The sequence below is a fragment of the Schistocerca gregaria genome, chromosome 3 (genome assembly GCF_023897955.1).
Source record: "Schistocerca gregaria isolate iqSchGreg1 chromosome 3, iqSchGreg1.2, whole genome shotgun sequence".
NCBI classification, from domain to species: Eukaryota; Metazoa; Arthropoda; class Insecta; order Orthoptera; family Acrididae; genus Schistocerca; species Schistocerca gregaria.
Window position 1 is genome coordinate 118,678,640 of NC_064922.1, and position 55,400 is coordinate 118,734,039.

Sequence of the window (55,400 nt, forward strand, 5' to 3'; positions counted from 1 at the left end):
TAAATAAAATCTACTTAAAAAAATTTAAAATAATATTTCATAAAACACTTACATTACCAATAAACTATAATTTAAAAAATCAATTCTATAAAATATACTAAGACAAAAATACAATAAAATTATTTATATTAAATAATTAAATAAAGAAAAAATAAATATAATAAAATAAATAATCAAGATATCCTGATTTGCACAGAAAAATTTTCAGTGTAAATGAAACACTTTACTAATAAGTTATATCTTGAAACTCTTCCTAGATACACTTTCCAGTACATCTACTATGTTACGACTTATCTCATCTAAATTGAAGCTACTTTAAAATAAAATAGAATAATCAATAATGAGAGCGACGGGCGATGTGTACACATCTCAGAGCCAATATCAGTTAAATTAAATAAATTAAATTACTATCAAATCCACCTTCATTAACAGTATTTCACTATCAAATCCGTTATAAACAAAAATCTATTGTAACCCACCTCCTCTTAACTATAAGCTGCACCTTGACCTGAAATATTTTATAATTATAAATCTTGAGAATTATAACTCTAAAAAGATTCTCTGATAACGGAGATATACAAACAAATAAATTAAGTAGAGTAAATCGTGTATTATCAATCATGGGGTAGGTTCCTCTGAATGGAATGAGATACCGCCAAATTCTTTGGGTTTAAAGACCTTAACTAATAGTACCCTGGTAAATATAATTAACATTTAACATAATAGGGTATCTAATCCTAGTTTATTATTTAAATTTCACAGATTCATAAAAAGGGCCACAAATAAATTTTAACATTTCACCTTACAAATTTATATTTCAACCCTAATAATATAAACAACTGTTTTAACCAATAATATTCACTTGTATCAATCGTATAACCGCGGCTGCTGGCACGAATTATGCCGATACTAAATCAATTGCTAAATCCAAAATCACTTGATAATTAAATCAAATTACTGCAAAAAGAACATTTAGTCTAACAAAACTAACATATAATACAAAGAAAAAGTGAATAAACAAGCAAGAATAAAACTTTTAAAAATAAAAAATAAGAAATTTTTAAATTTATCAAATCAGGAAAAAATAAAAGATTCAAATATTTAAAGAAAAAAAAGAAAAAAACCACAAACATTAACAAAAAAAAAGAAACGCCCCTATGTATAACCACAACAACTTCTCTATTATATATAATTATAGATTAATATGGAACATGTATAGCAATAAATGTATTATATTCTTTCTTATTTAATCTTTCTTTTCACTAATAATTAAAGAAAGATTAAATAATATAATAAATATATTTTATACAATTATGTAATTTAATATAATATGTTATTAATATGAATTCTTTTTTTATATTAAGTTAACTTTCATATATATTAGTTAAATAATCTAATTATAGATAATTTATATAATTATATTATTATAATTAATATAATTATTTATATTAATTATAATATTTTATATTTAAATTAATAATTTTTTTTATTATATCCAATTATAATAATATTAAATATTAAATTACATATTATTATATATATTATATTATAATAACCTATTTTAAGCTAAAAACATAAGTAGCTATAATCCTAGGTAAATAAGTGCATTAAAATAATCAATTGATAATGGTAAGATGAACTTATAATCTTTTAATTTCAATTAAATGTAATATATTAATATAAATTATTTATTATATATATATATAAAAATAAAATGAGCAGGATAAATTAATCCTAATTAAACAAAATAATACATAAATGAATTTCAAAAAAAAAAACTTTCGATTTATATATTAAATAAATGAAGTGCCTGATTAAAGGGTTACCTTGATAGGGTAAATAAAGTAAATAAAATTACCTTCATTAAAATTACATAAGATAGAATTAAACTACCTCCTTTAGTATCAAAAACTAACGTGCATCATACACCTTATTGTAAAAAGGTAAGCTAAACAAGCTAATGGGTTCATACCCCATTTATAGAGGTATCAATCCTCTCCTTTTTAATGACCAACAACTCTACAAAACTTCTCTTCCTATCAACATTAATGATAGGAACGATCCTGTCCATTTCATCAAATTCCTGATTTGGGGTTTGAATAGGACTTGAGATCAACTTACTTTCATTTATTCCGCTCCTAACAAGAAATAAAAATATAATAATAAATGAATCATCAATTAAATATTTTATTGTCCAAGCAATAGCATCGACAATATTATTATTTTCAATTTTGCTGATTCAAATAAAATATCCCATGGGATGGGAAACAGAATTTATCCCATCAATAATAATTAGATCTAGACTATTATTAAAGATTGGAGCTGCACCTTTCCATTTCTGATTTCCAGAAGTTATAGGAGCATCAAGATGAAATAATTGTTTAACATTAATAACATGACAAAAAATCGCCCCAATAATGGTCTTATCTTATTGTATTCAATTAAGAACTTTTATTTGAACAATTATTATCTTAAGAATTATTATTGGGGCAATAGGAGGTTTAAATCAAACATCCTTACGACAACTTTTAGCATATTCATCAATCAGACATCTAGGTTGAATAATTAGATCATTAACAGTCAGAGAAAACATCTGAGAACTATACTTCATTATTTACTCATTATTAAGATTAATTATAGTTTTATTATTTAAGCAAATAAATTTATTTTTCATAAATCAAATTTATTCAGCCAGAAATATAAAAACCGATATTAAATTCATAATATTCTTATCTTTATTATCTTTAGGTGGACTACCACCATTCCTTGGATTCTTACCAAAATGAATTGTAATACAATCATTAATAGAAAACAATATAACAACTATTATAACTATTATAGTTGTATTAACTACAATTACACTCTACTACTATATACGTATTAGATTCTCAGCTCTAATTATATCATACACAGAAAATTCGTGATCTATAAAGATAAAGTCCCAAAAATCAAGAATCATTCTTCCTATAACAGTAATAATTTCAACAATAGGATTGATTTCAACATCAACCTTAATTTCATTATACTAAGGACTTAAGTTAATCAAACTAATAACCTTCAAAGTTATAATTAAAAGAATAATCTTTTAGGCCTTAGTAAAATTTTACACCTCTAGAATTGCAGTCTAGAATCATAATTGAATATAAGACCTAAATATGATAAGAGAGAAAACATCTCATAAGTAGATTTACAGTCTACCACCTAAAATTCAGCCATCTTACCACAAAAATGATTATTCTCAACAAACCACAAGGACATTGGTACTTTATACTTCATATTTGGAGCATGAGCAGGAATAGTAGGAACATCAATAAGAATACTTATTCGTGCTGAACTTGGCCAACCCGGATCTCTAATTGGGGATGACCAGATTTATAATGTTATTATTACAGCTCACGCATTCGTAATAATTTTCTTTATAGTAATACCTATTATAATTGGTGGATTTGGTAATTGACTTGTTCCACTAATAATTGGTGCACCAGATATAGCATTTCCACGAATAAATAATATAAGTTTTTGATTACTACCACCTTCACTAACCCTTCTTCTTACATCTTCTATAGTAGATAATGGTGCTGGTACAGGATGAACAGTTTACCCTCCTCTAGCAGGAGCTATTGCACATGGGGGTGCATCTGTAGATCTAGCTATTTTTTCACTGCACTTAGCAGGTGTATCATCTATTCTTGGTGCAGTGAATTTCATTACAACAGCAATTAATATACGATCAGAAAGTATAACTTTAGATCAAAGACCTTTATTTGTATGATCTGTAGCTATTACAGCATTACTTCTCCTTCTTTCACTTCCAGTTTTAGCAGGAGCTATTACTATATTATTAACAGATCGAAATTTAAATACATCATTCTTTGACCCTGCAGGAGGGGGTGACCCAATTCTATATCAACATCTATTTTGATTCTTTGGACACCCAGAAGTTTATATTTTAATTCTACCGGGATTCGGAATTATTTCACATATTGTATGTCAAGAAAGAGGAAAAATTGAATCATTTGGAACATTAGGTATAATTTACGCTATATTATCAATTGGACTAATAGGATTTATTGTATGAGCACATCATATATTTACAGTAGGAATGGATGTTGACACACGAGCATATTTTACATCAGCAACAATAATTATTGCTGTACCTACAGGAATTAAGGTATTTAGATGATTAGCTACATTATATGGAACTAAATTCAAGTTCAATCCACCAATAAGAGCTCATGGCGGCTGCAGTGTAACACGTGTTAAGTTCGGCTCGCGAAATTTAGTCGAATTCGAAGGTGTTTCTCGCAGGTGGTGTTGTCTAGTACAAGTGGAAATCGTGTAAACAACAGTGCTCTGTGTAGTAGTGCTATTTTTTTTTTCTGTGCTCCGCCAATATCTGCGAGAAAATGGTAAATAGAAGAATCAACAGCAGCGCGTCCAGCAGCGGGGAAGCAGCAGGTGCGGCGGGCCTGCTCCTGGTGGAAGGTGCGGCCGCGGCTCCCGGTATAGCGGAGCTGGTTCGCTCTGAGGTAAACGCTGCGCTTCGCGATAAAAACAATCTCGATCTGATAGCAGGCACCATATCAGATACTGTAACGGCAGCAGTATTGGCCAAAATGCGTGAAACTGTTGAGGCCAATACTGCCGAAATTACAGCACTAAAAAAGTCTGTGTCTGAATACGAGAAAAAGGCACGAGAGTTGGAAGTGAAACTATCTGCCGCCACAGACGAGCTAGAACAGTACCAAAGGCGAAATAGTCTACGACTGTTTGGAGTAGCAGAAACTAAAGAAGAAGACACGGACAACCTGCTTATACAGGTTGCGCGTGAAAAATTAGGCGTCGAAGTGACCAAGGCAGACATTGACAGGAGCCACCGGGTGGGACGAAAACCACCAGGTGCTACCAAACCTCGTCCAATAATAATTAAATTTGTGTCGTACCGAAAAAGGGCTGAGATCTTTACCCAGAAGAAGAAGTTAGCAAGGACAGGGATTACAATAAGGGAAGATCTGACACACGAGCGGCTAAAGATTTTAAACAGTGCCATATCCCATTTCGGTCTTCAGAATGTGTGGACTCTGGATGGTAGAGTAATCATTAAGACTGCAGCTGGAAAGAAGACAGTCACAAACATGACAGAACTAAACAGTATTAAGTGAACCTACTCGAGCCAAAAGTCAAACTTAACACCATTTGCAAATCTTAACAGTCCTATACTCAGATATAGTCTTGTAATTGTATTAACTTTTTAATTATTTGTACCTTCAACTAATTGTTCTTGTAACTGTATTAACTTTTTAATTATTTGTACCTTCAACTAATTGTTTTTGTAACTGTATTAACTTTTTACTATTTTTTTTGTGTCTTTAGCTGTAGCCATTGCTTAGTTTTAGTTACTGCTAATACTTTTTTCATTTTCTCAGTTTAGTCTCTTCCATTCTGTAATAGTTCTATTGCAATTATTAGTCTCTCCTTTAGTTCATTAGTCAACTATCTCTTCGGTTTAAATTGTTCATAACAAAAATCACTATCAGTATCACTTTAGCAAATTTCAATTTAATTCTAGCTTCCTACGATACTCTATTAAATATTAAGCCTACTTCTCTCTGCTGGCAGCATCGGCCTCTTAAATCACTCCTCTTTCCCTTATTTCCACCCTAAGCTGTTTCAAATACTCTAATTACATTTTTCCTCTTACGACATAGGATACTCAGTGACACACAGCTGTCACCATTTTGGTCATATTCTCCCTGCACCGAATACCACTAATCCATTTTCTATACTCCCGCAACCTCAGGAAATCTCTTGCAGTCGCTTTTCTTTCGGCTCTCGCGGAGTCACAAACAGGGCGCGCAAAATCTCGGACACCCCTGTAGTATGTCATTTGGCGGAAACACCGGTCAGTGCCCCTCGCGGCAGGTAGTGCCTAACAAAGGGACAAACCAGTCTGCCACCCTACTCCAGGCTGCTCAGCGGAACGCGTCCGAGGTTTTAGCAGCTCACTGCAACATTCAGTCTGTACCTGCGCATTACGAAGAACTTAGCCTCCTCTTCCACCAACTAAACTACCACGTAATCCTCTTATCCGAAACGTGGTTGAAACCACACATATCCTCTGCATCTATTCATCTCCCAGGGTACACATTTCTTAGGGCAGACAGATCAAAAAAGCGAGGTGGCGGGGTCGGCGCATATATACGAACAGATCTCAAAGCGAAAGTCTTATGTATGTCAAATCCTGCTGAAGAAAAAGAGGCTGAATTCATGTTCATTGAAATAAATATACAAAGTCGGAAATTCTTGACTGGCGTCGTGTACAAGCCGCCAAAAATAAGCTCAATGAGTTCCTTCCAGTCGGAATTACATTCACTTCAGTGTCAATACGAACATGTCATCGTAATGGGTGACTTGAACATAGACCTGCTAAGAGACACTCCCTCCGCAATAAACCTAAGAAGATTGTTTAGTTGCAATAGCATGAACATTCTTCCATTGCAACCTACACACCATACGGCGCACAGTCATACTCTTATAGACGTGATAGCAACGAAACAGACTGACAAAGTAAGAGATGTTGGTCAATCATCGGCCCCTGGCCTCTCAGCACATGATGTAATATTCCTGGCCTACTCTGTGCAGCCCCCAAGGATCAAATCGCGTTACATAACTTGTAGGAACATGAAACGTATTGACCTTGACGCTCTAACAGCCGATTGCTCAGAAATCTCATGGCATCAAATAATCAGAGAACCTACAATCGACGGCAAAATTAATGAACTTGGTGATAAACTCACTGCCCTCTATGACAAACATGCACCTGTGCGCACAGTCCGTGTAAGAAAATCTCCTGCTCCATGGCTGACAGCTGAATTACGTCAAATGATGACTAATAGGGATGCTGCCCACAGGCGTTTCAAGGCAGATCCGAAACCCGAACGTTTTGAAGAATATAGAAAGCTACGGAACAGAGTGAAACAATGCATTCGCAATGCCAAAATCAGGCACGCTCGCTCCCTTGTATGCAGCGATCTGACACCCACGACTCTATGGAAGAATCTCCGTAGCTTCGGGGTCGGAAAGGCAAAATCGGAAACTACTTTTCATGTGTCAGCTAACGAATTAAATGAATTCTTCTCTGCACCTCTGAATACCAGCATGGCTGATAATTACCGTCCACAAGAATCTCCAAACAGGATAACTAACAACGATACCTTCCATCTAAAACATGTAACAACAAATACGGCAAGAAAAGCAATAATGAGAATCTCTTCTGATGCAATAGGCAACGACAGTATCGGTATAGCCATGATTAAGAATGTTGCCGATATCTTAGTACCTGTCTTAACTGACATATTTAATTTTTCCCTCGTGAACGGAATATACCCCACTGCATGGAAAAGAAGCATAATTCGACCCATCCCTAAGGTCGAAAACCCGCAACTGCCTAGTGATTACCGACCAATTAGCATACTGCCTGCTGTTTCCAAAGCACTGGAATATATTGTTCATGACCAAATCACTGAACACTTGCATGAATTCAGTCTATATGACAAATTTCAATCCGGTTTCCGTAAACATCACAGCACAAACACTGCTCTAATTAAAGTAACTGATGACCTGAAATATGCCATCGACAATCGAAAGGCAACAATATTGACGCTACTGGACTTCAGCAAAGCTTTTGACACTGTTAACTTTGACATATTACTCAGAAAAATGCAACAGCTTAATTTCTCTGATAGTGCAATGAGATGGTTTGAAAGCTACTTAAAAGACAGACAGCAATGTGTTGTCTGCGCAAATGAAAAATCTTCCTGGAAACATGTTTCTTCGGGAGTGCCACAAGGATCAGTCTTAGGACCACTTTTGTTTTCTTTATATGTCAACGATATTTCGTCGGTTTTGTCCTCCTGTAAACATCATTTCTATGCCGACGACCTCCAGCTCTACCTAAGCGTCAGACCTGAAGACGTAAACACTGCAATCGCTCTGATGAATGATGATCTGTCTTCAGTAGTGACATGGGCGAAAAATCTGGGGCTTAAATTAAATGCAAAAAAGACGCAAGTAATCTTAATAGCCCATCAGAAATTAATAAGTTCAGATTTCCGCCAACGGCTACCTCCTATTCTGCTCGAAGGTACTCCAATACCATATCAGAAAACAGTGAAGAACTTGGGTGTAACTTTGGACGAGCATCTCAACTGGGCGGAGAATACAGTCGCAGTGTGCCGAAAGACGTCTGCTTGTCTCTATGCTCTCAAAAAGTTTCGGAACATATTCCCACAGGACTTGAAACGCCAGCTCGTGCAAGCACTCGTTCTACCGAACCTCCACTATTGTGATGTGATTCAACAAGGCATGAGTAGTGAAAACAAAAGACGGCTAGAGCTAACCATGAATGCCTGTGTGCGTTACACCTGCAACATTCGCCGATATGATCATGTTAGTGCTTCATACTCCGAGCTAGAGTGGCTGCGGCCAGACAAACTGCGTGACTACCACACTCTATGTCTACTTCACCGACTCCTCATCGCGCAAGCACCCCAGTACCTAGCTTCAGAGATTAAAAACCTGTCATGCCATCATAATCGAAACACGAGGTCACTCTTATCTGGTATCCTAACTGTGCCCACTCACAAAACAAAAACTTTTGCAAACTCCTTCTCAGTTGCCGCTGTCCGCCTCTGGAACAAACTGCCCCTTACCTTGAGGAAAATTCAATCTCCTGTGGCTTTTAAGAAGAAGTTGAAGCATTTCCTACTATCATCCGCATAAAATTCTCCACAAAATTAATGTGCAAGGCCAATCCTATCATCTGTCAAATAGCAAAGCTAGCGTCTCGTATCTTGCTGCTGAGATGCCTTCCTCTTCATCTATCTCTATTAGCCACGCAGTCTCCTTTTCCTTTATATTTTCCTTAATTATGTTTCATCATGTCTCTCTATTCTTCTCCTCCCTTCACCATGAGTCTCCCTCAAACTCCCTGCTGCCAGCACTCCTATCTTAAATCTTTCTCTTCAATAATGCATTTTTCGAGGTGTACCTTTCTAATTGTTTATCTCACTTTTTGTATTAGATGTAGTTTAACATGCCTACTGAAACATATGACTGTAAAATAAGTAGAATGCCTGGTTAGATGTAAGAGAGGGCCTGATGGCCCTAATCTTGCCAGGTTAAATAAATAAAAAAATAAAAAAATAAATAAATAAAAAATTATTATGAGCTCTAGGATTTATTTTCCTATTTACAATTGGTGGATTAACAGGATTAGTATTAGCAAATTCATCACTTGATATTGTATTACATGATACATATTATGTAGTAGCCCACTTTCATTATGTATTATCTATAGGAGCAGTATTTGCAATTATAGGAGGTGTCATTCAATGATATCCACTATTTACAGGATTAACTATAAATAATACATGATTAAAAATCCAATTTACAATTACATTCATTGGAGTAAATTTAACATTCTTTCCTCAACACTTCCTAGGATTAGCAGGAATACCTCGACGATACTCAGACTACCCAGACGCATATACATCATGAAACGTAGTATCAAGAATTGGGTCTACAATTTCTATTGTAGGAATCATTATATTCATTGTAATTATATGAGAAAGAATGGTTACAAACCGAGCAATTATATTTAGAGCTAACATAAGAAGATCAACAGAATGACTACAAAATAACCCTCCTGCAGAACATAGTTACTCAGAATTACCATTAATCTCTAGAATCTAATATGGCAGATTAGTGCAGTAGATTTAAGCTCTACAAATAAAGGTTTGACCTTTTATTAGAAAATATTTATTAATGGCAACATGATCAAATTTATCTCTTCAAGATGGAGCTTCACCATTAATGGAGCAATTATCATTCTTTCATGATCATACTATGGTCGTATTATTATTAATTACAGTAATTGTAGGTTATGCCCTAAGTTATATATTATTTATTGCCTATACTAACCGTAATATACTTCATGGACATTTAATTGAAACAATCTGAACAGCTTTACCAGCAATTACATTAATTTTTATTGCCCTTCCATCATTACGACTATTATATTTACTTGATGATTCAGTAGATGCAATAATTACAATTAAAACCATTGGACGACAATGATATTGAAGATATGAATATTCAGACTTCATAGACGTAGAATTTGACACTTATATAACACCAGAACAAGACCTAGAAAATGATGGATTTCGACTGCTAGATGTAGATAACCGAACAATCCTACCAATAAATACAGAAGTACGAGTATTAACAAGAGCATCAGATGTTCTACACTCATGAGCAGTTCCTGCATTAGGGGTTAAAATTGATGCAACGCCAGGTCGGTTAAATCAAGGAACATTCACAATAAATCGACCTGGATTATTCTTTGGACAATGCTCAGAAATCTGTGGAGCAAACCACAGATTTATACCAATTGTAATTGAAAGAACTTCAGTAAATTTACTTATTAAGTGATTATCTAAGATAATTTAAGGAGTTAGTTAAAATAAATAACATTAGTGTGTCAATCTAAAGTAACTAAAAAAATTAGTACACCTTGAAATTCATCAGATGACTGAAAGTAAGTAATGGTCTCTTAAACCAAATAATAGTAAATTAACGACTAATTCTGATGGGGAAATTATATCCAAATCCCTCAAATATCCCCTCTTATATGATTCTCACTATTCATTATATTTTCAGCTACATTAATCTTGTTTAATCAAATAAACTTCTTCTCATTTAAACCTAACCTTATTAAAAGAGCAGAAAAAGGAACAATTGAAATAAAAAACTTAAATTGAAAATGATAACAAATCTATTCTCAACATTTGACCCATCAACTAACATCTTTAATTTATCATTAAATTGAACTAGAACATTTCTAGGACTATTATTAATCCCATCACTATTTTGACTTACACCATCACGAATTAACATTATCTGAAATAAACTAAATTTAACCTTACATAATGAATTTAAAACACTTCTTGGACCAAAATCATTTAATGGAACAACATTCATTTTCATCTCAATTTTTATTATAATATTATTTAACAATTTCATAGGATTATTCCCTTATATTTTTACTAGAACAAGACATTTAGCATTAACATTTGCAATTGCCCTACCTATATGGCTAAGATTTATATTATTTGGATGAATTAACCATACTAATCATATATTTACACACCTTGTACCACAAGGTACACCGCCTGCATTAATATCATTTATAGTACTAATTGAAACAATTAGTAATGTTATTCGACCAGGTACATTAGCAGTACGGTTGGCAGCAAATATAATTGCAGGACACTTATTATTAACCTTATTAGGAAACACAGGACCATCTATAGCAATAAACTTAATCTCATTACTAATTATTGGACAAATACTTCTATTAATTCTAGAATCAGCAGTAGCAATAATTCAAGCCTATGTTTTCTCAATTCTAAGAACTCTATATTCTAGAGAAGTATATTAAACCTATGTTAACAACTCACTCAAACCACCCATTCCACTTAGTAGACTATAGACCTTGACCATTAACAGGAGCAATTGGAGCAATAGTCCTAGTATCAGGACTAGCAAAATGATTCCACCTATTTAATATTAACTTATTCATAATTGGATTTGGAATTACCCTACTAACCATAATTCAATGATGACGAGATGTAGTACGAGAAGGAACATATCAAGGATTACATACAGGATTTGTATCAATTGGATTACGATGAGGAATAATTTTATTTATTTCATCAGAGGTATTATTTTTCGTTTCTTTTTTTTGAGCATTCTTTAGAAGAAGATTAGCACCAACAATTGAACTAGGAATACTATGACCTCCAATAGGAATTCAACCCTTTAACCCTATACAAATTCCATTACTTAATACAGCTATTCTTTTAGCATCAGGAGTAACAGTAACATGAGCACATCATAGTTTAATGGAATCTAATCATACTCAAGCACTACAAGGATTATTCTTCACAGTGTTATTAGGACTATACTTTACAATACTTCAAGCATATGAATATTGAGAAGCACCTTTTACCCTTGCAGATGCAGTTTATGGATCAACATTCTTTGTTGCAACAGGATTCCATGGTTTACACGTAATTATTGGAACAATCTTTTTATCAACATGTCTACTTCGACACTCAATAAATCAATTCTCACCAAGACACCACTTTGGATTTGAAGCAGCAGCATGATACTGACACTTCGTAGACGTAGTATGATTATTCTTATATATCTCTATTTATTGATGAGGTAGATAATTGTTTTTCTAGTAAAAATAGTACATTTGACTTCCAATCAGAAAGCTTGATATAAATCAAGAAAAACAATTCTAATTCTATCCACAAGAGTTTTCATTAGATTTATTATTCCAATAATTGTTATAAACCTGGCAACAACAGTATCAAAAAAATTAATTAATGATCGAGAAAAAAGATCACCATTTGAATGTGGGTTTGATCCAAAAAGATCAGCACGAATACCATTCTCACTACGATTCTTCCTAATCGCAGTAATCTTTTTAATTTTTGATGTAGAAATTGCACTAATTCTACTAATTGTAATTATTTTTAAAACTTCAGACATTATAATCTGAACAGTATCAACAATATTTTTTATTCTAGTTCTATTAGGCGGACTATACCATGAATGAAACCAAGGAGCATTACAATGAGCAGAATAAAGGGTTGTAGTTAAATATAACATTTGGGTTGCATTCAGAAAGTATTGATAATATCAATCAACCTTAAATAGAATAAGAAGCGAAATATTGCAGTCAGTTTCGACCTGAAAGATTGGTATGTACTACCCTTATTCTTATTAATTGAAGCCAAAAAGAGGCGTATTACTGTTAATAATATAATTGAACTATAATAGTTCCAATTAAGGAAATGTAAAGCCAATATGAAAGCTGCTAACTTTTTATATTAGCGGTTAAACTCCGTTAACATTTCTAAAATTTATATAGTTTAAATAAAACATTACATTTTCACTGTAAAAATAATATATCTATATTTATAAATAACTAAAAGTAAAAATACTTCCTTAACATCTCAGTGTCACGCTCTAATTATAAGCTATTTAAGTAAACGAAAAACAATATTACCAAAATAAATATTCAAAAAATAAAAGTTAAAAGATAAATCTTGAAATTAGAATCATATCAACCTTGAATATAACCAATTAAATAAATAAATAATCTATATAAACCTTGACCACCAAGTAATTCACCTCAACCATAATCAAATGACTTAGATGAATAATAACCTATTTTTAAAGGAATATATCTAATAAACTTAGTTGAAAGAAAAGGTATAAATCATATAGAACCAGCAAATCTAACAAAAGAAAGTATACTTAAAGAAAATAAATTATGAGAAAAATCAAAATTAGAAATAAGATAACCTAAATAAGCACCTAAAATAACAACTGTAATAGTTAAAAACTTTAAATAATAAGGTAAAGCAATCACATGAGGAATAGGAAAAATTAATCAAGATAAAAGACTACCACCAAAAACAGCAACAAACAATAGACCAATTATTCCAAATGAAATATAATAACCCTTATCATCAAAAGAAAATCTAGAATAAAAATTATTATCACCAGATATTGAATAATAAGACAAACGAAAAGAATAAGAAGCAGTTAAACCAGTAGAAAAAAAATAAAGAAAAAAAATTAAACAATTAATTCGTCTTAAACAAACCATCTCAAGAATTAAATCCTTCGAATAAAATCCCGCTAAAAAAGGTATTCCACACAAAGATAAACTAGAAACATTAAAACAAACTGAAGTTAAAGGTATGAAATTAACAATTGATCCTATAAAACGAATATCCTGAGAATCCTTCAAATTATGAATTATTGAACCTGCACATATAAATAATAATGCCTTAAATAAAGCATGAGCCAATAAATGAAAAAATGCAAGCTTTGGATAACCCATAGCCAAAATTCTTATTATTAAACCAAGTTGTCTTAAAGTAGAAAGAGCAATAATCTTCTTCAAATCAAATTCAAAATTAGCACCCAATCCAGCCATAAATATAGTTATACAACCAATTAAAAGTAAAAATCAACCACAATTATAGGTATCCAATATTGGTCTAAAACGAATTAATAAATAAACACCAGCAGTAACAAGAGTAGAAGAATGAACTAAAGCAGAAACAGGAGTAGGAGCTGCTATAGCAGCAGGAAGTCATGAAGAGAAAGGAATCTGAGCTCTCTTAGTTATAGCTGCTAAAACAATTAATATAGTAATGAGCTTTATTTCAAAAGAATTAGAAATAAAATCATAATAATAAATATAATTTCAACCACCAAAATTTAACATTCATGCAATAGAAATTAAAATAGAAACATCACCAATACGATTAGAAAGTGCAGTTAATATACCAGCACTATAAGATTTTACATTTTGATAATAAATAACTAAACAATAAGAAACTAAACCTAAACCATCTCAACCCAATAAAATTCTAATTAAATTAGGACTAATTATTAAAAAACCTATAGAAGGAATAAATATTAAAACAATAATAATAAAACGATTTATATTCTTTTCACCAGATATATAATCCTCTCTATAATAAATAACCAAAGAAGAAATATATATAACAAAAGATATAAAAATAAGAGATATTAAATCCAAAATTAAAGTTATAACAACTATAGAACCATTTAAATTGAAAAGCTCTCACTCAACAAAAACTCTATAATCAAATATTAAATAATAAATACCTAAAATAAAAATTATAGTTCTCGAAATAAACAAAGAAAAAAAACTCAAAGAACAAATAGAAAATAAATTCACAGCCTAAGATGAAAAACTTCATATCATTGATTCCACAAAACAATATTTTTAATTAAAATACTTAAGCAAACTAAACAAAGAAATATTCACTCTTTAAACAGAGAATATTTAAAGGCAATCAATGTAAAAGTAAAAGATGATATTCACGAAAATAACCTAGAGAACAAGTATAAACACCAGAATAATAATTCCCATGCTGAGAATAAGAATATATATACAAAGTATAAACAGCTCTAAAAAAAGATAAAAAAATCAAAGCAAAGAATCTAAAAGAAGATCAAGATATAATTCTATTTAATAATCTAATTTCACCTACCAAATTTAAAGAAGGAGGAGCAGCCATATTTGATGATCTTAAAAGAAATCATCATAAAGCCATTCTTGGCATCAAATTAATTATACCCTTGTTAATTAATAATCTTCATCTACCTAAACGTTCATAAATAATATTAGATAAACAAAATAAACCAGAAGAACATAAACCATGACCAACCATTAGAGAAAGAGAACCTACACAACCTCATCAATTCATAGTCATCAATCCACCAATAACCATTCTTATATGAGCAACAGAAGAATATGCAATTAAAGACTTTAAATCAACCTGACGAAAACAAATAAATCTTACAATAACACCCCCAGATAAACCTAAAGATAATCAAAAATAATTAAACTTTAAACCCAAATAAGAAATAACCTTTATAACACGAAAAATACCATAACCACCTAACTTTAATAAAACACAAGCAAGAATTCTTCTACCTGAAATAGGGGCCTCTACATGAGCCTTAGGAAGTCATAAATGAACCAAAAATAAAGGTATCTTAACTAAAAAAGCCAAAATTATAAATACATAAAACATAAAATAATAAGAACCAAAATCAACCAATAAAGGAATATATAAAGTATTAGAAAAATCATAAACCTTAAATAAAACTAATAATAAAGGTAATCTAGCAACCAAAGTATAAAAAATTAAATAAACACCAGCCTGCAAACGCTCAGGTTGATAACCCCAACCCAAAATTAAAAGTAAAGTAGGAACTAATCTAGCCTCAAAAAAAATATAAAAAGAAAGAAGACTTAATCTAGCAAATGAACAATAAAGCATAATTATTAAAATCAAAACCATAAAAACAAAAAATTAGAATGATATGATCTTAAATAAACTGAACCTCTAGCAGTGATTATTAAAGAACAAATCCAAAAACTAAGTAAAATTAAACTAAAAGAAAAATAATCAATACCAAAATAATATCTAATTATATTCAAATCAGCATATGAATAAACACAAATTATAAAAACAAAACTCGACAGAAACATTAAAGAATGAACCAAACATCAACAATTATTTAATAAACAAAGAGGGATCAAAAAAATAGTTATAAATAAATACTTTAACATAAAGATAAACCAAAAGAATTAAAAAAATCATTACCATGAGAACGAATTATTGAAACTAAAATAGAAAGACCTAAAGCACCCTCACAAACAGAAAAAACTAAAAAAATAACAGGAAAAAAATAATCATAATCAAACTCAATAAGAAAAACAATAACTAATATAAATAAAGAAAGAACAATATATTCTAATCTCAAAAGAACCATTAATAAATGTTTACGTTTAGAAGAAAAAACATAAACACCAGCAAAATAAATCAATAAAGAAGTAAAAATAGAGAATATAAACATTAGTTTTAATAGTTTAAAAAAAACGCCGGTCTTGTAAACCGGAAATAAGTCCAGCCCCCACTTTTAAAACTTCAGAGGTGGAAAAGCTTCCATCATCGGTCCCCAAAACCGATATTTTAAATAAACTAACCCCTGAAATGATCAAAATAATAATTATATCATTATCAAATGTAATAAATATTAATTTTATTAAATTAAGACACCCAATATCAATAATGCTTTTTATTATCCTTCAAACATTCCTAGTTGGATTAATAACAGGAACAATAATAGAAAGATATTGATTATCATATATTTTATTTTTAACATTTCTTGGTGGTATACTAGTATTATTTATTTACATTACAAGAATTGCATCAAACGAAATATTTCAGCCTAAATCAATTACTATAATTATTACATTAATAATGTGAGTATTTATCATATAAATATTAATTATTCTAGATATATCTATATTTATAGACTTTTTCAAAAACACCGAAACTATAAATATTGATAATTCAATCAATTATCAAGAAATAACAATATCTTTAGAAAAATTATATAATAGACCAACATTCATTATTACAATAATAATAATAATTTCTTTATTTTTAGCACTACTAGCAGTTGTTAAAATCACCAATATTAATCAGGGACCTATTCGTAAAATAAGATAATTACTAATGAATAAACCCTTACGATTAAGACATCTTTTAATTAAAATTATTAATAACTCTTTAATTGACTTACCTGCCCCAACAAATATTTCATTTTGATGAAATTTTGGATCCCTATTAGGGTTATGTTTGGTAATTCAAATCGCAACTGGACTATTTTTAGCTATACATTATACATCAAATATTGAAATAGCATTCAGTAGTGTAGTACACATCTGCCGAGACGTAAATAATGGTTGAATTATCCGAACCTTACATGCAAATGGAGCATCTATATTTTTTATTTGTATTTACTTACATGTAGGACGGGGAATTTACTACGGATCTTATATATATATACATACCTGAATAATTGGTACAGTGATTTTATTTTTAGTTATAGCAACTGCATTTATAGGATATGTCTTACCCTGAGGCCAAATATCTTTTTGAGGTGCAACAGTAATTACTAATTTATTATCAGCAATCCCATACTTAGGAACAGATTTAGTCCAATGAGTATGAGGAGGATTCGCTGTTGATAATGCAACATTAAATCGATTCTTCACATTCCATTTTGTATTACCATTTATTATTGCTGCTATAGCAGCAATTCATTTATTTTTTCTTCACCAAACAGGATCTAATAATCCTCTTGGACTAAATGGAGATATTGAAAAAATTCCATTCCATCCATACTTTACCTTTAAGGATTCTATTACATTTGTAATAATAACATCATTATTAATTATACTATGTTTAATCAATCCTTACCTATTAGGAGATCCAGATAACTTTGTACCTGCCAACCCATTAGTAACACCAGTTCACATTCAACCAGAGTGATATTTCCTATTTGCATATGCAATTCTACGATCTATCCCTAATAAGTTAGGAGGTGTTATTGCATTATTTTTATCAATTAGAATCTTAATAATTTTACCATTTTATAAAAAACACCATTCCGAGGCATTCAATTTTACCCTATTAATCAAATTTTATTCTGAATTATAGTAGTTGTTGTATGCTTACTAACGTGAATTGGTAAACGACCTGTTGAAGAACCTTATATTATAACAGGTTAAATCTTAACAATTATTTACTTTACATATTTCTTAATTAATGTCCATGTTGCAAACGCATGAGATAAATTAATTAAGGAATAAAGTTAATTAGCTTAGGAAAAGCATATGTTTTGAAAACATAAAATTAGAAGTTTAACTCTTCTATTAACTTTTCTCAAAAAATTTAACTAAACAAATGAGATAAATAAAATCTTTAAACCAACAAAGAAAATAAAAAAATTCAAAGATAAAGGTAAAAAACTTTTTCAAGCTAAGTACATTAATTTATCATAACGAAACCGTGGTAATGTCCCACGAACCCAAATAAAACCAAAAGATATAATAGCAAGCTTAATAAAAAATATAAAAGAATAAAAATCACCGCCTAAAAAATTAAAGCCAATAACATTCTTATGAAGACAATTCTAGTATATTCAGCTAAAAAAATTAAAGTAAAACCACCCGCACCATACTCAATATTAAATCCTGAAACTAACTCAGATTCCCCTTCAGCAAAATCAAAAGGAGTACGATTAGTTTCAGCTAAACAAGAAGCAAAACAAGCTAAAGCTAAAGGAAAAGAAATAATAATAAATCAACAATAAAGCTGATAGTTTATAAAATCAAACATATTAAAACTACCAATTAAAATAATTAAAGACAATAAAATTAAAGCTAAACTAACTTCATAAGAAATTGTTTGAGCAACAGAACGAAGAGAACCTAATAATGAATAATTTGAATTAGAAGATCAACCAGCAATTATAACAGTATAAACACCTAATCTAGTACAACATAAAAAAAATAAAAATCCATAAGAAAAAGAACACATATAAGTTAAATAAGGAAAAATTACTCAAACGGCTAAAGAAATCATTAAATTAAAAACAGGGGAAAAATAATAAAGTAGGTAATTAGATATAATAGGAATTGGCTGCTCCTTACAAATTAACTTAATAGCATCTCTAAATGGCTGAGGAATTCCAACAAAACCTACCTTATTTGGACCCTTTCGAATCAGAATATAACCTAAAACCTTACGCTCTAATAAAGTTAAAAAGGCAACACTAATTAAAACACAAATAACCAATAAAAGAAAATTCAAAATAAATATAAATAAATCATAAAGTATCAATACTATTTGTAGAAAAAATCTACATAAATGAATTCTAAATTCAACACATTAATCTGTCAAAATAGTAAATAAATTAATATTAATCAATATAACAAAAAATATTTTAACCATATGGTCCTTTCGTACTAATATGGATTAATAATCTTAGGATAGAAACCGACCTGGCTCACGCCGGTCTCAACTCAGATCATGTAAGAATTTAAAGGTCGAACAGACCTAATCATTGGGCTCCTGCACCCAAAATTTTTCTTAATCCAACATCGAGGTCGCAATCTGCTTTGTCGATATGAGCTCTCAAAAACAATTACGCTGTTATCCCTAAGGTAACTTAATCTTATGATCATAAATTATGGATCAAAATAACAAACGTAAATAAATGATATAATAATGAAGAGTTTATCTATTCTTCATGTCACTCCAACAAAACATCATCATTAAATATAGAAAGACAAACAAAAAACTATATAAAAGTAAAATGTCAAGCTCTATAGGGTCTTCTCGTCCTAAAGAAGAATTTAAGCCTTTTGACTCAAAAGTTAAATTCAAAAATTTATTAAGAGACAGTTGATTTCTCGTCAAGCCATTCATTCCAGCCACTAATTAAGAGACTAATGATTATGCTACCTTTGCACGGTCAAAATACCGCGGCTCTTTAAAAATACGCTCAGTGAGCAGGCCAGACCTCAAAATATAAACAAGAGGACATGTTTTTGATAAACAGGCGGAAATCAATTTTGCCTAGTTCCTTATAATAAGTTCACAAGGTAAAAATTTTATACAAATAAATATACTAATTCTATCATTATTACAAAAATTTTAAAATTAAAATAATAATCTTAATAAAAAACCTAAAATATTTATAAAATCAAAATAAAAAATAATGAACTAAAACGTAATCTTAAAGATAGCTGGCTTAAAGCTTACTATTATATTTCTATAAAATAAATTATAGGTTATTAACTTCAAAGCTTAAAGAATAAATAAGTTAATATTTTTACTTAAAAAATTAAATAAAAACAAATAACTTTAAAAAATTAAATTTTTTCTTAAGAAACTAGATATCTTGGGAAACGATTAACATCTCATTTCTATAAATAATTTAACAATAATTATGATACATTAACTATAAATAATTTATAAATCAACCCAAATCGAGACAAGTAAAATAAATACTAAAATTTTGATAAACCCTGATACAAAAGGTACAATAAATAAAATCTACTTAAAAAAATTAAAAATAATATTTCATAAAACACTTACATTACCAATAAACTATAATTTAAAAAATCAATTCTATAAAATATACTAAGACAAAAATACCAATTATCAGTTAAATTTAATATTATTATAATTGGATATAATAAATAAAATTATTAATTTAAAATATAAAATATTATAATTAATATAAATAATTATTGTTGATTTATTATTATTTCTTTTCCTTTAGCTTTAGCTTGTTTTGCTTCTTGTTTAGCTGAAACTAATCGTACTCCTTATTATTAGATAATATTTGGTGAAGAAAAAATAAATGCTATAGCAGCAATAATAAATGGTAATACAAAATGGAATGTGAAGAATCGATTTAATGTTGCATTATCAACAGCGAATCCTCCTCATACTCATTGGACTAAATCTGTTCCTAAGTATGGGATTGCTGATAATAAATTAGTAATTACTGTTGCACCTCAAAAAGATATTTGGCCTCAGGGTAAGACATATCCTATAAATGCAGTTGCTATAACTAAAAATAAAATCACTGTACCAATTATTCAGGTATGTATATATATATAAGATCCGTAGTAAATTCCCCGTCCTACATGTAAGTAAATACAAATAAAAAATATAGATGCTCCATTTGCATGTAAGGTTCGGATAATTCAACCATTATTTACGTCTCGGCAGATGTGTACTACACTACTGAATGCTATTTCAATATTTGATGTATAATGTATAGCTAAAAATAGTCCAGTTGCGATTTGAATTACCAAACATAACCCTAATAGGGATCCAAAATTTCATCAAAATGAAATATTTGTTGGGGCAGGTAAGTCAATTAAAGAGTTATTAATAATTTTAATTAAAAGATGTCTTAATCGTAAGGGTTTATTCATTAGTAATTATCTTATTTTACGAATAGGTCCCTGATTAATATTGGTGATTTTAACAACTGCTAGTAGTGCTAAAAATAAAGAAATTATTATTATTATTGTAATAATGAATGTTGGTCTATTATATAATTTTTCTAAAGATATTGTTATTTCTTGATAATTGATTGAATTATCAATATTTATAGTTTCGGTGTTTTTGAAAAAGTCTATAAATATAGATATATCTAGAATAATTAATATTTATATGATAAATACTCACATTATTAATGTAATAATTATAGTAATTGATTTAGGCTGAAATATTTCGTTTGATGCAATTCTTGTAATGTAAATAAATAATACTAGTATACCACCAAGAAATGTTAAAAATAAAATATATGATAATCAATATCTTTCTATTATTGTTCCTGTTATTAATCCAACTAGGAATGTTTGAAGGATAATAAAAAGCATTATTGATATTGGGTGTCTTAATTTAATAAAATTAATATTTATTACATTTGATAATGATATAATTATTATTTTGATCATTTCAGGGGTTAGTTTATTTAAAATATCGGTTTTGGGGACCGATGATGGAAGCTTTTCCACCTCTGAAGTTTTAAAAGTGGGGGCTGGACTTATTTCCGGTTTACAAGACCGGCGTTTTTTTTAAACTATTAAAACTAATGTTTATATTCTCTATTTTTACTTCTTTATTGATTTATTTTGCTGGTGTTTATGTTTTTTCTTCTAAACGTAAACATTTATTAATGGTTCTTTTGAGATTAGAATATATTGTTCTTTCTTTATTTATATTAGTTATTGTTTTTCTTATTGAGTTTGATTATGATTATTTTTTTCCTGTTATTTTTTTAGTTTTTTCTGTTTGTGAGGGTGCTTTAGGTCTTTCTATTTTAGTTTCAATAATTCGTTCTCATGGTAATGATTTTTTTAATTCTTTTGGTTTATCTTTATGTTAAAGTATTTATTTATAACTATTTTTTTGATCCCTCTTTGTTTATTAAATAATTGTTGATGGTTGGTTCATTCTTTAATGTTTCTGTCGAGTTTTGTTTTTATAATTTGTGTTTATTCATATGCTGATTTGAATATAATTAGATATTATTTTGGTATTGATTATTTTTCTTTTAGTTTAATTTTACTTAGTTTTTGGATTTGTTCTTTAATAATCACTGCTAGAGGTTCAGTTTATTTAAGTTCATATCATTCTAATTTTTTTGTTTTTATGGTTTTGATTTTAATAATTATGCTTTATTGTTCATTTGCTTGATTAAGTCTTCTTTCTTTTTATATTTTTTTTAGGCTAGATTAGTTCCTACTTTACTTTTAATTTTGGGTTGGGGTTATCAACCTGAGCGTTTGCAGGCTGGTGTTTATTTAATTTTTTATACTTTGGTTGCTAGATTACCTTTATTATTAGTTTTATTTAAGGTTTATGATTTTTCTAATACTTTATATTTTCCTTTATTGGTTGATTTTGGTTCTTATTATTTTATGTTTTATGTATTTATAATTTTGGCTTTTTTAGTTAAGATACCTATATTTTTGGTTCATTTATGACTTCCTAAGGCTCATGTAGAGGCCCCTATTTCAGGTAGAATAATTCTTGCTGGTGTTTTATTAAAGTTAGGTGGTTATGGTATTTTTCGTGTTATAAAGGTTATTTCTTATTTGGGTTTAAAGTTTAATTATTTTTGATTATCTTTAGGTTTATCTGGGGGTGTTATTGTAAGATTTATTTGTTTTCGTCAGGTTGATTTAAAGTCTTTAATTGCATATTCTTCTGTTGCTCATATAAGAATGGTTATTGGTGGATTGATGACTATGAATTGATGAGGTTGTGTAGGTTCTCTTTCTCTTATGGTTGGTCATGGTTTATGTTCTTCTGGTTTATTTTGTTTATCTAATATTATTTATGAACGTTTAGGTAGACGAAGATTATTAATTAACAAGGGTATAATTAATTTGATGCCAAGAATGGCTTTATGATGATTTCTTTTAAGATCATCAAATATGGCTGCTCCTCCTTCTTTAAATTTGGTAGGTGAAATTAGATTATTAAATAGAATTATATCTTGATCTTCTTTTAGATTCTTTGCTTTGATTTTTTTATCTTTTTTTAGAGCTGTTTATACTTTGTATATATATTCTTATTCTCAGCATGGGAATTATTATTCTGGTGTTTATACTTGTTCTCTTGGTTATTTTCGTGAATATCATCTTTTACTTTTACATTGATTGCCTTTAAATATTCTCTGTTTAAAGGGTGAATATTTCTTTGTTTAGTTTGCTTAAGTATTTTAATTAAAAATATTGTTTTGTGGAATCAATGATATGAAGTATTTCATCTTAGGCCGTGAATTTATTTTCTATTTGTTCTTTGAGTTTTTTTTCTTTGTTTATTTCGAGAACTATAATTTTTATTTTAGGTATTTATTATTTAATAATTGATTATAGAGTTTTTGTTGAGTGAGAGCTTTTCAATTTAAATGGTTCTATAGTTGTTATAACTTTAATTTTGGATTGAATATCTCTTATTTTTATATCTTTTGTTATATATATTTCTTCTTTGGTTATTTATTATAGAGAGGATTATATATCTGGTGAAAAGAATATAAATCGTTTTATTATTATTGTTTTAATATTTATTCTTTCTATAGGTTTTTTAATTATTAGTCCTAATTTAATTAGATTTTTATTGGGTTGAGATGGTTTAGGTTTAGTTTCTTATTGTTTAGTTATTTATTATCAAAATGTAAAATCTTATAGTGCTGGTATATTAACTGCACTTTCTAATCGTATTGGTGATGTTTCTATTTTAATTTCTATTGCATGAATGTTAAATTTTGGTGGTTGAAATTATATTTATTATTATGATTTTATTTCTAATTCTTTTGAAATAAAGCTCATTACTATATTAATTGTTTTAGCAGCTATAACTAAGAGAGCTCAGATTCCTTTCTCTTCATGACTTCCTGCTGCTATAGCAGCTCCTACTCCTGTTTCTGCTTTAGTTCATTCTTCTACTCTTGTTACTGCTGGTATTTATTTATTAATTCGTTTTAGACCAATATTGGATACTTATAATTGTGGTTGATTTTTACTTTTAATTGGTTGTATAACTATATTTATGGCTGGATTGGGTGCTAATTTTGAATTTGATTTGAAGAAGATTATTGCTCTTTCTACTTTAAGACAACTTGGTTTAATAATAAGAATTTTGGCTATGGGTTATCCAAAGCTTGCATTTTTTCATTTATTGGCTCATGCTTTATTTAAGGGATTATTATTTATATGTGCAGGTTCAATAATTCATAATTTGAAGGATTCTCAGGATATTCGTTTTATAGGATCAATTGTTAATTTCATACCTTTAACTTCAGTTTGTTTTAATGTTTCTAGTTTATCTTTGTGTGGAATACCTTTTTTAGCGGGATTTTATTCGAAGGATTTAATTCTTGAGATGGTTTGTTTAAGATGAATTAATTGTTTAATTTTTTTTCTTTATTTTTTTTCTACTGGTTTAACTGCTTCTTATTCTTTTCGTTTGTCTTATTATTCAATATCTGGTGATAATAATTTTTATTCTAGATTTTCTTTTGATGATAAGGGTTATTATATTTCATTTGGAATAATTGGTCTATTGTTTGTTGCTGTTTTTGGTGGTAGTCTTTTATCTTGATTAATTTTTCCTATTCCTCATGTGATTGCTTTACCTTATTATTTAAAGTTTTTAACTATTACAGTTGTTATTTTAGGTGCTTATTTAGGTTATCTTATTTCTAATTTTGATTTTTCTCATAATTTATTTTCTTTAAGTATACTTTCTTTTGTTAGATTTGCTGGTTCTATATGATTTATACCTTTTCTTTCAACTAAGTTTATTAGATATATTCCTTTAAAAATAGGTTATTATTCATCTAAGTCATTTGATTATGGTTGAGGTGAATTACTTGGTGGTCAAGGTTTATATAGATTATTTATTTATTTAATTGGTTATATTCAAGGTTGATATGATTCTAATTTCAAGATTTATCTTTTAACTTTTATTTTTTGAATATTTATTTTGGTAATATTGTTTTTCGTTTACTTAAATAGCTTATAATTAGAGCGTGACACTGAAGATGTTAAGGAAGTATTTTTACTTTTAGGTATTTATAAATATAGATATATTATTTTTACAGTGAAAATGTAATGTTTTATTTAAACTATATAAATTTTAGAAATGTTAACGGAGTTTAACCGCTAATATAAAAAGTTAGCAGCTTTCATATTGGCTTTACATTTCCTTAATTGGAACTATTATAGTTCAATTATATTATTAACAGTAATACGCCTCTTTTTGGCTTCAATTAATAAGAATAAGGGTAGTACATACCAATCTTTCAGGTCGAAACTGACTGCAATATTTCGCTTCTTATTCTATTTAAGGTTGATTGATATTATCAATACTTTTTGAATGCAACCCAAATGTTATATTTAACTACAACCCTTTATTCTGCTCATTGTAATGCTCCTTGGTTTCATTCATGGTATAGTCCGCCTAATAGAACTAGAATAAAAAATATTGTTGATACTGTTCAGATTATAATGTCTGAAGTTTTAAAAATAATTACAATTAGTAGAATTAGTGCAATTTCTACATCAAAAATTAAAAAGATTACTGCGATTAGGAAGAATAGTAGTGAGAATGGTATTCGTGCTGATCTTTTTGGATCAAACCCACATTCAAATGGTGATCTTTTTTCTCGATCATTAATTAATTTTTTTGATAGTGTTGTTGCCAGGATTATAACAATTATTGGAATAATAAATCTAATGAAAACTCTTGTGGATAGAATTAGAATTGTTTTTCTTGATTTATATCAAGCTTTCTGATTGGAAGTCAAATGTACTATTTATACTAGAAAAACAATTATTTACCTCATCAATAAATAGAGATATATAAGAATAATCATACTACGTCTACGAAGTGTCAGTATCATGCTGCTGCTTCAAATCCAAAGTGGTGTCTTGGTGAGAATTGATTTATTGAGTGTCGAAGTAGACATGTTGATAAAAAGATTGTTCCAATAATTACGTGTAAACCATGGAATCCTGTTGCAACAAAGAATGTTGATCCATAAACTGCATCTGCAATGGTAAAAGGTGCTTCTCAATATTCATATGCTTCAAGTATTGTAAAGTATAGTCCTAATAACACTGTGAAGAATAATCCTTGTAGTGCTTGAGTATGATTAGATTCCATTAAACTATGATGTGCTCATGTTACTGTTACTCCTGATGCTAAAAGAATAGCTGTATTAAGTAATGGAATTTGTATAGGGTTAAAGGGTTGAATTCCTATTGGAGGTCATAGTATTCCTAGTTCAATTGTTGGTGCTAATCTTCTTCTAAAGAATGCTCAAAAAAAAAAAACGAAAAATAATACCTCTGATGCAATAAATAAAATTATTCCTCATCGAAATCCAATTGATACAAATCCTGTATGTAATCCTTGATATGTTCCTTCTCGTACTACATCTCGTCATCATTGAATTATGGTTAGTAGGGTAATTCCAAATCCAATTATGAATAAGTTAATATTAAATAGGTGGAATCATTTTGCTAGTCCTGATACTAGGACTATTGCTCCAATTGCTCCTGTTAATGGTCAAGGTCTATAGTCTACTAAGTGGAATGGGTGGTTTGAGTGAGTTGTTAACATAGGTTTAATATACTTCTCTAGAATATAGAGTTCTTAGAATTGAGAAAACATAGGCTTGAATTATTGCTACTGCTGATTCTAGAATTAATAGAAGTATTTGTCCAATAATTAGTAATGAGATTAAGTTTATTGCTATAGATGGTCCTGTGTTTCCTAATAAGGTTAATAATAAGTGTCCTGCAATTATATTTGCTGCCAACGGTACTGCTAATGTACCTGGTCGAATAACATTACTAATTGTTTCAATTAGTACTATAAATGATATTAATGCAGGCGGTGTACCTTGTGGTACAAGGTGTGTAAATATATGATTGGTATGGTTAATTCATCCAAATAATATAAATCTTAGCCATATAGGTAGGGCAATTGCAAATGTTAATGCTAAATGTCTTGTTCTAGTAAAAATATAAGGGAATAATCCTATGAAATTGTTAAATAATATTATAATAAAAATTGAGATGAAAATGAATGTTGTACCATTAAATGATTTTGGTCCAAGAAGTGTTTTAAATTCATTATGTAAGGTTAAATTTAGTTTATTTCAGATAATGTTAATTCGTGATGGTGTAAGTCAAAATAGAGATGGGATTAATAATAGTCCTAGAATTGTTCTAGTTCAATTTAATGATAAATTAAAGATGTTAGTTGATGGGTCAAATGTTGAGAATAGATTTGTTATCATTTTTTATTTCAATTGTTCCTTTTTCTGCTCTTTTAATAAGGTTAGGTTTAAATGAGAAGAAGTTTATTTGATTAAACAAGATTAATGTAGCTGAAAATATAATGAATAGTGAGAATCATATAAGAGGGAATATTTGAGGGATTTGGATATAATTTCCCCATCAGAAGTAGTCGTTAATTTACTATTATTTGGTTTAAGAGACCATTACTTACTTTCAGTCATCTGATGAATTTCAAGGTGTACTAATTTTTTTAGTTACTTTAGATTGACACACTAATGTTATTTATTTTAACTAACTCCTTAAATTATCTTAGATAATCACTTAATAAGTAAATTTACTGAAGTTCTTTCAATTACAATTGGTATAAATCTGTGGTTTGCTCCACAGATTTCTGAGCATTGTCCAAAGAATAATCCAGGTCGATTTATTGTGAATGTTCCTTGATTTAACCGACCTGGCGTTGCATCAATTTTAACCCCTAATGCAGGAACTGCTCATGAGTGTAGAACATCTGATGCTCTTGTTAATACTCGTACTTCTGTATTTATTGGTAGGATTGTTCGGTTATCTACATCTAGCAGTCGAAATCCATCATTTTCTAGGTCTTGTTCTGGTGTTATATAAGTGTCAAATTCTACGTCTGTGAAGTCTGAATATTCATATCTTCAATATCATTGTCGTCCAATGGTTTTAATTGTAATTATTGCATCTACTGAATCATCAAGTAAATATAATAGTCGTAATGATGGAAGGGCAATAAAAATTAATGTAATTGCTGGTAAAGCTGTTCAGATTGTTTGAATTAAATGTCCATGAAGTATATTACGGTTAGTATAGGCAATAAATAATATATAACTTAGGGCATAACCTACAATTACTGTAATTAATAATAATACGACCATAGTATGATCATGAAAGAATGATAATTGCTCCATTAATGGTGAAGCTCCATCTTGAAGAGATAAATTTGATCATGTTGCCATTAATAAATATTTTCTAATAAAAGGTCAAACCTTTATTTGTAGAGCTTAAATCTACTGCACTAATCTGCCATATTAGAATCTAGAGATTAATGGTAATTCTGAGTAACTATGTTCTGCAGGAGGGTTATTTTGTAGTCATTCTGTTGATCTTCATATGTTAGCTCTAAATATAATTGCTCGGTTTGTAACCATTCTTTCTCATATAATTACAATGAATATAATGATTCCTACAATAGAAATTGTACACCCAATTCTTGATACTACGTTTCATGATGTATATGTGTCTGGGTAGTCTGAGTATCGTCGAGGTATTCCTGCTAATCCTAGGAAGTGTTGAGGAAAGAATGTTAAATTTACTCCAATGAATATAATTGTAAATTGGATTTTTAATCATGTATTATTTATAGTTAATCCTGTAAATAGTGGATATCATTGAATGACACCTCCTATAATTGCAAATACTGCTCCTATAGATAATACATAATGAAAGTGGGCTACTACATAATATGTATCATGTAATACAATATCAAGTGATGAATTTGCTAATACTAATCCTGTTAATCCACCAATTGTAAATAGGAAAATAAATCCTAGAGCTCATAATAATGGTGGATTGAACTTGAATTTAGTTCCATATAATGTAGCTAATCATCTAAATACCTTAATTCCTGTAGGTACAGCAATAATTATTGTTGCTGATGTAAAATATGCTCGTGTGTCAACATCCATTCCTACTGTAAATATATGATGTGCTCATACAATAAATCCTATTAGTCCAATTGATAATATAGCATAAATTATACCTAATGTTCCAAATGATTCAATTTTTCCTCTTTCTTGACATACAATATGTGAAATAATTCCGAATCCCGGTAGAATTAAAATATAAACTTCTGGGTGTCCAAAGAATCAAAATAGATGTTGATATAGAATTGGGTCACCCCCTCCTGCAGGGTCAAAGAATGATGTATTTAAATTTCGATCTGTTAATAATATAGTAATAGCTCCTGCTAAAACTGGAAGTGAAAGAAGGAGAAGTAATGCTGTAATAGCTACAGATCATACAAATAAAGGTGTTTGATCTAAAGTTATACTTTCTGATCGTATATTAATTGCTGTTGTAATGAAATTCACTGCACCAAGAATAGATGATACATTTGCTAAGTGCAGTGAAAAAATAGCTAGATCTACAGATGCACCCCCGTGTGCAATAGCTCCTGCTAGAGGAGGGTAAACTGTTCATCCTGTACCAGCACCATTATCTACTATAGAAGATGTAAGAAGAAGGGTTAGTGAAGGTGGTAGTAATCAAAAACTTATATTATTTATTCGTGGAAATGCTATATCTGGTGCACCAATTATTAGTGGAACAAGTCAATTACCAAATCCACCAATTATAATAGGTATTACTATAAAGAAAATTATTACGAATGCGTGAGCTGTAATAATAACATTATAAATCTGGTCATCCCCAATTAGAGATCCGGGTTGGCCAAGTTCAGCACGAATAAGTATTCTTATTGATGTTCCTACTATTCCTGCTCATGCTCCAAATATGAAGTATAAAGTACCAATGTCCTTATGGTTTGTTGAGAATAATCATTTTTGCGGTAAGATGGCTGAATTTTAGGTGGTAGACTGTAAATCTACTTATGAGATGTTTTCTCTCTTATCATATTTAGGTCTTATATTCAATTATGATTCTAGACTGCAATTCTAGAGGTGTAAAATTTTACTAAGGCCTAAAAGATTATTCTTTTAATTATAACTTTGAAGGTTATTAGTTTGATTAACTTAAGTCCTTAGTATAATGAAATTAAGGTTGATATTGAAATCAATCCTATTGTTGAAATTATTACTGTTATAGGAAGAATGATTCTTGATTTTTGGGACTTTATCTTTATAGATCACGAATTTTCTGTGTATGATATAATTAGAGTTGAGAATCTAATACGTATATAGTAGTAGAGTGTAATTGTAGTTAATACAACTATAATAGTTATAATAGTTGTTATATTGTTTTCTATTAATGATTGTATTACAATTCATTTTGGTAAGAATCCAAGGAATGGTGGTAGTCCACCTAAAGATAATAAAGATAAGAATATTATGAATTTAATATCGGTTTTTATATTTCTGGCTGAATAAATTTGATTTATGAAAAATAAATTTATTTGCTTAAATAATAAAACTATAATTAATCTTAATAATGAGTAAATAATGAAGTATAGTTCTCAGATGTTTTCTCTGACTGTTAATGATCTAATTATTCAACCTAGATGTCTGATTGATGAATATGCTAAAAGTTGTCGTAAGGATGTTTGATTTAAACCTCCTATTGCCCCAATAATAATTCTTAAGATAATAATTGTTCAAATAAAAGTTCTTAATTGAATACAATAAGATAAGACCATTATTGGGGCGATTTTTTGTCATGTTATTAATGTTAAACAATTATTTCATCTTGATGCTCCTATAACTTCTGGAAATCAGAAATGGAAAGGTGCAGCTCCAATCTTTAATAATAGTCTAGATCTAATTATTATTGATGGGATAAATTCTGTTTCCCATCCCATGGGATATTTTATTTGAATCAGCAAAATTGAAAATAATAATATTGTCGATGCTATTGCTTGGACAATAAAATATTTAATTGATGATTCGTTTATTATTATATTTTTATTTCTTGTTAGGAGCGGAATAAATGAAAGTAAGTTGATCTCAAGTCCTATTCAAACCCCAAATCAGGAATTTGATGAAATGGACAGGATCGTTCCTATCATTAATGTTGATAGGAAGAGAAGTTTTGTAGAGTTGTTGGTCATTAAAAAGGAGAGGATTGATACCTCTATAAATGGGGTATGAACCCATTAGCTTGTTTAGCTTACCTTTTTACATTAAGGTGTATGATGCACGTTAGTTTTTGATACTAAAGGAGGTAGTTTAATTCTATCTTATGTAATTTTAATGAAGGTAATTTTATTTACTTTATTTACCCTATCAAGGTAACCCTTTAATCAGGCACTTCATTTATTTAATATATAAATCGAAAGTTTTTTTTTGAAATTCATTTATGTATTATTTTGTTTAATTAGGATTAATTTATCCTGCTCATTTTATATATATATATATATATATATATATATATATATATATATATATATATATATATATATATATATATATATATATATATATATATATATATATAATAAATAATTTAAATTAATATATTACATTTAATTGAAATTAAAAGATTATAAGTTCATCTTACCATTATCAATTGATTATTTTAATGCACTTATTTACCTAGGATTATAGCTACTTATGTTTTTAGCTTAAAATAGGTTATTATAATATAATCTATATAATAATATGTAATTTAATATTTATTATTATTATAATTGGATATAATAAATAAAATTATTAATTTAAATATAAAATATTATAATTAATATAAATAATTATATTAATTATAATAATATAATTATATAAATTATCTATAATTAGATTTTTTAACTTATATATATGAAAGTTAACTTAATATAAAAAAAAGAATTCATATTAATAACATATTATATTAAATTACATAATTGTATAAAATATATTTATTATATTATTTAATCTTTCTTTATTTATTTGTGAAAAGAAAGATTAAATAAGAAAGAATATAATACATTTATTGCTATACATGTTCCATATTAATCTTTAATTATATATAATAGAGAAGTTGTTGTGGTCATACATAGGGGCGTTTCTTTTTTTTGTTATTGTTTGTGGTTTTTTCTTTTTTTTTCTTTAAATATTTGAATCTTTTATTTTTTCCTGATTTGATAAATTTAAAAATTTCTTATTTTTTATTTTTAAAAGTAATATTCTTGCTTGTTTATTCACTTTTTCTTTGTATTATATGTAAGTTTTGTTAGACTAAATGTTCTTTTTGCAGTAATTTGATTTAATTATCAAGTGATTTTGGATTTAGCAATTGATTTAGTATCGGCATAATTCGTGCCAGCAGCCGCGGTTATACGATTGATACAAGTGAATATTATTGGTTAAAACAGTTGTTTATATTATTAGGGTTGAAATATAAATTTGTAAGGTGAAATGTTAAAATTTATTTGTGGCCCTTTTTATGAATCTGTGAAATTTAAATAATAAACTAGGATTAGATACCCTATTATTTTAAATGTTAATTATATTTACCAGGGTACTATTAGTTAAGGTCTTTAAACCCAAAGAATTTGGCGGTATCTCATTCCATTCAGAGGAACCTACCCCATGATTGATAATACACGATTTACTCTACTTAATTTATTTGTTTGTATATCTCCGTTATCAGAGAATCTTTTTAGAGTTATAATTCTCAAGATTTATAATTATAAAATATTTCAGGTCAAGGTGCAGCTTATAGTTAAGAGGAGGTGGGTTACAATAGATTTTTGTTTATAACGGATTTGATAGTGAAATACTGTTAATGAAGGTGGATTTGATAGTAATTTAATTTATTTAATTTAACTGATATTGGCTCTGAGATGTGTACACATCGCCCGTCGCTCTCATTATTGATTATTCTATTTTATTTTAAAGTAGCTTCAATTTAGATGAGATAAGTCGTAACATAGTAGATGTACTGGAAAGTGTATCTAGGAAGAGTTTCAAATTATAACTTATTAGTAAAGTGTTTCATTTACACTGAAAATTTTTCTGTGCAAATCAGGATATCTTGATTATTTATTTTATTATATTTATTTTTTGTTTATTTAATTATTTAATATAAATATTTTTATTGTATTTTTGTCTTAGTATATTTTATAGAATTGATTTTTTAAATTATAGTTTATTGGTAATGTAAGTGTTTTATGAAATATTATTCTAAATTTTTTTAAGTAGATTTAATTTATTGTACCTTTTGTATCAGGGTTTATCAAAATTTTAGTATTTATTTTACTTGTCTCGATTTGGGTTGATTTGTAAATAATTTATAGTTAATGTATCATAATTATTATTAAATTATTTATAGAAATGAGATGTTAATCGTTTCCCAAGATATCTAGTTTCTTAAGAAAAAATTTAATTTTTTAAAGTTATTTGTTTTTATTTAATTTTTTAAGTAAAAATATTAACTTATTTATTCTTTAAGGGATAAGCTTTGAAGTTAATAACCTATAATCTATTTTATAGAAATATAATAGTAAGCTTTAAACCAGCTATCTTTAAGATTACGTTTTAGTTCATTATTTTTTATTTTGATTTTATAAATATTTTAGGTTTTTTATTAAGATTATTAATTTAATTTTAAAATTTTTGTAATAATGATAGAATTAGTATATTTATTTGTATAAAATTTTTACCTTGTGAACTTATTATAAGGAACTAGGCAAAATTGATTTCCGCCTGTTTATCAAAAACATGTCCTCTTGTTTATATTTTGAGGTCTGGCCTGCTCACTGAGCGTATTTTTAAAGAGCCGCGGTATTTTGACCGTGCAAAGGTAGCATAATCATTAGTCTCTTAATTAGTGGCTGGAATGAATGGCTTGACGAGAAATCAACTGTCTCTTAATAAATTTTTGAATTTAACTTTTGAGTCAAAAGGCTTAAATTCTTCTTTAGGACGAGAAGACCCTACAGAGCTTGACATTTTACTTTTATATAGTTTCTTGTTTGTCTTTCTATATTTAATGATGATGTTTTGTTGGGGTGACATGAAGAATAGATAAACTCTTCATTATTATATCATTTATTTATGTTTGTTATTTTGATCCATAATTTATGATCATAAGATTAAGTTACCTTAGGGATAACAGCGTAATTGTTTTTGAGAGCTCATATCGACAAAGCAGATTGCGACCTCGATGTTGGATTAAGAAAAATTTTGGGTGCAGGAGCCCAATGATTAGGTCTGTTCGACCTTTAAATTCTTACATGATCTGAGTTCAGACCAGCGTGAGCCAGGTCGGTTTCTATCCTAAGATTATTAATCCATATTAGTACGAAAGGACCATATGGTTAAAATATTTTTTGTTATATTGATTAATATTAATTTATTTACTATTTTGACAGATTAATGTGTTGAATTTAGAATTCATTTATGTAGATTTTTTCTACAAATAGTATTGATACTTTATGATTTATTTATATTTATTTTGAATTTTCTTTTATTGGTTATTTGAGTTTTAATTAGTGTTGCCTTTTTAACTTTATTAGAGCGTAAGGTTTTAGGTTATATTCAGATTCGAAAGGGTCCAAATAAGGTAGGTGTTGTTGGAATTCCTCAGCCATTTAGAGATGCTATTAAGTTAATTTGTAAGGAGCAGCCAATTCCTATTATATCTAATTACCTACTTTATTATTTTTCCCCTGTTTTTAATTTAATGATTTCTTTAGCCGTTTGAGTAATTTTTCCTTATTTAACTTATATGTGTTCTTTTTCTTATGGATTTTTATTTTTTTTATGTTGTACTAGATTAGGTGTTTATACTGTTATAATTGCTGGTTGATCTTCTAATTCAAATTATTCATTATTAGGTTCTCTTCGTTCTGTTGCTCAAACAATTTGTTATGAAGTTAGTTTAGCTTTAATTTTATTGTCTTTAATTATTTTAATTGGTAGTTTTAATATGTTTGATTTTATAAACTATCAGCTTTATTGTTGATTTATTATTATTTCTTTTCCTTTTGCTTTAGCTTGTTTTGCTTCTTGTTTAGCTGAAACTAATCGTACTCCTTTTGATTTTGCTGAAGGGGAATCTGAGTTAGTTTCAGGATTTAATATTGAGTATGGTGCGGGTGGTTTTACTTTAATTTTTTTAGCTGAATATACTAGAATTGTCTTCATAAGAATGTTATTGGCTTTAATTTTTTTAGGCGGTGATTTTTATTCTTTTATATTTTTTATTAAGCTTGCTATTATATCTTTTGGTTTTATTTGGGTTCGTGGGACATTACCACGGTTTCGTTATGATAAATTAATGTAATAGCTTGAAAAGTTTTTTACCTTTATCTTTGAATTTTTTTTATTTTCTTTGTTGGTTTAAAGATTTTATTTATCTCATTTGTTTAGTGAAATTTTTTGAGAAAAGTTAATAGAAGAGTTAAACTTCTAATTTTATGTTTTCAAAACATATGCTTTTCCTAAGCTAATTAACTTTATTCCTTAATTAATTTATCTCATGCGTTTGCAATATGGACATTAATTAAGAAATATGTAAAGTAAATAATTGTTAAGATTTGACCTGTTATAATATAAGGTTCTTCAACAGGTCGTTTACCAATTCACGTTAGTAAGCATACAACAACTACTATGATTCAGAATAAAATTTGATTAATAGGGTAAAATTGAATGCCTCGGAATGGTGTTTTTTATAAAATGGTAAAATTATTAAGATTCTAATTGATAAAAATAATGCAATAACACCTCCTAACTTATTAGGGATAGATCGTAGAATTGCATATGCAAATAGGAAATATCACTCTGGTTGAATGTGAACTGGTGTTACTAATGGGTTGGCAGGTACAAAGTTATCTGGATCTCCTAATAGGTAAGGATTGATTAAACATAGTATAATTAATAATGATGTTATTATTACAAATGTAATAGAATCCTTAAAGGTAAAGTATGGATGGAATGGAATTTTTTCAATATCTCCATTTAGTCCAAGAGGATTATTAGATCCTGTTTGGTGAAGAAAAAATAAATGAATTGCTGCTATAGCAGCAATAATAAATGGTAATACAAAATGGAATGTGAAGAATCGATTTAATGTTGCATTATCAACAGCGAATCCTCCTCATACTCATTGGACTAAATCTGTTCCTAAGTATGGGATTGCTGATAATAAATTAGTAATTACTGTTGCACCTCAAAAAGATATTTGGCCTCAGGGTAAGACATATCCTATAAATGCAGTTGCTATAACTAAAAATAAAATCACTGTACCAATTATTCAGGTATGTATATATATATAAGATCCGTAGTAAATTCCCCGTCCTACATGTAAGTAAATACAAATAAAAAATATAGATGCTCCATTTGCATGTAAGGTTCGGATAATTCAACCATTATTTACGTCTCGGCAGATGTGTACTACACTACTGAATGCTATTTCAATATTTGATGTATAATGTATAGCTAAAAATAGTCCAGTTACGATTTGAATTACCAAACATAACCCTAATAGGGATCCAAAATTTCATCAAAATGAAATATTTGTTGGAGCAGGTAAGTCAATTAAAGAGTTATTAATAATTTTAATTAAAGGATGTCTTAATCGTAAGGGTTTATTCATTAGTAATTATCTTATTTTACGAATAGGTCCCTGATTAATATTGGTGATTTTAACAACTGCTAGTAGTGCTAAAAATAAAGAAATTATTATTATTATTGTAATAATGAATGTTGGTCTATTATATAATTTTTCTAAAGATATTGTTATTTCTTGATAATTGATTGAATTATCAATATTTATAGTTTCGGTGTTTTTGAAAAAGTCTATAAATATAGATATATCTAGAATAATTAATATTGATATGATAAATACTCACATTATTAATGTAATAATTATAGTAATTGATTTAGGATGAAATATTTCGTTTGATGCAATTCTTGTAATTTAAATAAATAATACTAGTATACCACCAAGAAATGTTAAAAATAAAATATATGATAATCAATATCTTTCTATTATTGTTCCTGTTATTAATCCAACTAGGAATGTTTGAAGGATAATAAAAAGCATTATTGATATTGGGTGTCTTAATTTAATAAAATTAATATTTATTACATTTGATAATGATATAATTATTATTTTGATCATTTCAGGGGTTAGTTTATTTAAAATATCGGTTTTGGGGACCGATGATGGAAGCTTTTCCACCTCTGAAGTTTTAAAAGTGGGGGCTGGACTTATTTCCGGTTTACAAGACCGGCGTTTTTTTTAAACTATTAAAACTAATGTTTATATTCTCTATTTTTACTTCTTTATTGATTTATTTTGCTGGTGTTAATGTTTTTTCTTCTAAACGTAAATATTTATTAATGGTTCTTTTGAGATTAGAATATATTGTTCTTTCTTTATTTATATTAGTTATTGTTTTTCTTATTGAGTTTGATTATGATTATTTTTATCCTGTTATTTTTTTAGTTTTTTCTGTTTGTGAGGGTGCTTTAGGTCTTTCTATTTTAGTTTCAATAATTCGTTCTCATGGTAATGATTTTTTTAATTCTTTTGGTTTATCTTTATGTTAAAGTATTTATTTATAACTATTTTTTTGATCCCTCTTTGTTTATTAAATAATTGTTGATGGTTGGTTCATTCTTTAATGTTTCTGTCGTGTTTTGTTTTTATCATTTGTGTTTATTCATATGCTGATTTGAATATAATTAGATATTATTTTGGTATTGATTATTTTTCTTTTAGTTTAATTTTACTTAGTTTTTGGATTTGTTTTTAATAATCACTGCTAGAGGTTCAGTTTATTTAAGTTCATATCATTCTAATTTTTTTGTTTTTATGGTTTTGATTTTAATAATTATGCTTTATTGTTCATTTGCTAGATTAAGTCTTCTTTCTTTTTATATTTTTTTTAGGCTAGATTAGTTCCTACTTTACTTTTAATTTTGGGTTGGGGTTATCAACCTGAGCGTTTTCAGGCTGGTGTTTATTTAATTTTTTATACTTTGGTTGCTAGATTACCTTTATTATTAGTTTTATTTAAGGTTTATGATTTTTCTAATACTTTATATTTTCCTTTATTGGTTGATTTTGGTTCTTATTATTTTATGTTTTATGTATTTATAATTTTGGCTTTTTTAGTTAAGATACCTATATTTTTGGTTCATTTATGACTTCCTAAGGCTCATGTAGAGGCCCCTATTTCAGGTAGAATAATTTTTGCTGGTGTTTTATTAAAGTTAGGTGGTTATGGTATTTTTCGTGTTATAAAGGTTATTTCTTATTTGGGTTTAAAGTTTAATTATTTTTGATTATCTTTAGGTTTATCTGGGGGTGTTATTGTAAGATTTATTTGTTTTCGTCAGGTTGATTTAAAGTCTTTAATTGCATATTCTTCTGTTGCTCATATAAGAATGGTTATTGGTGGATTGATGACTATGAATTGATGAGGTTGTGTAGGTTCTCTTTCTCTAATGGTTGGTCATGGTTTATGTTCTTCTGGTTTATTTTGTTTATCTAATATTATTTATGAACGTTTAGGTAGACGAAGATTATTAATTAACAAGGGTATAATTAATTTGATGCCAAGAATGGCTTTATGATGATTTCTTTTAAGATCATCAAATATGGCTGCTCCTCCTTCTTTAAATTTGGTAGGTGAAATTAGATTATTAAATAGAATTATATCTTGATCTTCTTTTAGATTCTTTGCTTTGATTTTTTTATCTTTTTTTAGAGCTGTTTATACTTTGTATATATATTCTTATTCTCAGCATGGGAATTATTATTCTGGTGTTTATACTTGTTCTCTTGGTTATTTTCGTGAATATCATCTTTTACTTTTACATTGATTGCCTTTAAATATTCTCTGTTTAAAGGGTGAATATTTCTTTGTTTAGTTTGCTTAAGTATTTTAATTAAAAATATTGTTTTGTGGAATCAATGATATGAAGTTTTTCATCTTAGGCCGTGAATTTATTTTCTATTTGTTCTTTGAGTTTTTTTTCTTTGTTTATTTCGAGAACTATAATTTTTATTTTAGGTATTTATTATTTAATAATTGATTATAGAGTTTTTGTTGAGTGAGAGCTTTTCAATTTAAATGGTTCTATAGTTGTTATAACTTTAATTTTGGATTGAATATCTCTTATTTTTATATCTTTTGTTATATATATTTCTTCTTTGGTTATTTATTATAGAGAGGATTATATATCTGGTGAAAAGAATATAAATCGTTTTATTATTATTGTTTTAATATTTATTCCTTCTATAGTTTTTTTAATTATTAGTCCTAATTTAATTAGAATTTTATTGGGTTGAGATGGTTTAGGTTTAGTTTCTTATTGTTTAGTTATTTATTATCAAAATGTAAAATCTTATAGTGCTGGTATATTAACTGCACTTTCTAATCGTATTGGTGATGTTTCTATTTTAATTTCTATTGCATGAATGTTAAATTTTGGTGGTTGAAATTATATTTATTATTATGATTTTATTTCTAATTCTTTTGAAATAAAGCTCATTACTATATTAATTGTTTTAGCAGCTATAACTAAGAGAGCTCAGATTCCTTTCTCTTCATGACTTCCTGCTGCTATAGCAGCTCCTACTCCTGTTTCTGCTTTAGTTCATTCTTCTACTCTTGTTACTGCTGGTGTTTATTTATTAATTCGTTTTAGACCAATATTGGATACTTATAATTGTGGTTGATTTTTACTTTTAATTGGTTGTATAACTATATTTATGGCTGGATTGGGTGCTAATTTTGAATTTGATTTGAAGAAGATTATTGCTCTTTCTACTTTAAGACAACTTGGTTTAATAATAAGAATTTTGGCTATGGGTTATCCAAAGCTTGCATTTTTTTCATTTATTGGCTCATGCTTTATTTAAGGCATTATTATTTATATGTGCAGGTTCAATAATTCATAATTTGAAGGATTCTCAGGATATTCGTTTTATAGGATCAATTGTTAATTTCATACCTTTAACTTCAGTTTGTTTTAATGTTTCTAGTTTATCTTTGTGTGGAATACCTTTTTTAGCGGAATTTTATTCGAAGGATTTAATTCTTGAGATGGTTTGTTTAAGATGAATTAATTGTTTAATTTTTTTTCTACTAGTTTAACTGCTTCTTATTCTTTTCGTTTGTTTTATTATTCAATATCTGGTGATAATAATTTTTATTCTAGATTTTCTTTTGATGATAAGGGTTATTATATTTCATTTGGAATAATTGGTCTATTGTTTGTTGCTGTTTTTGGTGGTAGTCTTTTATCTTGATTAATTTTTCCTATTCCTCATGTGATTGCTTTACCTTATTATTTAAAGTTTTTAACTATTACAGTTGTTATTTTAGGTGCTTATTTAGGTTATCTTATTTCTAATTTTGATTTTTCTCATAATTTATTTTCTTTAAGTATACTTTCTTTTGTTAGATTTGCTGGTTCTATATGATTTATACCTTTTCTTTCAACTAAGTTTATTAGATATATTCCTTTAAAAATAGGTTATTATTCATCTAAGTCATTTGATTATGGTTGAGGTGAATTACTTGGTGGTCAAGGTTTATATAGATTATTTATTTATTTAATTGGTTATATTCAAGGTTGATATGATTCTAATTTCAAGATTTATCTTTTAACTTTTATTTTTTGAATATTTATTTTGGTAATATTGTTTTTCGTTTACTTAAATAGCTTATAATTAGAGCGTGACACTGAAGATGTTAAGGAAGTATTTTCACTTTTAGGTATTTATAAATATAGATATATTATTTTTACAGTGAAAATGTAATGTTTTATTTAAACTATATAAATTTTAGAAATGTTAACGGAGTTTAACCGCTAATATAAAAAGTTAGCAGCTTTCATATTGGCTTTACATTTCCTTAATTGGAACTATTATAGTTCAATTATATTATTAACAGTAATACGCCTCTTTTTGGCTTCAATTAATAAGAATAAGGGTAGTACATACCAATCTTTCAGGTCGAAACTGACTGCAATATTTCGCTTCTTATTCTATTTAAGGTTGATTGATATTATCAATACTTTTTGAATGCAACCCAAATGTTATATTTAACTACAACCCTTTATTCTGCTCATTGTAATGCTCCTTGGTTTCATTCATGGTATAGTCCGCCTAATAGAACTAGAATAAAAAATATTGTTGATACTGTTCAGATTATAATGTCTGAAGTTTTAAAAATAATTACAATTGGTAGAATTAGTGCAATTTCTACATCAAAAATTAAAAAGATTACTGCGATTAGGAAGAATCGTAGTGAGAATGGTATTCGTGCTGATCTTTTTGGATCAAACCCACATTCAAATGGTGATCTTTTTTCTCGATCATTAATTTATTTTTTTGATAGTGTTGTTGCCAGGTTTATAACAATTATTGGAATAATAAATCTAATGAAAACTCTTGTTGATAGAATTAGAATTGTTTTTCTTGATTTATATCAAGCTTTCTGATTGGAAGTCAAATGTACTATTTATACTAGAAAAACAATTATCTACCTCATCAATAAATAGAGATATATAAGAATAATCATACTACGTCTACGAAGTGTCAGTATCATGCTGCTGCTTCAAATCCAAAGTGATGTCTTGGTGAAAATTGATTTATTGAGTGTCGAAGTAGACATGTTTAAAAAAAGATTATTCCAATAATTACGTGTAAACCATGGAATCCTGTTGCAACAAAGAATGTTGATCCATAAACTGCATCTGCAATGGTAAAAGATGCTTCTCAATATTCATATGCTTGAAGTATTGTAAAGTATAGTCCTAATAACACTGTGAAGAATAATCCTTGTAGTGCTTGAGTATGATTAGATTCCATTAAACTATGATGTGCTCATGTTACTGTTACTCCTGATGCTAAAAGAATAGCTGTATTAAGTAATGGAATTTGTATAGGGTTAAAGGGTTGAATTCCTATTGGAGGTCATAGTATTCCTAGTTCAATTGTTGGTGCTAATCTTCTTCTAAAGAATGCTCAAAAAAAAAAGAAACGAAAAATAATACCACTGATGCAATAAATAAAATTATTCCTCATCATAATCCAATTGATACAAATCCTGTATGTAATCCTTGATATGTTCCTTCTCGTACTACATCTCGTCATCATTGAATTATGGTTAGTAGGGTAATTCCAAATCCAATTATGAATAAGTTAATATTAAATAGGTGGAATCATTTTGCTAGTCCTGATACTAGGACTATTGCTCCAATTGCTCCTGTTAATGGTCAAGGTCTATAGTCTACTAAGTGGAATGGGTGGTTTGAGTGAGTTGTTAACATAGGTTTAATGTACTTCTCTAGAATATAGAGTTCTTAGAATTGAGAAAACATAGGCTTGAATTATTGCTACTGCTGATTCTAGAATTAATAGAAGTATTTGTCCAATAATTAGTAATGAGATTAAGTTTATTGCTATAGATGGTCCTGTGTTTCCTAATAAGGTTAATAATAAGTGTCCTGCAATTATATTTGCTGCCAACCGTACTGCTAATGTACCTGGTCGAATAACATTACTAATTGTTTCAATTAGTACTATAAATGATATTAATGCAGGCGGTGTACCTTGTGGTACAAGGTGTGTAAATATATGATTAGTATGGTTAATTCATCCAAATAATATAAATCTTAGCCATATAGGTAGGGCAATTGCAAATGTTAATGCTAAATGTCTTGTTCTAGTAAAAATATAAGGGAATAATCCTATGAAATTATTAAATAATATTATAATAAAAATTGAGATGAAAATGAATGTTGTTCCATTAAATGATTTTGGTCCAAGAAGTGTTTTAAATTCATTATGTAAGATTAAATTTAGTTTATTTAAGATATTGTTAATTCGTGATGGTGTAAGTCAAAATAGTGATGGGATTAATAATAGTCCTAGAAATGTTCTAGTTCAATTTAATGATAAATTAAAGATGTTAGTTGATGGGTCAAATGTTGAGAATAGATTTGTTATCATTTTCAATTTAAGTTTTTTATTTCAATTGTTCCTTTTTCTGCTCTTTTAATAAGGTTAGGTTTAAATGAGAAGAAGTTTATTTGATTAAACAAGATTAATGTAGCTGAAAATATAATGAATAGTGAGAATCATATAAGAGGGGATATTTGAGGGATTTGGATATAATTTCCCCATCAGAAGTAGTCGTTAATTTACTATTATTTGGTTTAAGAGACCATTACTTACTTTCAGTCATCTGATGAATTTCAAGGTGTACTAATTTTTTTAGTTACTTTAGATTGACACTCTAATGTTATTTATTTTAACTAACTCCTTAAATTATCTTAGATAATCACTTAATAAATAAATTTACTGAAGTGCTTTCAATTACAATTGGTATAAATCTGTGGTTTGCTCCACAGATTTCTGAGCATTGTCCAAAAAATAATCCAGGTCGATTTATTGTGAATGTTCCTTGATTTAACCGACCTGGCGTTGCATCAATTTTAACCCCTAATGCAGGAACTGCTCATGAGTGTAGAACATCTGATGCTCTTGTTAATACTCGTACTTCTGTATTTATTGGTAGGATTGTTCGGTTATCTACATCTAGCAGTCGAAATCCATCATTTTCTAGGTCTTGTTCTGGTGTTATATAAGTGTCAAATTCTACGTCTGTGAAGTCTGAATATTCATATCTTCAATATCATTGTCGTCCAATGGTTTTAATTGTAATTATTGCATCTACTGAATCATCAAGTAAATATAATAGTCGTAATGATGGAAGGGCAATAAAAATTAATGTAATTGCTGGTAAAGCTGTTCAGATTGTTTCAATTAAATGTCCATGAAGTATATTACGGTTAGTATAGGCAATAAATAATATATGACTTAGGGCATAACCTACAATTACTGTAATTAATAATAATACGACCATAGTATGATCATGAAAGAATGATAATTGCTCCATTAATGGTGAAGCTCCATCTTGAAGAGATAAATTTGATCATGTTGCCATTAATAAATATTTTCTAATAAAAGGTCAAACCTTTATTTGTAGAGCTTAAATCTACTGCACTAATCTGCCATATTAGAATCTAGAGATTAATGGTAATTCTGAGTAACTATGTTCTGCAGGAGGGTTATTTTGTAGTCATTCTGTTGATCTTCTTATGTTAGCTCTAAATATAATTGCTCGGTTTGTAACCATTCTTCCTCATATAATTACAATGAATATAATGATTCCTACAATAGAAATTGTAGACCCAATTCTTGATACTACGTTTCATGATGTATATGCGTCTGGGTAGTCTGAGTATCGTCGAGGTATTCCTGCTAATCCTAGGAAGTGTTGAGGAAAGAATGTTAAATTTACTCCAATGAATATAATTGTAAATTGGATTTTTAATCATGTATTATTTATAGTTAATCCTGTAAATAGTGGATATCATTGAATGACACCTCCTATAATTGCAAATACTGCTCCTATAGATAATACATAATGAAAGTGGGCTACTACATAATATGTATCATGTAATACAATATCAAGTGATGAATTTGCTAATACTAATCCTGTTAATCCACCAATTGTAAATAGGAAAATAAATCCTAGAGCTCATAATAATGGTGGATTGAACTTGAATTTAGTTCCATATAATGTAGCTAATCATCTAAATACCTTAATTCCTGTAGGTACAGCAATAATTATTGTTGCTGATGTAAAATATGCTCGTGTGTCAACATCCATTCCTACTGTAAATATATGAATTGCTCATACAATAAATCCTATTAGTCCGATTGATAATATAGCATAAATTATACCTAATGTTCCAAATGATTCAATTTTTCCTCTTTCTTGACATACAATATGTGAAATAATTCTGAATCCCGGTAGAATTAAAATATAAACTTCTGGGTGTCCAAAGAATCAAAATAGATGTTGATATAGAATTGGGTCACCCCCTCCTGCAGGGTCAAAGAATGATGTATTTAAATTTCGATCTGTTATTAATATAGTAATAGCTCCTGCTAAAACTGGAAGTGAAAGAAGGAGAAGTAATGCTGTAATAGCTACAGATCATACAAATAAAGGTGTTTGATCTAAAGTTATACTTTCTGATCGTATATTAATTGCTGTTGTAATGAAATTCACTGCACCAAGAATAGATGATACACCTGCTAAGTGCAGTGAAAAAATAGCTAGATCTACAGATGCACCCCCGTGTGCAATAGCTCCTGCTAGAGGAGGGTAAACTGTTCATCCTGTACCAGCACCATTATCTACTATAGAAGATGTAAGAAGAAGGGTTAGTGAAGGTGGTAGTAATCAAAAACTTATATTATTTATTCGTGGAAATGCTATATCTGGTGCACCAATTATTAGTGGAACAAGTCAATTACCAAATCCACCAATTATAATAGGTATTACTATAAAGAAAATTATTACAAATGCGTGAGCTGTAATAATAACATTATAAATCTGGTCATCCCCAATTAGAGATCCGGGTTGGCCAAGTTCAGCACGAATAAGTATTCTTATTGATGTTCCTACTATTCCTGCTCATGCTCCAAATATGAAGTATAAAGTACCAATGTCCTTATGGTTTGTTGAGAATAATCATTTTTGCGGTAAGATGGCTGAATTTTAGGTGGTAGACTGTAAATCTACTTATGAGATGTTTTCTCTCTTATCATATTTAGGTCTTATATTCAATTATGATTCTAGACTGCAATTCTAGAGGTGTAAAATTTTACTAAGGCCTAAAAGATTATTCTTTTAATTATAACTTTGAAGGTTATTAGTTTGATTAACTTAAGTCCTTAGTATAATGAAATTAAGGTTGATGTTGAAATCAATCCTATTGTTGAAATTATTACTGTTATAGGAAGAATGATTCTTGATTTTTGGGACTTTATCTTTATAGATCACGAATTTTCTGTGTATGATATAATTAGAGCTGAGAATCTAATACGTATATAGTAGTAGAGTGTAATTGTAGTTAATACAACTATAATAGTTATAATAGTTGTTATATTGTTTTCTATTAATGATTGTATTACAATTCATTTTGGTAAGAATCCAAGGAATGGTGGTAGTCCACCTAAAGATAATAAAGATAAGAATATTATGAATTTAATTTCGGTTTTTATATTTCTGGCTGAATAAATTTGATTTATGAAAAATAAATTTATTTGCTTAAATAATAAAACTATAATTAACCTTAATAGTGAGTAAATAATGAAGTATAGTTCTCAGATGTTTTCTCTGACTGTTAATGATCTAATTATTCAACCTAGATGTCTGATTGATGAATATGCTAAAAGTTGTCGTAAGGATGTTTGATTTAAACCTCCTATTGCCCCAATAATAATTCTTAAGATAATAATTGTTCAAATAAAAGTTCTTAATTGAATACAATAAGATAAGACCATTATTGGGGCGATTTTTTGTCATGTTATTAATGTTAAACAATTATTTCATCTTGATGCTCCTATAACTTCTGGAAATCAGAAATGGAAAGGTGCAGCTCCAATCTTTAATAATAGTCTAGATCTAATTATTATTGATGGGATAAATTCTGTTTCCCATCCCATGGGATATTTTATTTGAATCAGCAAAATTGAAAATAATAATATTGTCGATGCTATTGCTTGGACAATAAAATATTTAATTGATGATTCGTTTATTATTATATTTTTATTTCTTGTTAGGAGCGGAATAAATGAAAGTAAGTTGATCTCAAGTCCTATTCAAACCCCAAAACAGGAATTTGATGAAATGGACAGGATCGTTCCTATCATTAATGTTGATAGGAAGAGAAGTTTTGTAGAGTTGTTGGTCATTAAAAAGGAGAGGATTGATACCTCTATAAATGGGGTATGAACCCATTAGCTTGTTTAGCTTACCTTTTTACATTAAGGTGTATGATGCACGTTAGTTTTTGATACTAAAGGAGGTAGTTTAATTCTATCTTATGTAATTTTAATGAAGGTAATTTTATTTACTTTATTTACCCTATCAAGGTAACCCTTTAATCAGGCACTTCATTTATTTAATATATAAATCGAAAGTTTTTTTTGAAATTCTTTTATGTATTATTTTGTTTAATTAGGATTAATTTATCCTGCTCATTTTATTTTTTTATATATATATATAATAAATAATTTATATTAATATATTACATTTAATTGAAATTAAAGTATTATAAGTTCATCTTACCATTATCAATTGATTATTTTAATGCAATTATTTACCTAGGATTATAGCTACTTATGTTTTTAGCTTAAAATAGGTTATTATAATATAATATATATAATAATATGTAATTTAATATTTAATATTATTATAATTGGATATAATAAATAAAATTATTAATTTAAATATAAAATATTATAATTAATATAAATAATTATATTAATTATAATAATATAATTATATAAATTATCTATAATTAGATTATTTAACTAATATATATGAAAGTTAACTTAATATAAAAAAAAGAATTCATATTAATAACATATTGCATTAAATTACATAATTGTATAAAATATATTTATTATATTATTTAATCTTTCTTTATTTATTAGTGAAAAGAAAGATTAAATAAGAAAGAATATAATACATTTATTGCTATACATGTTCTATATTAATCTTTAATTATATATAATAGAGAAGTTGTTGTGGTCATACATAGGGGCGTTTCTTTTTTTTTTGTTAATGTTTGTGGTTTTTTTCTTTTTTTTTCTTTAAATATTTGAATCTTTTATTTTTTCCTGATTTGATAAATTTAAAAATTTCTTATTTTTTATTTTTAAAAGTTTTATTCTTGCTTGTTTATTCACTTTTTCTTTGTATTATATGTAAGTTTTGTTAGACTAAATGTTCTTTTTGCAGTAATTTGATTTAATTATCAAGTGATTTTGGATTTAGCAATTGATTTAGTATCTTCATAATTCGTGCCAGCAGCCGCGGTTATACGATTGATACATGTGAATATTATTGGTTAAAACAGTTGTTTATATTATTAGGGTTGAAATATAAATTTGTAAGGTGAAATGTTAAAATTTATTTGTGGCCCTTTTTATGAATCTGTGAAATTTAAATAATAAACTAGGATTAGATACCCTATTATTTTAGAGTTATATTATTTAGAGTTATAATTCTCAAGATTTATAATTATAAAATATTTCAGGTCAAGGTGCAGCTTATAGTTAAGAGGAGGTGGGTTACAATAGATTTTTGTTTATAACGGATTTGATAGTGAAATACTGTTAATGAAGGTGGATTTGATAGTAATTTAATTTATTTAATTTAACTGATATTGGCTCTGAGATGTGTACACATCGCCCGTCGCTCTCATTATTGATTATTCTATTTTATTTTAAAGTAGCTTCAATTTAGATGAGATAAGTCGTAACATAGTAGATGTACTGGAAAGTGTATCTAGGAAGAGTTTCAAGATATAACTTATTAGTAAAGTGTTTCAATTACACTGAAAATTTTTCTGTGCAAATCAGGATATCTTGATTATTTATTTTATTATATTTATTTTTTGTTTATTTAATTATTTAATATAAATAATTTTATTGTATTTTTGTCTTAGTATATTTTATAGAATTGATTTTTTAAATTATAGTTTATTGGTAATGTAAGTGTTTTATGAAATATTATTTTAAATTTTTTTAAGTAGATTTTTTTATTGTACCTTTTGTATCAGGGTTTATCTAAATTTTAGTATTTATTTTACTTGTCTCGATTTGGGTTGATTTATAAATAATTTATAGTTAATGTATCATAATTATTATTAAATTATTTATAGAATGAGATGTTAATCGTTTCCCAAGATATCTAGTTTCTTAAGAAAAAATTTAATTTTTTAAAGTTATTTGTTTTTATTTAATTTTTTAAGTAAAAATATTAACTTATTTATTCTTTAAGGGATAAGCTTTGAAGTTAATAACCTATAATTTATTTTATAGAAATATAATAGTAAGCTTTAAACCAGCTATCTTTAAGATTACGTTTTAGTTCATTATTTTTTATTTTGATTTTATAAATATTTTAGGTTTTTTATTAAGATTATTAATTTAATTTTAAAATTTTTGTAATAATGATAGAATTAGTATATTTATTTGTATAAAATTTTTACCTTGTGAACTTATTATAAGGAACTAGGCAAAATTGATTTCCGCCTGTTTATCAAAAACATGTCCTCTTGTTTATATTTTGAGGTCTGGCCTGCTCACTGAGCGTATTTTTAAAGAGCCGCGGTATTTTGACCGTGCAAAGGTAGCATAATCATTAGTCTCTTAATTAGTGGCTGGAATGAATGGCTTGACGAGAAATCAACTGTCTCTTAATAAATTTTTGAATTTAACTTTTGAGTCAAAAGGCTTAAATTCTTCTTTAGGACGAGAAGACCCTATAGAGCTTGACATTTTACTTTTATATAGTTTTTTGTTTGTCTTTCTATATTTAATGATGATGTTTTGTTGGGGTGGCATGAAGAATAGATGAACTCTTCATTATTATATCATTTATTTATGTTTGTTATTTTGATCCATAATTTATGATCATAAGATTAAGTTACCTTAGGGATAACAGCGTAATTGTTTTTGAGAGCTCATATCGACAAAGCAGATTGCGACCTCGATGTTGGATTAAGAAAAATTTTGGGTGCAGGAGCCCAATGATTGGGTCTGTTCGACCTTTAAATTCTTACATGATCTGAGTTCAGACCGGCGTTAGCCAGGTCGGTTTCTATCCTAAGATTATTAATCCATATTAGTACGAAAGGACCATATGGTTAAAATATTTTTTGTTATATTGATTAATATTAATTTATTTACTATTTTGACAGATTAATGTGTTGAATTTAGAATTCATTTATGTAGATTTTTTCTACAAATAGTATTGATACTTTATGATTTATTTATATTTATTTTGAATTTTCTTTTATTGGTTATTTGAGTTTTAATTAGTGTTGCCTTTTTAACTTTATTAGAGCGTAAGGTTTTAGGTTATATTCAGATTCGAAAGGGTCCAAATAAGGTAGGTTTTGTTGGAATTCCTCAGCCATTTAGAGATGCTATTAAGTTAATTTGTAAGGTGCAGCCAATTCCTATTATATCTAATTACCTACTTTATTATTTTTCCCCTGTTTTTAATTTAATGATTTCTTTAGCCGTTTGAGTAATTTTTCCTTATTTAACTTATATGTGTTCTTTTTCTTATGGATTTTTATTTTTTTTATGTTGTACTAGATTAGGTGTTTATACTGTTATAATTCCTGGTTGATCTTCTAATTCAAATTATTCATTATTAGGTTCTCTTCGTTCTGTTGCTCAAACAATTTCTTATGAAGTTAGTTTAGCTTTAATTTTATTGTCTTTAATTATTTTAATTGGTAGTTTTAATAAGTTTGATTTTATAAACTATCAGCTTTATTGTTGATTTATTATTATTTCTTTTCCTTTAGCTTTAGCTTGTTTTGCGTCTTGTTTAGCTGAAACTAATCGTACTCCTTTTGATTTTGCTGAAGGGGAATCTGAGTTAGTTTCAGGATTTAATATTGAGTATGGTGCGGGTGGTTTTACTTTAATTTTTTTAGCTGAATATACTAGAATTGTCTTCATAAGAATGTTATTGGCTTTAATTTTTTTAGGCGGTGATTTTTATTCTTTTATATTTTTTATTAAGCTTGCTATTATATCTTTTGGTTTTATTTGGGTTCGTGGGACATTACCACGGTTTCGTTATGATAAATTAATGTACTTAGCTTGAAAAAGTTTTTTACCTTTATCTTTGAATTTTTTTATTTTCTTTGTTGGTTTAAAGATTTTATTTATCTCATTTGTTTAGTGAAATTTTTTGAGAAAAGTTAATAGAAGAGTTAAACTTCTAATTTTATGTTTTCAAAACATATGCTTTTCCTAAGCTAATTAACTTTATTCCTTAATTAATTTATCTCATGCGTTTGCGACATGGACATTAATTAAGAAATATGTAAAGTAAATAATTGTCAAGATTTGACCTGTTATAATATAAGGTTCTTCAACAGGTCGTTTACGAATTCACGTTAGTAAGCATACAACAACTACTATAATTCAGAATAAAATTTGATTAATAGGGTAAAATTGAATGCCTCGGAATGGTGTTTTTTATAAAATGGTAAAATTATTAAGATTCTAATTGATAAAAATAATGCAATAACACCTCCTAACTTATTAGGGATAGATCGTAGAATTGCATATGCAAATAGGAAATATCACTCTGGTTGAATGTGAACTGGTGTTACTAATGGGTTGGCAGGTACAAAGTTATCTGGATCTCCTAATAGGTAAGGATTGATTAAACATAGTATAATTAATAATGATGTTATTATTACAAATGTAATAGAATCCTTAAAGGTAAAGTATGGATGGAATGGAATTTTTTCAATATCTCCATTTAGTCCAAGAGGATTATTAGATCCTGTTTGGTGAAGAAAAAATAAATGAATTGCTGCTATAGCAGCAATAATAAATGGTAATACAAAATGGAATGTGAAGAATCGATTTAATGTTGCATTATCAACAGCGAATCCTCCTCATACTCATTGGACTAAATCTGTTCCTAAGTATGGGATTGCTGATAATAAATTAGTAATTACTGTTGCACCTCAAAAAGATATTTGGCCTCAGGGTAAGACATATCCTATAAATGCAGTTTCTATAACTAAAAATAAAATCACTGTACCAATTATTCAGGTATGTATATATATATAAGATCCGTAGTAAATTCCCCGTCCTACATGTAAGTAAATACAAATAAAAAATATAGATGCTCCATTTGCATGTAAGGTTCGGATAATTCAACCATTATTTACGTCTCGGCAGATGTGTACTACACTACTGAATGCTATTTCAATATTTGATGTATAATGTATAGCTAAAAATAGTCCAGTTACGATTTGAATTACCAAACATAACCCTAATAGGGATCCAAAATTTCATCAAAATGAAATATTGGTTGGGGCAGGTAAGTCAATTAAAGAGTTATTAATAATTTTAATTAAAGGATGTCTTAATCGTAAGGGTTTATTCATTAGTAATTATCTTATTTTACGAATAGGTCCCTGATTAATATTGGTGATTTTAACAACTGCTAGTAGTGCTAAAAATAAAGAAATTATTATTATTATTGTAATAATGAATGTTGGTCTATTATATAATTTTTCTAAAGATATTGTTATTTCTTGATAATTGATTGAATTATCAATATTTATAGTTTTGGTGTTTTCGAAAAAGTCTATAAATATAGATATATCTAGAATAATTAATATTGATATGATAAATACTCACATTATTAATGTAATAATTTTAGTAATTGATTTAGGCTGAAATATTTCGTTTGTTGCAATTTTTGTAATGTAAATAAATAATACTAGTATACCACCAAGAAATGTTAAAAATAAAATATATGATAATCAATATCTTTCTATTAGTGTTCCTGTTATTAATCCAACTAGGAATGTTTGAAGGATAATAAAAAGCATTATTGATATTCGGTGTCTTAATTTAATAAAATTAATATTTATTACATTTGATAATGATATAATTATTATTTTGATCATTTCAGGGGTTAGTTTATTTAAAATATCGGTTTTGGGGACCGATGATGGAAGCTTTTCCACCTCTGAAGTTTTAAAAGTGGGGGCTGGACTTATTTCCGGTTTACAAGACCGGCGTTTTTTTTAAACTATTAAAACTAATGTTTATATTCTCTATTTTTACTTCTTTATTGATTTATTTTGCTGGTGTTAATGTTTTTTCTTCTAAACGTAAACATTTATTAATGGTTCTTTTGAGATTAGAATATATTGTTCTTTCTTTATTTATATTAGTTATTGTTTTTCTTATTGAGTTTGATTATGATTATTTTTTTTCCTGTTATTTTTTTAGTTTTTTCTGTTTGTGAGGGTGCTTTAGGTCTTTCTATTTTAGTTTCAATAATTCGTTCTCATGGTAATGATTTTTTTAATTCTTTTGGTTTATCTCTATGTTAAAGTATTTATTTATAACTATTTTTTTGATCCCTCTTTGTTTATTAAATAATTGTTGATGGTTGGTTCATTCTTTAATGTTTCTGTCGTGTTTTGTTTTTATAATTTGTGTTTATTCATATGCTGATTTGAATATAATTAGATATTATTTTGGTATTGATTATTTTTCTTTTAGTTTAATTTTACTTAGTTTTTGGATTTGTTCTTTAATAATCACTGCTAGAGGTTCAGTTTATTTAAGTTCATATCATTCTAATTTTTTTGTTTTTATGGTTTTGATTTTAATAATTATGCTTTATTGTTCATTTGCTAGATTAAGTCTTCTTTCTTATTATATTTTTTTTGAGGCTAGATTAGTTCCTACTTTACTTTTAATTTTGGGTTGGGGTTATCAACCTGAGCGTTTGCAGGCTGGTGTTTATTTAATTTTTTATACTTTGGTTGCTAGATTACCTTTATTATTAGTTTTATTTAAGGTTTATGATTTTTCTAATACTTTATATTTTCCTTTATTGGTTGATTTTGGTTCTTATTATTTTATGTTTTATGTATTTATAATTTTGGCTTTTTTAGTTAAGATACCTATATTTTTGGTTCATTTATGACTTCCTAAGGCTCATGTAGAGGCCCCTATTTCAGGTAGAATAATTCTTGCTGGTGTTTTATTAAAGTTAGGTGGTTATGGTATTTTTCAAGTTATAAAGGTTATTTCTTATTTGGGTTTAAAGTTTAATTATTTTTGATTATCTTTAGGTTTATCTGGGGGTGTTATTGTAAGATTTATTTGTTTTCGTCAGGTTGATTTAAAGTCTTTAATTGCATATTCTTCTGTTGCTCATATAAGAGTGGTTATTGGTGGATTGATGACTATGAATTGATGAGGTTGTGTAGGTTCTCTTTCTCTAATGGTTGGTCATGGTTTAAGTTCTTCTGGTTTATTTTGTTTATCTAATATTATTTATGAACGTTTAGGTAGACGAAGATTATTAATTAACAAGGGTATAATTAATTTGATGCCAAGAATGGCTTTATGATGATTTCTTTTAAGATCATCAAATATGGCTGCTCCTCCTTCTTTAAATTTGGTAGGTGAAATTAGATTATTAAATAGAATTATATCTTGATCTTCTTTTAGATTCTTTGCTTTGATTTTTTTATCTTTTTTTAGAGCTGTTTATACTTTGTATATATATTCTTATTCTCAGCATGGGAATTATTATTCTGGTGTTTATACTTGTTCTCTTGGTTATTTTCGTGAATATCATCTTTCACTTTTACATTGATTGCCTTTAAATATTCTCTGTTTAAAGGGTGAATATTTCTTTGTTTAGTTTGCTTAAGTATTTTAATTAAAAATATTGTTTTGTGGAATCAATGATATGAAGTTTTTCATCTTAGGCCGTGAATTTATTTTCTATTTGTTCTTTGAGTTTTTTTTCTTTGTTTATTTCGAGAACTATAATTTTTATTTTAGGTATTTATTATTTAATAATTGATTATAGAGTTTTTGTTGAGTGAGAGCTTTTCAATTTAAATGGTTCTATAGTTGTTATAACTTTAATTTTGGATTGAATATCTCTTATTTTTATATCTTTTGTTATATATATTTCTTCTTTGGTTATTTATTATAGAGAGGATTATATATCTGGTGAAACGAATATAAATCGTTTTATTATTATTGTTTTAATATTTATTCTTTCTATAGGTTTTTTAATTATTAGTCCTAATTTAATTAGAATTTTATTGGGTTGAGATGGTTTAGGTTTAGTTTCTTATTGTTTAGTTATTTATTATCAAAATGTAAAATCTTATAGTGCTGGTATATTAACTGCACTTTCTAATCG

General features: G+C 27.9%; 2 long non-coding RNA genes and 1 pseudogene across 2 annotated transcripts; 1 reads left to right on the forward strand and 2 right to left on the reverse strand.

Moving 5' to 3' along the window:
* Positions 1–13,129: 13,129 nt before the first annotated feature.
* Positions 13,130–14,848, reverse strand: LOC126356337 (NADH-ubiquinone oxidoreductase chain 5-like; annotated as a pseudogene).
* Positions 14,849–34,395: 19,547 nt separating this feature from the next.
* On the reverse strand, positions 34,396–50,355 carry LOC126356341 (uncharacterized). The gene is made up of 2 exons (XR_007565635.1): positions 50,222–50,355; positions 34,396–34,779 (listed from the first exon to the last, which is right to left on the reverse strand). It is a non-coding gene; the product is annotated as an uncharacterized LOC126356341 (long non-coding RNA).
* LOC126356342 (uncharacterized) lies at positions 34,974–51,379 on the forward strand. The gene is made up of 2 exons (XR_007565636.1): positions 34,974–35,396; positions 50,839–51,379. It is a non-coding gene; the product is annotated as an uncharacterized LOC126356342 (long non-coding RNA).
* The last annotated feature ends 4,021 nt before the right edge of the window (positions 51,380–55,400 follow it).